Source organism: Ovis canadensis, chromosome 22 (genome assembly GCF_042477335.2).
Source record: "Ovis canadensis isolate MfBH-ARS-UI-01 breed Bighorn chromosome 22, ARS-UI_OviCan_v2, whole genome shotgun sequence".
NCBI classification, from domain to species: domain Eukaryota; kingdom Metazoa; phylum Chordata; class Mammalia; order Artiodactyla; family Bovidae; genus Ovis; species Ovis canadensis.
The window spans coordinates 53528549-53600637 of record NC_091266.1 but is presented as its reverse complement, the minus strand read 5'-3'; the positions used below and the strand labels follow the sequence as shown (position 1 = coordinate 53600637).

The 72089-nt window shown below is 39.1% G+C and overlaps 1 protein-coding gene across 3 annotated transcripts; it reads left to right on the top strand.

Moving 5' to 3' along the window:
* Positions 1–24029: 24029 nt before the first annotated feature.
* On the top strand, positions 24030–67782 carry RAB11FIP2 (RAB11 family interacting protein 2). 3 transcript variants are annotated; one of them, XM_069567722.1, is made up of 6 exons: positions 24030–25278; positions 30822–31264; positions 31971–32436; positions 51836–51897; positions 56988–57033; positions 66255–67782. In XM_069567722.1, the coding sequence occupies exons 1-5, from the start codon at positions 24926–24928 to the stop codon at positions 56996–56998; spliced, it is 1335 nt and encodes a 444-aa protein (XP_069423823.1). In that variant the 5' UTR covers positions 24030–24925; the 3' UTR covers positions 56999–57033; positions 66255–67782. The 3 variants fall into 3 exon arrangements, with proteins under 3 accessions (XP_069423823.1, XP_069423822.1, XP_069423824.1); XM_069567721.1 differs by lacking the exon at positions 51836–51897; XM_069567723.1 differs by lacking the exons at positions 51836–51897; positions 56988–57033.
* The last annotated feature ends 4307 nt before the right edge of the window (positions 67783–72089 follow it).

The following is a 72089-nucleotide window of genomic DNA, read 5'->3' as shown; positions in this document are numbered from 1 at the left end:
TAAAGTAAAATAAAGTAAAAATAAAAATTTAAAAAAAAGATAATATAGAACCGTGTCTTTAATAGGGAAACAGTTAAGGTCAAGAGGAAAACTTTAAAAGGCACTCTTAGCACATTCAGAATATAAAAAATAAATTTCAAGTTTAAAAAATTTTTTAACTAATAACTAATGTGGAACTGGATCTTGAAATGTTTAAGTATTAGCAATAGTTTTACGTGCTCCAAGTGTTCAGAAATAAAGCAAAAAAAAAAAAAGCAACATATTAGCAGAAAATATTTGCAACAAATTTAACAGAGAGAAGATTAAATCCAAAATACATAAAAACATCAACAAATCTCTGCAGAAAAATAAAAAATCCCAAAGAAAGATGGACAAAATACAAATAAGCAATTCACAAAGATATATAATAAATAAATAAATGCTAAATTGCCCTTATAATTAAGTAGATTATCAAAACAATAACAAAATATAAATGTTCATTCACACAATTGGCAAGATAAAAACAAAAACAAAAAAAAAGATTTGCAATCTCAAGGGCTTTTAAGGAGGTGAGAAAACAGACACTCATACATTTTATTGAAAAGATAAGGTTTTTGGAAGTCTGTTTAGAAAACCTATAAAAGTTTAAGAAGGCTTACTATTTGACCCAGCAATTTCATTTCTGGAAAACTATCCTAAAGAAATACTCCCACTTTTTCAAAAGCAATTCACAAGGATATTCATCATAGAATTTTATAACAGTAAAATATTGAAAATAACAATGATATGTTATAATAGAGAACTGATTCATGCTAGATTCATGTTATGAAATCCTATGAGACCAATAAAATTTTAAAATTTGACTTATGTGTGCTTGCCTAAAAAGAGCTCTAAGACATATGGAGTTTAAAAAAAAAAACTAAAGTATTTTGTATATATTTTGTTGCTATTTAGTCACTAAGTCATGTCTGACTCTTTGCCACCCCATGGACTGCAGCACGCCAGGCTCCGCTTTTCTTCACTGTCTTCCAGAGTTTGCTCAAATTCATGTCCATTGAGTCAGTAATGCTATCTAACCATCTAATTCTCTGCCTCCTCTTTCTTTTTGTCTTCAATCTTTCCCAGTGTCAGGGTCTTTTCCAATGAGTTGGCTTTTTGCATCAGGTGGCCAAATTATTGGAACTTTAGCTTCAGCAACAGTCATTCCAAAGAATACTCAGGGTTGATTTCCTTTAGGATTGATTGGTTTGATCTCCTTGCAGTCCTGGGGACTCTCAAGAGTCTTCTCCAGCACCACAATTTGAAAACATCATTTCTTTAGCACTCAGCCTTCTTTATGGACAAACTTTCACATCCATACATGACTACTGGAAAAACCATAGCTTTGACTATATGGACTATACGGCAAAATGATGTATTTGCTTTTTAATATTCTAAGTTTGTCATATGTCATGATCTTTTGTATATAAACAAGATATATATATAGAGAGAGATGTACATATATGTATGAAACACACAGAAGGGAACTGAAGGAACATACATCCAACTCTTGACCACACCCTCCTTTGAGTGGGACTTGAGGACGGGGGTGATCAGAGACTCTCATGGTTTGTTTTGTGTCATTTGATTTATTCCATGTGCACTATGAATGCACAGTAAAAACAGAAATAAATGAAGTGCTACCACATTCTAAATGGAAAAAGCGCTTTAATAACTAAACATTGTAAGCTAAGTACCTAAGTTTATACCCTTCCTTACAAACTTCTTGCTGAGTCAGCTAATTTTCCAGCATATAAATGATAAACAAGAGATCTGAAATTAAGGGTAACCATCTATCTATCTGGACTTCTGCAGTGGCTCAAGTGTAAAAAATCAGCCTACAAGGCAGGAACAACAGGAGACACGAGTTCGATCCATGGGTCAGGGAGATCCCCTGGGGGATGAAATGGCAACCCACTCCAATATTCTTGTCTGGAGAATCCCATGGACAGTGGAGGCTGGTAGGCTACAGTCCATAGGATCACAAAGAGCCAGACATGACTGAGCAACTTAGCATATGCTGGTCCTAAAATTTGTAAGTTTTCTCCCTGAAAAGACTCTTGAGAGTCCCTTGGATGGCAAGGAGATAAAATCAGCCAATCCTAAAGGAAATCAACCCTGAATATTCATTGGAATGACGGTTGCTGAGGCTGAAGCTCCACTACTTTGGCCACCTGATGCGAAGAACTGACTCATTGGAAAAGACCTTGATGCTGGGAACGATTGAAGGCAAAAGGAGAAAAAGGCAGCAGAGGATGAGAAGGTTAAATAATATCACTGACTCAATGGACATGAATCCAAGAAAACTCTAGGAGATAGTGAAGGACAAGGGAACCTGGTGTGCTGCAGTCCCTGGGGTCACAAAGAGTCAGACATGACGTGGTGACTGAACAACAACCCCCTGAGAACATTTAGTTTTCAGAAGCCGTGAAAAGACTGAACTAGTATTGGAAAATAGCAAGAATACACAATAAAAATAACAATATTAAAGAAGACCTGTGTCACTCACAGAGCTCTAGAATTTTGGCATCATCTGTAAAGCTATTCTTGCCAATGTTCAGCTAGCTTCTCCATCTAGAAGGTTCAGTAGCTCTGTTTTCTTAGCAAAATGATAACAAGCTGTAAAGTGTTCTGATCTGTTTCGTCACATGACCTCACGCCACTTTTCACTGATATGCATGTTTGTTACCATAGTCAGTGCATGCTACTATGATACCAGCTTGTAAGCAATAATTTTATAAAGGTTAGTGCAGCTTATTTTACATCAAGAAAGCAACTAAAGAGCTTAAAAATTAAAGCAAAAATTAAAAACATCTGGTTTGGGGTCTTTGCACTTGATCGGGTGAATTTGTATATAAATTATACTTAGACCTGAAGGTAGTCATTTTCCATTTTTGCTTTATGATTACCTCAAGTCAGTGTCGTGTCTTGTAAAACCACACCTGCACTACAGTTCTGTAAACTCTATGAAATAAAACACATCTTTCTGGCTCAATGAAGTTCAGAAAATCTGGGTCTTCGCTCCTATAAATGTATCATATTGCATTTACTGGCTAATAAAGTCTCAAAGAACAAAATTGCCCTCCTTCTCACAACTTGATCCTTTACAAATTTACAAATGTAAGGCTTTAACCTGCTTGAACTCAACTCTGGCTCCCTGAGGGAAGATACTAACCAAGAGAAGGTGTCTGTTCTGGGTTAGCTGGGCCCGGGCTCCCAGCGGCCACATTGGGAGGGGGCAGCCGTGTGCCTGAAGGGTACAGCTGGCCTCCGCTAGAGGTGTGTGTCGCCTGAGCTAATGAGGTTAATTAACCAAGGTCAGAGCAAGGAGACAAAGGAGAGGGTGGGCAATGAGAAGGCAAAACATGGGGATCAGGTACAAGAAGGCCTGGTCACAGGACAAGCACGGGACCTGTTATCAAGTCGGAGGCCAACTCCCTGAAAACCAAACAGAGATAAAAGCTGAAGAACAGGTGACATTCTTCAGGATCGAGGTGTTTGTTCCCTCTGAGCCCACAAATGCTTAGAGAAAAATTTCTCTGCAGAGCCTCTGTATCTAGACAGTGTCAGTCCTCTTATCTGAAAAGCCTTTGTGACATCCATGTGGCCTCATGGAGGGTCTTGCGAGAAAAGGCCCTTACTCAAAGCCCACCCAGAGCAAGTCATTTTCGTTTCTTTTTTTTTTTTTTTGGTTAAAAGGGTATCGTTTGAAATGAGAGGCTCCAAAGAGGGAAATGTGGGAGAAACCATAATGACGCTGTAGGCAGTAACTTGAACGTGGCCTTGTCTAAAAAGGGCAATTTCTTTATCAAACCGTGAAATGTTTTGTCTATATAGCTCCAAGCATTTTGAACTCAGAGCAGTAAAACAATGAGTTTGTACAGGAAGTAGAGGGTAGGTGGAGAGATGTAAACACCAAAGAAGAGACAAGAAGTAAAAAGCAGGGAGAGAGAGGGTGAATGTGTTTTCTGTCCAAAACAGGGGAGTATGTTTCACCTGTCAGATAAAAACAGCCTGTTTCTGCATCAGATGACTCTCATGGAAGAATGGATTTTTTTTTTTTTCTGAATTCCCTGCATGTTTGTTGCTATGTCTGATCACTTAACAAAATAGATAATTAAAGCTGTTTGCTAAATGACTCCAACAATCGCTTCAGTGTCGACACCACCACAAAAATGCAACCCATATATTTTCTAGGTAATCTGAAATCAAAGCTTTTGGACCTGAAAGGATTGCCCGGTTTTCCGTTCTGCTCTGCTGGTTGAGCTTCACTGGAAACAGAACAAATGGTTTCTCAGAGTCTGAAATGCACATGGCCCCTTTGTTTTGAAGTTTTTAACTGGGTGGACGCACTATCCGTTCCTCGCAGTTAAGGACCACTTCTAACTACCTCACTGCCTCCTCAGAGAAGCAGCAGTGCGTGAGCATTATTAAAATGCTGACAGGAAAATCTGTGTCACTAAACTTCAAAATAAACCGTGAAAAGCACTCAGTGACCTCTGGCACCCATGTGCTGGTTTCCTTCATCTTTTAACAATTCAAAATCTTACTTTTAACAATTCAAAATCTTACGGAAAGCAAATACTTTTCATGAAAATGGTTGATCTCCGGCTGCCCGTAGATGACAGTGACCCTCCGGAAACAACGTAACATAAGGTCCCAGACTGCATGTTTTTTAATTCAGGTAAAAAAAATCAACTGATGTGAATTTTTGTGGCAACCCTAAACAGTAGAAGCTCAGCCAGACGGTCTGAAGGTAGTCTGTGGAGGGGAGGAAGGGCAGGTGAGGAGCATTGAAAGGCTACAACTTCTGAAGAATGTTCTTAGGGTAAGAAGTACCTCCATCACCACCACCCACCCCAGCACACACACACACACACACACATACATTTTTCCATCCTCACCCCACTTCCTATCAGTTCAGTTCACTTCAGTCATTCAGTCGTGTCTGACTCTTTGCAACCCCATGGACTGCAGCACGCCAGGCCTCCCTGTCCATCACCAACTCCAGGAGTCCACTCATGTCCATTGAGTTGGTGATGCCATCCAACCATCTCATCCTCTGTCGTCCCCTTCTCCTCCCGCCTTCAGTCTTTCCCAGCATCAGGGTCTTTCCAAATGAGTCAGCTCTTCGCATCAGGTGGCCAAAGTATTGGAGTTTCAGCTTCAATATCAGTACTATAACAGGGTTTATTTTGCTTGGTTTTTTTTTAGCATATTTGGGGGGCAACCTCCACCATCTCAAGAGTTGCCGCGTTGGTCCCACAGGGCAGGGGCTGAAGCAACCATGTTTGATTAACATATGGAAACAAAATCCACTCTGTGTTTTGGAGCTGAAATGCCAGTTGGTCCTTATTTTACAAACACATCTGTAGTTTCATCTTTATTTCTGATGTAGATGAGACACCATGACTTTTTTTTTTTTTTAAGATTTTGAATGTAAGAGAAAAACTTCCCAGTGAAAAATCTGTTTGCAGTGGTAATGTGCTTGCCTGAACATTTTGGGAAATATTTGCTTATTCTTCACAACAAATATTTGGCAGAGCAACTGTGTTTTAAATAGTAGCTACAACCCTGTAGTGGAGATATGATTACCCAAGTAGTGGTAAACATTTCAAGTCCATTCAATGTAGCATTGTGTTCCTAGTCTATGCTTGCGTGCATGGTAAGTCACTTCAGTCATGTTAGACTCTTTGCAACCCTATGAACTTTGCAACTCCTCTGTCCATGGGATTCTCCAGGCAAGAATACTGGAGTGGGTTGCCATGCCCTCCTCCAGAGAATCATCCCAACCCAGGGATTGAACCCACGTCTCTTTTGTCTCCCGCATTGGCATGTGGGTTCTTTACCACCAGTGCCACCTGGAAAGCCCAATCTATGCTCAGCACCCTATAAGTGCTGGAAGATATCAAGGAAGTATCAGAAGCACCTTCAGCTTTTTGCAATGTTATTAAAGAGAAAAGACAGAAATAAGGGACTATGCAAGAGAGCATACAAGGACGTTTCAACATGTGACCTGCCAGGGACATATTCTTCTTTTAAGCACTAAAGGGAGAAAAAAAAGTTATAATGTAGCTCTGCTAAGAAAAATGACTTAGCTCTACCTTCATTAGAGGTAGTATGGTACAGTGGGGGGCAGGGGACAGGGAAGAAAGACTTTTAAGGTCAGAGTACCAATCCAGGTAATCAGTGGGGGTGGGAGGGGAGTGGACAAATATCTCAGCCAGAGGGTTCTTACACAGACCTGGATTTGAATCCTGACTCTTCCACTGTTTCATTTTGTGATCTTGGACAAGTTTAGATTGTAATTGCAAATGAGGATAATGATAAGGTATAACTGATTTATTTCAAAGTCTCAAAGGAGTAGGGCATACACATGAAATGGATTTATGCTAACCCAACCACTGCTTTTAACATTACTTTGGGAAAGGTTCTCTTCCTCATTGGAAAGCTTGTAATTTCTTATCCCTTTAATAAGCTAGGGAAAATGTCCTGTCCCTGTGTTAAATATTACTGAGATCAAGCAAAATCACTCGGCTGTTTGGTCCAGAAAAGACTTGTTTTGGAAGATAACACCATAAACCCATTCTGAAAGACAAGAGTAAACAAAATAGCTTACTGATCAAAACTAGCTACTTGCTCAACAAGGTTTATTCCAAGATGGGAGCCTTTATTTGCCCTTAGCCAAAGCTGATATGTCACAAACAGCCTGCCCTTACCCAGTGACCCCTACTGCTGCTTTGCAGCACCTGCCTCAATGTTACCAGCCCGGACCCTTAGGCTCTTTTCTAACTGCCCCTCTTTGAGGCACCCCTTTGAGACTTTGTCAAGGTGCTGTTCTCTCTTGGGCTTCCCTGGTGGCTCAGACAGTAAAGAATCTGCCTGCAGTGTGGGAGACCCAGGTTCGATCCCTGGCTTGGGAAGATTCCCCTGGAGCAACTCACTCCAGTATTCTTGTCTGTTCTTTTATTGCAGTAGATTTAATAAACCTCTCTTTGCTTGATCAATAGGTTTTCTGGTGGCTTTTAAAGAAATTAATGGCCAGCACATTCCTTCAGAATAACTTCAGCAGCTCTCATAATATTCTGGCCATTCTGGAATTAAAACACAAGCCTATCTGATCTAGTTTATAAAGTCCAATTTATATCTTCTTCAAAGCACTCACCCAACGTTCCCTCACCCAGCTGCGTGGCTTAAGGAACCTGGGAGTGAGAGGTAGGTTGGCCTTCCTTTAGATGATCTTATTTGCAAAGATGAGATAGAGACACAGATACAGGGAACAAACTTACGGACTCCAAGGGGGTAAGGGTCGGGGGTGGGAAGGAATTGGGAGATTAAGACTGACACATATACACTATGGATACTATGCATAAATAGATAACCAATAAGAACATGCCATATAGCACAGGGAACTCTACTTAATGTCCTTCTGTTTAAATGGGAGTGAGGCGAGAAGGGGAGGGGACATGGCTTGAGATGGCCCTTCCACCTTGGAAGGACTAACACCGCTGGGAGGAGGAAGGTAACTAACTGGTCACTAGCTGGTTGCATGGAGTGGTTTTTCTCATATTGCTGCTCTGGCTGGTTCCATGTGTCCCTACGTCCACCAACATGGTGGCCCCCATGCAGATGGTGCTCGTGGCTTTCTCTGGGCACAGTCTGCATCATGCTGGCCCCTCCGCCACTGATGTCCTTCTCCAAGAAGACAATCTTCTCCATCATACCTGCCTCCCAAAATCTTTCTTGGTGCACTGCCCCCTCTCATAAACTTTCTGCTTCTTCATGTGGAGCCGCAGAACTACCAAGAAAATGAGAATGAAACAGAACGTGGTAGTGAAAATTAAACACACTTTTAAAATATGTGGCCCGCAGACAATGACTAGAAGTCTTCTTTATTCCTTATCATATGTGATGCATTGTGAAGGGTGATACTACCTTTGTAATTAAGAATGAAATATGAGAATATTATATAAATTTACCATTTTCAAGTATATAAGGTTCACAAGCATTGAGACTTCAAAACCAAAAACTAACCTACCTTGAATTTCTTAAAGTACAAACTAATGCAAATTTACCATCAAGCATTTAAAAATTCTTGTCCAGACCAATAAGGAAGAAAAATTCTGATGCCAGGTTGACACTCTATTTTGACTTATGCCAGAGTGACTCTATCTTGACTTTTTGTTGCTGTTTCCTTTTAATAAATAATCTTTAATTCCATGTCTTAAAAATCAATACTTTGTTGCTGATGTGGTTAGACTCTGTTCAAGGTGTGAAATCAGTATGTGCCAACACAAAAGGAGGATTGCTCTCTTAATAACACTTTTCCCAACATGTCTTAAAGACTATTGGTATTTGGGGAAGAGCCAAAAGAGCAGAGTGAAAAACATTTATAGCATATGAGTGTAATAAAAAATGTAAACATGAACAAACAATACATTAAACTGGTAGGACATAGTTTACATTAGATCACAGGAATGAATATCAAAAATACAGGCGATATTTTTGAAAAAACAACCAGCAGTGAAAAATTTATTTATAATGCAAACCAGACACTCCAAAATAATTTGTGGTTTACTTAATTCTTACCGTCCATCCTATATTCTTTTGAATAAGCTGAAGGAAGGCACCCGAGTAACTACCTCAGCTGTTTTTGATTTTGATTCTGAATTTTCAGTGAGATGAAAACTCTGGTCTCTACAACAAAAAGAGATGGCATCTCATTTTCAGAAATTAAGATTTTTTTTCCTCATTATAGATACATATTAACAAGAAATGCATTACAATAAATTACTATATTTCCAAATTGGCTCATTATATCCAGGCAAATAATAATTATGTATAAATTCTGAATAAAAGAATATCACATTGCATCTTATGCATTCTGCAGTGTGCACTCATAGAAAATCATTACAGTAACAAAACCAGCTGTATGTAATAGAAAGCAAATGATTTACAATGTTACTATGAGAAAGTACTTTATTTCATATTATCATAAAAAGAGCAGAACTGAATATTTGCATGACAAATAGAAGAATCCAGGAAATTCCAAATGCAACTCAGTTTTTTTTTTTTTAAGGTATTTATGCTGGGAGGTGATTTGAAAGCTTTCTACTCTAGAGAATATTAGCAATTATAATTTGTAGTCATTATTATTTTAACAATTGAAAGAAAAATCTACAAACATTAATAGAATATAGAAATAAATACTTGAAATAATATGTGCTTCGATCATACAACATTGACATGAGAAGAGCATATATTTAGTGATTTTGAACACTTTATTTCATTTAAACTGAGAAGTAAAATGATTTTTGTTCCTAAATGAAGCTTGACCCTGAAATTTGAACCACACCAAAAGTCTTTAAAGTCTGTATTTTAATGTTTTATATGTCATTCACTGTAGCTGCCTACAACAGCCTAGTCCAAGAGGACTGGCTCTGCCTATATCCCTAATAAAGTGGAAATCCTATACAGACTGTGGGGCCCACCAGCTCTCTCCTTCCACCAAGCCACAGCCACAGGGATAGAGTCAGAGCTACTCTGATATGCCCTACCTCAGGAAAAGCTGACTTGGGCCTATGAGACGCTTAACATCACCAAACTAGAGAAAGTGTGAGGATACAGATATTCATGCAGTTCAGATGATAAAGAATCTGCCTGCAATGCAGGAGACCAGGGTTTGATCCCTGGGTCAGGAAGATCCCCTGGAGAAGGAAATGGCCACCCACTCTAGTATTCTTGTCTGGAGAATCCCATGGACAGAAGAGCCTGGCAGGCTAAGAGTCCCAAAGAGTTGGACACGACTGAGTCAAACACACACACACACACACACACACACACACACACACACACACACACATTCATCCCTGAAGTCCAAGCTCCAAGTCCCCTATTCAGTTCAGTTCAGTCGCTTAGTCGTATCCGACTCTGTGACCCCATGAATCGCAGCACGCCAGACCTCCCTGTCCATCACCAACTCCCGGAGTTCATTCAAACTTACATCCATCGAGTTGGTGATGCCATCCAGACATCTCATCCTCTGTCATCCCCTTTTCCTCCTGCCCCCAATCCCTCCCAGCATCAGAGTCTTTTCCAATGGGTCAACTCTTCGCATGAAGTGGCCAAAGTACTGGAGTTTCAGCTTTAGCATCATTCCTTCCAAAGAATACCCAGGACTGATCTCCTTTAGAATGGACTGGTTGGATCTCCTTGTGGTCCATGGGACTCTCAAGAGTCTTCTCCAACAGCACAGTTCAAAAGCATCAATTCTCTGGTGCTCAGCTTTCTTCGCAGTCCAGCTCTCACATCCATACATGACCACAGGAAAAGCCATAGCCTTGATTAGACAGACCTTTGTTGGCAAAGTAATGTCTCTCTGCTTTTTAATATGCTATCTAGGTTGGTCATAACTTTTCTTCCAAGGAGTAAGCGTCTTTTAATTTCATGGCTGCAATCACCATCTGCAGTGATTTTAGAGCCCAGAAAAATAAAGCCTGACACTGTTTCCACTGTTTCCCCATCTATTTGCCGTGAAGTGATGGGACCAGATGCCATGATCTTCGTTTTCTGAATGTTGAGCTTTAAGCCAACTTTTTCACTCTCCTTTTTCACTTTCATCCAGAGGCTTTTTAGTTCCTCTTCACTTTCTGCCATAAGGGTGGTGTCATCTGCATGTCTGAGGTTATTGATATTTCTCCCGGCAATCTTGATTCCAGCTTGTGTTTCTTCCAGCCCAGCGTTTCTCATGATGTACTCTGCATAGAAGTTAAATAAGCAGGGTGACAGTATACAGCCTTGATGTATTCCTTTTCCTATTTGGAACCAGTCCTGTTGTTCCATGTCTAGTTCTAACTGTTGCTTCCTGACCTGCATATATGTTTCTCAAGAGGCAGGCTATTCAGTTCAGTTCAGTTCAGTCGCTCAGTCATGTCTGACTCTTTGTGACCCCATGAATCACAGCACACCAGGCCTCCCTGTCCATCACCAACTCCAGGAGTTCACTCAGACTCACATCCAATATGCTTTTAAATATGCTATCTAGGTTGGTCATAACTTTTCTTCCAAGGAGTAAGTGTCTTTTAATTTCATGGCTGCAGTCACCATCTGCAGTGATTTTGGAGGCAGGGTGTTAGAGCTACCAAATAAGAGTTCTCTTACTAATCATGCTTTTCAGAGACACACCTAGTATAAGGCTATTTGCCAACTTTTGTGGTGGGAGCTGTGGGTGGATGTAAAACATATTTTAAATATAAGTGAAAAATATACTAAATCGGTCCTGGAAATTAGACTTGGTTTATATTTTCATTACTAAGCATCGTATGACACAATGACATTAACCTGTAATACACCCAATATTACAGCAGAGTAAGCCATTGTTCTAACCTTGGTCTTCCTTTAAGATGTCTTTGTTTCCTAAATTTGAACATTGAATTTTATCTAATGAAGGAAAGCTATAGTGATTAACTGTATCATATGTTGCTAATTAGCCTAAGATGAGCACTGAAAATTGACCCTGGCAACATGTACGTGTAGAGCGGGAAAGACAAAAATCTGATTGGAGCACCGTTTCAGAGGAGATAGGAGAAAGAGAGAGCAAGCTGTGACAAGACTTTCAGGAAGTTTTTCTCCAAAAAGAAATAGAAAAGTAGGGTAGTAGCTGGAAGGGACACAAGGGCAAATGAGCCATTGTTGTTGCTTTTTTTTTGTTTGTTTTTTTAAAAGTTTTTTATTGTGGTAAAAGTCACATAATATAAAACATCCTCTTTTAACCATAGTAACTGTATAGTTCAGTGGCACTAAGTACATTCACATTGTTTTGCCACTGTCATCATCCATCTCCTGAATTTTTCACTTTCCTAAACTGAAACTCTGTCCTGTCCCCAATCCCCCTCCTACCCCAGCCCCTGGTGTATACCAATATACTTTCTGAGCCATTGTTGTTTTAATATGAGCAGTATTAGAGAATATGCATATTGCCAAGACGTCGATCCAGTAGAGAAGAAAACAGCTGAGGATGCAGGAGGGAGAAAGAATACTGGAAGATGCAAAACCTTGAGAAGACAAGGGATGAGATGCAACCCCTTCGATCTCTGGGTTGGGACGATCCCTTGGAGGAGGAAATGGCAACCCACTCCAGTATTCTTGCCTGGAGAATCCCATGGACAGACCAACCCAGCAGGCTACAGTCCATAGGGTCCCAAAGAGTCGGACACAACTGAGCAGCTGAGCACACCATCATTGTCAGTTCCTGGTCTTTGGTCCACGTGCTCCAAACCTTTCCAATGGTAACTTGGATGATCATTCAGGCCTACCAGTGGTTTCTTAGTCATGTTCTCACCTCTCTAGAGAAAATGAAATTCTCAAGAGGTTTTCTGGTGCCTCTCTGATAACAAGAGGCTCAGGGGGTTACCTCGGATCTTCTCTGTCTAGAGTCCCCCTGACCTGATGTTCTCTTGCTGCGCTGCTGCTCCAAGACAGCATGGTGCAAGGGATTGGGGAGCTCTAGTACCTGGCTCATTTTCAAGAAACTTCCTGGAAAACAGGGTACAAGTGATAACTACTTTTGGTCTAGAAGTTTTATGAACAATATGCCCAATACTCATGCTCAACAAGGGAGAGAAGAGAAATGTCACAGAGACATTAAAATATATCCAACAAGCTTGACCCTCTGTGAAAGTATTCTTATTTTTTTCCCCTTCTCCCTGACCAGTAAAACCTCTGTTCAGTCTAATTCTTTCACCAATTGCGTTCTTCCAGCATTTTTTATTTACTGCATAAACCACGGCTTTCATTACCTCTTCCCTTACTGGTTACTTTGACATGGCAACTTTGATGCTGGACCTTGGCATTGTAAGCCTGGCTCTTCTAGCTACTGCCTCAAACTAGGAGGAAAGTCTCAAGGAGACTCTGTATCACTAAGAATGAGAAGCATGGAAGATGTTATCAATGTATTATCAACCCTACAGCCACAAGGGTCTGTTAAGGTGTGTTTTTCCAAGAACGTATGGGGGTTTTCATTCCACAGTACAGTTATATTTAGTCTGTCCAAACACAGTATATTCTGTCAATATATTTGACCCATCACATACATTTATCTATGTAGCTAAGTTATTATTTATTCATCACTTTATAAATTAAATTGAGTTGAACTTAATTTGAATGATGGTAAGGTAGAATTTTCTTGCTTTTCCATCTGTCCAACTCATCTAACTATTGATGCTAAAATGCTAGTAGGTACACAGAAAATTTCATATTTATAAAATTCTTTACACTTTCAGTTCAGTTCAGTTGCTCAGTCGTGTCCAACTCTTTGTGACCCCGTGAATTGCAGCACGCCAGGCCTCCCTGTCCATCACCAACTCCCAGAGTTCACTCAAACTCACATCCATCAAGTCAGTGATGCCATCCAGCCATCTCATCCTCTGTCGTCCCCTTCTCCTCCTGCCCCCAATCCCTCCCAGCATCAGAGTCTTTTCCAATGGGTTAATTCTTCGCATGAGGTGGCCAAAGTACTGGAGTTTCAGCTTTAGCATCATTCCTTCCAAAGAACACCAGGACTGATCTCCTTTAGAAGGGACTGGTTGGATCTCCTTGCAGTCCAAGGGATTCTCAAGAGTCTTCTCCAACGCCACAGTTCAAAAGCATCAATTCTTCGGCGCTTAGCTTTCTTCACAGTCCAACTCTTACATCCATACATGACCACTGGAAAAACCATAGTCTTGACTAGATGGACCTTTGTTGGTAAAGTAATGTCTCTGCTTCTTAATATGCTATCTAGGTTGGTCATAACTTTCCTTCCAAGGAGTAAGCATCTTTTAATTTCATAGCTGCAGTCACCATCTGCAGTGATTTACAGCATGCTTTTACAATACACTATTGCAGTTTACTCTCTGGCAAATGTCTAATAAACATAATTAGTAGATTAAAGTGGTATGTGAACTTTGGTCTTCTGAATGAAAACCCAACAATTTCCCATCATTGGGTTATGAAAGCAGAAATGATGTCAAAAGTGACTTTTTTCCCAATGGATGGGTTCACTGCTACATGTCAATCCCTCTGCAGTTTATGCAGAGCATTTTTTTTTTTTTAATTTGGCTATGCCAAAAGGGCTGTGGAGATCTTAGCTCCTGGACCAGAGATCAAACCCACATCCCCTGCAGTGGAAGGGCAGAGTCTTAACCACTGGACTGCCAGGGAAATCTCATCTCCTGCAGTTTATGGATGCCAAACACCACAGTAAAGGCTGCTGCTTCAGAGAGTATGCCAGGTGTTGCAAAATAGATTGATTCTCTTTTGCTTGCCTCTGCGCTTTCACTAAGGCAGCATTAGGCTCTGGGATTGTGTCAAGGATGCTATGATAATGCTTGAAGCCAATTGAAGTACAAGAGTTGTTCTAAGGATGTGAAAAATTTGGTTTCCAAGTGTTCTGTCTCATCCTGATGTGAGCAGTGCCTGAGAGGACAGTCTCCCTTACAACCTTCCTTCTTCTTTGTGATGGGATATGAAAAATCAATGGTGATTGATGTTTATGTTGGTTGTAGCTTTATCTCTTTCAAATTAAATGAGTATGTGATGTTAAAGAATTTAGCATAAGGTAAGCAGGGAGGCCTGGTGTGCTGCAATTCATGGGGTCGCAAAGAGTCGGACATGACTGAGCAACTGAACTGAACTGAACTGAAGCCATCAGCAAATAGTGGCTATTATTATCATTAATATAGAGATGCAAGAGTGCCCAGTCACACAGTCATGTCCAACTCTTTGCAACTCTATGGACTTTAGCCCACCAGGTTTCTCTGTCCATGGGATTCTCTAGGCAAGAATATTAGAAATTGAAAATGTTAGTCACTCAGTCATGGCTGACTCTTTGTGACTCCATGGACTGTAGCCCACCAGGCTCCTCTGTCCATGGAATTCTCCAGGCAAGAATACTGGAGTGGGTTGCCATTTCCTTTTCCAGGGGATCTTCCTGACTCAGGGGTTGAACCTGCATCTCCTACATTACAGGCAGAATCTTTACTGATGAGCCACTGGGGAGGCCCTAATATAGAGATAACATGCTTAAAATTAGAGTGGTATGTGGAAGTTTGAAAACACTGATCAGTCACTGAATGTTTATCTTACTAGGTGTACCAAAGGATGTGATGCTTCTGTTTTTAATATTATCATAATTCTAAGTAAAAATCTAATATATTAAAATACTATCTGGTATATAATCTATTAAGTTTCTAATGCAGCTACTTGTACAGAAAGAAGTTACATAATTTAGGGAGTATTCATTATTTTTCTGCAACTCAAAATCTAATTAAGTTGTTAAAATGATACTTTTAAAAGTTAATGTTAACTATTAAATGAAGGTCTGACTATTAAGGAGTTATTTTATTTTTATTTGGAAAAAGTGTCTGATAACATTGGGTTTGGCTTGAAACTAAAATAACTCAGAGTCTCCACTGGTAGACTGTCACCCACTGAGCTAGTGAGGCACCTGCTGCAGCTGTGTGTGTGTGTGTGTGTGTGTGTGTGTGTGTGTGTGCTAAGTCGCTTCAGTCGTGTCTGACTCTTTGAGACCCTATGGACCGTAGCCCACCAGGCTCCTCTGTCCATGGGATTCTCCAGGCAAGAATACTGGAGTGGGTTGCCATGCCCTCCTCCAGGGGATCTTCCAACCCAGGGATCAAACACACATCTCCTGAGACTCCTGAATTGCAGGAGGATTCTTTACCACTGAGCCAGCTGGTAGGGAGTTCCCACCAGCTGCAGCTCCAGATGCTTAACTCCTTGGTGAAGAACAGTCCAGAACAACTGGCTGCTGACTGCTGCCTTCAGATATGAGGAAAACTGTTTCAAAGAGAAGTGGAATTATACCACCAACCCAACAGCCATGAACAACTTTTGAGCACTTCCTGTGTGCCAGTTCCTCCCTGAACTTTACCTGACCCCTCATTTCATCCTCCCAACAACTCCTTTTGCAGATGAGGAAGCCTAAATTTAGAGAGTTTACATAATTTTCCAAAGGTCACACTGGTAGGTAGTGCCCAGGGGACAAAACCTTTCCTGCGATGGACACTCAATGAAAGCTGAGTGAATGTTTCTATCTGAGTGAGTGTCTGTATGCCAGGAACTTTGGAGTAAATCTTGCTTTAGAAAATGTTGCAGCCCTTGATTCCTGAGATGTTTCATGCTCCAGACTTCACGTTTTCAAAGCTGGTTTGTCCCATTCCTTTCCAGTGTTCAAATGTATAAGAGCAAAGAGAAATAAAAACCCTTGAAATTACAAAGATGATTTAGTAAAAACTTGAGCTTAGAAATTCAAACAATGTATTTTGCAGTTTGGACAGGAGTTGTTTCCTTTTTTTTAAACTTCCTTAATTTATTTTTAAAATTTATTTTTAATTGGATGATAACTGCTTTACAATGTTGTGTTGGTTTCTGCCATACATCAACATGAATCAGCCACAGGTATGTATATGGCCCCTCCCTCTAGAACCTCCCTCCCACCTCTCACCCCATTCCACCCCTCTGGTTGTCACAGAGATCTGGATTGAGCCTATCTATTTTACATATGGTAATGCATATGTTTCAATGCTACTTTCTCAATAAACGTCCTTAATTTTTATTAAGATCTCAGGTTACAAGAGCATAGTTATCGGTACAAGTTCCACAGTCTAAATACCTTATCCTTCTAGATAAGCCTGATCAACAACCACAGTAAAAGGTTGACGTGAGTCTATTGGGAAGCAGTTCTAGATAATCTGAGATCCAAGTTTGGAAGTAGAAGAAATTTACAGGCTGCTGTTTTACTGAAGAAGAATTTAAGTTGCTTAAGGTCATACACACCATTGGTTGGCTGAGCCAGGTGGCCCCTCTTCATTCAGTGCCCCTTCCATTATCACCTCACTTTCCGGAAGCAAGTATTGCTTTCAAGTCTACATTGCCAAACTAACCTTGTCCTGTGCTTGGTCGTGTCTGACTCTTTGCGAACCCATGGACTCTCCTCTGTCTATGGGGATTCCCCAGGCAAGAACACTGGAGTGGGTTGCTAAGCCCTCCTCCAGGGGGTCTTGGGGATCCAACTCAATTCTCCTGGATTGCAGGCAGATTCTCCGTCCTGGAGAAGGAAATGGCAACCCACTCCAGTATTCTTGTCTGGAGAATCCCATGGACGGAGAAACCTGATAGGCTATAATCCATGGGGTCCCAAAGAGTCAGACATGACTGAGCGACTTCACTCACTCACTCACTCACTCTTTACTGTCTGAGCCACCAGGGAAGCCCTGCCAACCTAAGTCTGATGCTTAATTCTGGCTACATAGATCATCAGTGATCACTTCAATGATGAGAAAATGATTATAATACAGGGTCAAAATCGTCTGTCCCTGAATCATAAACTGTAAGTGCTAGGAAGGTGACCTAATCCAGACCGTGTAAAAGATAAGCACCCGGTTCTAAGCCCAAACTACCTTTATTATCAGACATTCAGATGGACTAAAATACTGTTCAGGCTGATTGAAAACTGCTTAGCAGAAATAGTTTGAAATCTGACCTTGGGACAAGAAGCATTGGGTCTGTGCCTCAAAATGCAATACTTTTCACCCGGTTTTATATCAAACACACAAAATATAACACTACTTTTAAAGTCCTCTATTTTGTTTTGTGTGGATTAAATAAGTAGAAAGGGAGAAAGGGCGCTAGGTATTATGCAGGGGGAGAAAATTATCCCACCAAATGCTTTTGCCAGCTGCTCACCAGTTTAATGCTCTCCAAAGGAACATATATGTTAGTTTCAGAAATATTGTAATTCTAATCCTTTATTTGCTTTGTAAAATCCTCCATCTTTGATTTTAACTGGTCATGAAAAAATATCATCAGCTGTTTACAAAGTACAAGGATGATAAGTTTATGTTAGTCTGATAAACATTTCTTTCAGCAATAATCAGTATGATCCAGCCCTTGTTAACCTCCACATAAATCCAGAAAAGTAACCACGTTCTGGAAGAGTTCAGCAAGGCTCATGACAATGAGATAATCACAACTTGAAGACAAATACCTGTGTATTTGCAAAATCTTCCCAACTCATGCATCCAACCTGGATCTCCTATGTTGCAGGCTGATTCTTAACCCTTTGAGCCACCAGGAAAACCTACAGGTGTCAGTCACTCAGTTGACTTTGTTAAGGGAACAAAAATTGCATAACATAATAGTATGATACTATGAAGGGGAAATTTAAAAAAAAATCTATATAAAACATTTTTACATACAAATATGTATCCTGGTCCACAAATTCTTACCCTTCTCAACACATTATGAATAAAAGTTATGTTTATTATTATAAATGAAAAGTTTAAGGCTTTTCAAAATTCCTTACACCTTTATATAATTTCTTTCAAATCTTGAGTTGTTAGTGTCAATTTCGTCATGCAGGATCTATAAACACAAGTTATATTTACTTCCTTTCTGTAATGATCATTTTCATTTGGAAGAGAGAGATCTTTTTCAGCTGAATGAGAAGATCCTTTATTAATAAATTACATTAAAAAGGGAATCTGCTTTAGTATACCAAGCAAATTCAATTAGACAACGATAATGCAATTTGCTTCTTTGTGTTCTGGATGGACTACTTAGAATTATTAAATGACAGAGACTGCTTTAAGTGGTTCCTGTTAAAGACTCTTACTTTACAAATGAATAAACAGAGGTCCAAAGAAGGAAAATGACTTCCCTAAAGATATGAAACTTGTAATAGGCAGCCCAGTTTTCAATCAGGCTGTTGACTAGAGCACTTTCAACTACACACCACACTGCTTCTCCTACATCACAAACTGTCCTACACTGCCCAATCCCAGAGACAAATTAATCAGTGATGAAAACAAGACAATCACCGAAAACTCCAATACTAGTTTATAGCAATTATAATTTCAAATCAGTTTTGCAAATTACTTTTCAACTGATTATGTGGAGATTATCTACATACGAATCTCTAACATAAATCTGAGTTTTACTGTATTGTGTGTGTGTACAAGGGTTTCCCAGGTGGCACTCAGTTCAGTTCAGTTCAGTCGCTCAGTCATGTCCAACTCTTTGCAACCCCATGAATTGCAGCATGCCAGGCACCACCTGTCCATCACCAACTCCCGGAGTTCACCCAAACTCATGTCCATTGAGTCGGTGATGACATCCAGCCATCCCATCCTCTGTCGTCCCCTTCTCCTCCTGCCCCCAATCCCTCCCAGCATCAGAGTCTTCTCCAATGAGTCAGCTCTGCACATGAAGTGGCCAAAGTACTGGAGTTTCAGCTTCAGCATTCAGCATCAGTTCTTCCAATGAACACCCAGGACTGTTCTCCTTTAGAATGGACTGGTTGGATCTCCTTGCAGTCCAAGGGACTCTCAAGGGTCTTCTCCAACACCACAGTTCAAAAGCATCAATTCTTCAGTGCTCAGCTTTCTTCACAGTCCAACTCTCACATCCATACATGACCACTGGAAAAAACATAGCTTTGGCTAGACTTTGTGGGCACAGTAAAGTCTGGCACTAGTGGCAAAGAACCCGCTCTCCAATGCAGGAGACATGAGAGAAGTGGGTTCAAACCCTGGGTCAGGAAGATCCCTTGGAGAAGGGCATGACAACCCACTCTAGTGTTCTTGCCTGGAGAATCCCATGGACAGAGGAACCTGGCAGGCTACAGTCCAAAGGGTCACAAAGAGTGGGATACAACTGAAGCGACCTAGCATGCACCTGTATGGGTATAAATTTTATATATATTTGAGTTGTATATATATTTGCAGCATGTGTGTGTGTGCATATATCTGAAGACTATAATGATACATCAGGAAAGCTTCTTGTGGCCGTGTGTCTCTGAACCTCCACATGAAAAACAGTATCTGTTACATAATGTATATGTTATTTAACGTATATGTGGGCTATTTAAAAACTAAGAGCATTATTATTGTCCTAAAATAGATATTTAAGTCTCAGTTTTAAAGATGTTGATGCCGAAAGAAGGGGTAAGGATTGTTTATGATGAAGTTTAGCATAAGTCTCCTTGTGGGGTTTTATTAAAGCTGCAGCATTAGTAAATATTTTCATCTGTGAAATTCTCTACTACTGGAGAGTATTATTTGTACTTTCTGAACAAATAGTTCTTATTCCTTGCAGCAGTATTGTTAACAGTTAGAAATTTCAGCATTTTCCTTTTTTATGTTATGTTATTTTCCCAAACCCTTAATTTTGGAATTTCACCAAACATTTCAGGACATATCATTTGTCACAGGATAACTTTAAAAAGGGACTCTCGTCCATTCGTAAGGTATGTTGTTCTTACAACACATGCAATCCTTTTTCCTTGTCTAAACTCTGGTTCATGTATATCTTTCAATTAGTAAAAAGAACCTTTAAACTGTAAGACAATAAACATTTTTGTAGAACCACTTTCATCTCAGATCTTGCATAATTACCATTATATTTCACAATGAGCCAACCATATATTTGACCTGACTGACATATTTTTACTCTTAATACAAATAATCAAAAAAGAAAAAAATCTTTCTTATGGGAAACCACTTTTACAAATGCAATTAAAGACTCTTTTTAGGTCATTTTGATTTGCTTGTTTATTTGCTTCCTCTGGGGCAAAAATAAACTATTTTCTTATTATGGCTCAGGACATTAAGTCATAATTTGTGAACTTGCCAGACAGTAAAACTGAACAATTTTGGCTCTGGCCAAGTTTTGGGAAAACTCAAAAGAAACTTAGGTGCAACAGGAAGAGATGTTAGTAATTCCAGTTGTTCAGCTGTTGCCTTTAGATATTCCCTGAATTGTGTTAGAGTGTGTTATTGCTTTGCTGTGAACCACAACTGCCAACTTCCACCCTAGAGATGGCTATATTTCAGATGAATGAAATGATATTTGTAAACAAGTTTGTAATCATTCATAAAGCTTACCAAACAATTTAAGCTCTTCAGAAACACACATTCACTATTATAATCAGTTGCCTATTGCTTACTTAATTAGAGCTTTTAATAGAGAGGAAGACTTTTAAAAATGCAATTTACAACAATTCTAAATTTAAATTTATTTTTATGATGTTTGTTTTGTTTTCGTTAAGTTTCAGGCGTCAATTGATTTCTCCCCGGACAACCTGGTTGAAATTCCACCCTTGATTATTCCAATGCACTCTTTAAAAATTCCTCAGAATATTTTTCTTTAAGGCTAACAACTGCCCACTCTGGAGTCCAGAAGCAATGTTTACAGTATGATGATTTTGTTCTGCTTCCCACACATGGCTTTTTCATAGACTGTCTCTCAGAGATGAAAAATTCTGCCTCTTTTTTAGATTTTAACTTTCATCAGAATGACTTGAAACCAAGTCTTTTCATCCTAGATGACTCGAGATGATTCAAGATTTATCTGTAGTTTGGGTCCCTGAATATCTTGGTGGTAAATTAATCTAGGGCTGCTCTGGTGGCTCAGCGGTAAAGAATTCGCCTGCCAGTGCAGGAGACAAGGGTTTGATCCCTAGGTCAGGAAGATCCCCTTGAGAAGGAAATGGCAAGCCAATCAAGTATTCTTGCCTGGAAAATCCCACAGGCAGAGCCTGGCAGCCCACAGGTCATGAGTTCGCAAAGAGTCAGACAAAACTTAGCGACTAAACGCCAACAAATTAACCTAATATCTTTTTTTAGATTGCCTACTTCATGGAGAACTCACACCAGTCACTGCACGTAAGCAGTACCAAAAAAACCCCATGGTTTCCAATAAATGAAATCTATAGATGTCAGCAAGTGTCAGTGGGTCCCTGAAAGAATGTGCTGGAACAAGAGTAGGTTTTGAGATTTGTGGTGTTCTTTAGGCTCAGGGCTTCCCTGGTGGCTCAGTTGGTAAAGAATCCACCCGCAGTGCGGGAGACCTGGGTTCGATCCCTGGGTTGGGAAGATCCCCTGGAGAAGGGAAAGGCTAACCACTCTAGTATTCTGACCTGGAGAATTCCATGGGCTGAAAAGTCCATGGGGTCACCAAGTCGGACATGACTGAGCGACTTTCACTTCACTTTCACTTTCTTTAAGCTCAAGTGAGTACCTTCTTTCTGCAAGATTTAAATGATATATAATGTTATCCCCTCTACCCGCAAGGTTTTTCAACTGTATGATCGTTCTTCTGACACAAATGTATCAGACTCTCCCAAATCTCCACTCAAAAAATATTTAATGAAAAGACCTTGTTTCTTAAAGAGTTTTAAGTTCTGCAGCTATTATCCATGGGGTCACTGAGGGGGGAAAAAAGAAAAAAACCATGGAGAATACAATGTTCTCAAGTGGGAACGTTTTAAACCTCACCTGAAAACGATAAACATAATACTTTACATTTTTGTAGTCATTTAGAGTTGGAAATATGTATGCACCTCTAGCATACTGTTTTACTCTCCAAATTAGTTTTGTAAATAGAGAAAGGCACTGGATTATTCAACAACTGTCCATTGCCTGCTAAGCGCTCTGAAGGGATGATCCACAATACACAGGGCAATCCAAAGAAGATTCGACTTTCCTTGGGAAGATAAGACATAAATAGAAGTAAATACAATAAATTGTAGCCTGCCAGGCTCCTCTGTCCACAGAATTCTCTAGGCAAGAATATTGGAGTGGGTAGCCATTCCTTTCTCCAGAGGCTCTTCTTGACTCAGGGACCAAACCCAGGTCTCTTGCATTGCAGGCAGATTCTTTACTGTTTGAGCCACCAGGGAAGAATACAATAAATGTAGTATATAAATATCTCCTGTAATAGAGAAATAGAGGGACAAAGGCAAGCTGAGAATTATGTTCCATACTATGCCAGGAAATGTCCATGAATTATCTCTTAATACCCTCCTAACTCTATAGTAGCAATCTTCTGGACAATTTATGGACAAGGAAATCCAGGCTCCCAGAATCTAAGTTCTTTGTCTCAGGAAGCTAAGTGCTCATCATGAGCTCTGGACAAGAAATTTCTGGCAGTCAGGACATCAAACAAGGCTCCTGACTCATCAGTCATTACCTGCCCTTCTCCTGCTAGGTCAGAATGGTTTTGGAAAAAATGCAGTATTAGCACATCTCCTTTTTTTTTTTTCTTCTTAACACTGTACTGGTGTCCATCAGGCCTTGCCCTCAGGGCAGGTAAGGAACTTGTCATCCCCCCTTGGTGAAGGAGGTTGTTTGCTTTTCTTAGCTGACTTCGTTGAATACGAGAATCACCTCTGGGTTTGGCTTCTGAAGTTAGACTACCAGACTGAGTGCCCAGGAGGTTCTTGGACGTTGAGTCCACAGTCTCAGGGATGACGGAGACGTTTTGCTTGTGAAGAAACCAAGGTTCAGGCAGCGGAAATGACCTGACCAGGGTGATACAGTCTGATGTTGGTAGACACGGTACTAGAACCAGGTCTCCGGACTCCAGCCCAGTGCCTCCCAGGATATAATTAATTAACCCCCGTGTTACTTTGGAATCTTTTATCTGCTTGCCTCTACCGTCATTTGAGTTGGGGATGTCATTCCAATCAACAGCCTTCTCTCTTCAAAAACACAAAAGTGGATAAGGGGGGGGGGGAGTGAGAAAAAGTATGTTTTCGGCCTATGAAGGTGACTGATTCATTTCACCATCATTCATCCGATGCCCGCTCGGTGCCAGATACTGGGCATCCAGGGTACAGCAAAGACGGCTTCCAAAGATCGAAAATGGGTCTCTCCCAAGACCGGGCAGGCTCCGGGCCTTGGCTGCCTCTTCTCGGATTGGTCTCCCGGAGGCCCGCCAACCACCCCTCACCCCCCCAGCCTCCCCGCCCCGCAACTGCCAGCTCCTGCAGGTTCCCACGTCCCCAGCACCCAGCGCAATGCCAAGCCCCAAGCTGGCGCGAACCAGCAGGACGAACACTCAATATACCGGTGCCGAGCTCTCCCGGGCTCCCGCGAGGCACGCCCCCAGTCACCAAGGCAACCGGGGCGGTGCTGACCCTTGACCCCGGGGCCCCGCCCGGCCCCGCCCGGCCCCGCCCCGTCGCATTCTCGAGACCGACATGGAGAAGGCGAACCCGGAAGTGCCGGCGCCGCCCGCTCGGTGCTAGGAGCCGCCGGCCCGGCGAGGTCGAGCCGCGCGCCCACCGCCCTGCAGCCCGCCGCCCGCCGCCCCGCGGTCCTCTCGCGCCGAGGCAGCCGGGGCCCCCCTCCCCAGGTCTCACTCCACTCCCGCCCCCCCACCACACCCCGCCCCGGGCGATCGGCCCCCGCCCCCACGCCCGCCCGAGAGGAGGAGCCGAGGCGCGGGGGAGGAGGAGGGAGAGGTTTGCTAGAGGGAGCGAGGCCGCGCGAGCCGGCGGCGGTTCGTATTACCGGGGTCGGGAGGAGGAGCCCGGCTGGGCCCGCGCGGACTCGCGCAGGGCGAGCGGGAGGCGCGGAGGAGGCGGGAGGCCGGCGGCCCGGTTGCGAGGAGGCCGGCGGGAGGCCGGGGGCTGAGAATTAGGGCGTGGGGGCGCACTCCTTTCCTCCGCCGCCCTCCGCCGGGGCCTTGGCGGCCGGGCCTCCGGTGCCCGGCAGGCCCGGGAGCCGCCCGCCGCTGCCGAGGGCCCGTCCCGGGGCGAGGCGGGGGGGCGGCGGAGCGTGGAGGTGCGGACGCGAGGCCTGGACGGCGCGGCCAGGTGATGCTGGGCCCCTGTGCTTCTCCAGAGGAAAGGGGACCCCTTCCCACCACCAGCACCGCAGAACAGCCGTGCCCCCGGGCTGCCCCAGCCGGGCGTTTGGACCTCAGCCCTAGAGGGAGTCGGGCAGCTGTGAGTTTGCCTGCCTCCGTTAAGTGCCCTTAGGATGCAGTGATCAAGGCATCAGGCTCTCCCTGCGGGAGGGGCTCTTCCTGCGCTGGTGAACTCGGTGCAGAGAAAAAGGACAGAATGATGCTCTCCGAGCAAGCCCAAAAGTGGTTTCCGACCCATGTGCAGGTCACCGTGCTCCAAGCCAAAGATCTGAAGCCAAAAGGCAAAAGTGGCACCAATGACACATACACTATAATTCAGCTGGGAAAGGAAAAGTACTCCACCTCTGTAGCTGAGAAAACCCTTGAGCCAGTCTGGAAGGAAGAGGCCTCTTTTGAGCTACCTGGGCTGCTAATGCAGGGGAATCCAGAGAAATACATCCTTTTCCTCATAGTTATGCACAGGTCCCTGGTGGGTCTGGATAAGTTTTTAGGGCAGGTGGCCATCAATCTCAATGACATCTTTGAGGACAAACAAAGAAGGAAAACAGAGTAAGTTATGTAATTTATTTTGAATTGGGGGGGAGCTTAGCTATTACCTGAATGGAATTTCTGTTCTTGGAAATTATTTGTCTACTTGGGGCATTGGTTTTTGGACTGAAATATGACCCAGTTTTAAGCACCATATTTGCATAAATCTGAGGTAAAAATAGCCCCTGTGAAGACACATTTTTTTTTTAGGTGGAGTCTTTAATGATCCATTACTCTCGTTTGAGGTGAACCTCTTCAATAATTGAATATTTTGCTCAGGATTTTAAGTAAATTAACATTGTTTCACTACTTATAAGAGGACTGGGCCGCAGTGTTGTTGATCAATTTAAATTATTACAATTTTTAAACATTACAATTTTCAGAAAATGGAACATCAGAAAAGTAAATCTGCCAATATGCCCTCTTTTATATATATATATATATATATTTAAATTTATTTTGTAGTTGAACTCTGAAGCTGTCAAGTGGTGAATTACCCAATTTAGAACTCAATATTTTATTTCAGCATTGTAAACAGAGTTGGCTTTTATTTTAGCTCAGATTTCAGGGTCAGTACATCGTGGTGGAGTTTAAAGATATTAAAAGAAAAAAGTTTTAAAAGTATGTATAGACATCCTCATTCTTGAACATAGTTACTTCAAAGTTAGTTCTGCAAAGCCAGTGTGTTTAGACTGTATTAAATGCTATCAGATTGGAAACTGGTTAAATTCTTGTGATGAAATGACATATTCAGTAAAAACATGGACTTTTTAATATGACTTCCAAACTTGGGTTAGATATATTCTAACTTAAAAAAACCATAATATAAGTTAAAACTAGGATATTATTGCGTAAATTGAAAAATAGTATGTTTTCTGAGAGAGTGATACCCCTTTCTTAAACTTATAATTACTCTAGTCTGAAAGAATGTTTGAAGTGGATGGAAGTAATGGTAGAAAAATATAGGTTGAATTTATAAGGGGATGTCACATTTCAAAAATAGCTTTGCTGTTATAACTGATACTTATTTATGCTTTTAAAAACTTTCTTGAAGATCATGTTATTTTCTTATATTTTAAAACAACCATGTCATGTTTTTTCTATACCTACCTTCCTTCAGACTTATCTTGATTGAAATTTTTACTTTCATTGGGAAAATGTTTTTTAATCAGGTCTTTACCTAAGGACCTAAAGGTTTAATATATGTAAGGTAAAGGGTAGAGAGATAAGTAATGCTAGGAATGCCAGAGGAAACTGAAGAGATGAAAATATTTTAGAAGGAGAGAAAATGGTTTAAATAAAGTGTAAAGTTGAATATATATCAGTGATTTTAATAATACTGGTTGATACCTATGAAGTAGCATTCAATTACCTCTGAGGAGTTCTTCATCAAATTTAAACTGAAATCACTGACTAATTTATTGCAAATTGCCAATTTTGGATGACCTTACTAAATAATATTTGGAAGTGTTTTGAATGTAAACTTTTTAAGTTTATTGCATCTTCAAATTTGATACTGCATTTAAAGTACTTTTAACGTTAATGAATGATATGCTGCAGGCCTTCTCTGAAATATAAATGTTCCAAATGAAAGTAGGCCCGACTGTGAACCCAGGGATTCTGAAGATGGAATACACTTTTAAAGTTTCTTCTTGTTTTACTCCTTATCTTTGGCAGCATCACAGTTACAATAAATTTGGCTGTAAGCAATACTCTAATATCGTTGTCTCCCTACAGAAATTCTCTATTGGCTACTAAAAAAGAACGGATTAGGACTTTTGGGGAGGAAAATGCGTTTAAATGTTATCAACAGCGCTTGTGATGTTATTGCATTCAAAGTGATTTTCAGGTTATTAAATCCCTAATATTTTCTTTGTGGATAAATGGAGACCACATATTTGATGAGATCTCTTTACTTGTAATATTTCTAGTTTTTAATATAGTTAATAGCTTCCTTTTGCAGCACAACTATACATATGGCCCAGTAAGAGACAGACTTGAGCTACCGGTGTATTGCAAGAAAGATATTTAATATTCTGCACATTGCTGAGCCTTGTCAGCAGATTCCCAAGTGCTTTTTAGAAAATGGGTATGGGTGATGAAGGCGACCAGCTGATTTGGAAGTCCCATGGAACTGCTGGGTGTGACACTTTCTGCTCTTGACACTAAAGACAAGGATTTACAGCTTGTCTTCCATGATAAGCAAAGAAGTGTGGTGGCTAAAAGTATCATTTGATTTATTTTTATACCTTGAAATTAAAAGCTTTTTTCCTTCTTTCAAGGAGAGGGATAAAGGGCCTGAGCCAGAACACTTTGATGAGTGGGACCTGGAAAGAGAACTTTTCTGTATCTCCCGTTTTAATGGGCATCTGGGCTGGTTCGGGCACAAGATTTAAGAAAACAGTACAGTACTTAATAATAGAATGGTAAATTGTTTATGCTATTATGTTGTATCGATTGATTTTTTTTTTTTAACAGCAGAAGTGGGCGATGTTGATTTTTTTGTTTGTTTTTAATGCTCATGAACAGTAATAACCATCCGAGCCCCTAAGTTAGGTATGGCTCAAACATATGCAGGTTTTAGGACTTGTGTGTGCGGCTGTGTGGTGCACCTGCGTCCTGGCCTCTGGCACCCTTCCTGCCAATCTTGTCCCATTTCTGACCACACAGCACCAATTGCTTGGGAATAGTTCCCACATGTGTGGTGGTTTTTGAACATGGATCTGTGCCCACTCAAAAATTGAACAGAGGCCATATACAGTTTAAATCTAGCACTCCAGAGGTGAAAAAATAAAATCAGCATTAATCCACTAAACCTCAAATGCTGTGTCTTCCTTTTATCTTTTTAGAAGCCAGGGAAAACAAGTGCTATCTCTGGAATGATTCTTGAAGGTCTCATTAAGACTTCCCTGTTATATCACTTTCCAAACAAAGCAGCTAGAGTTATTTGTCATGCCTATATTTTAAGTGGGTATGTTTGTTAAAGTTCTTTGCTGTTGGGTCTTGGGGTTTTTTTTTGTCTGTGTTTTACTCTTTTTGGTCAAGAAGGATGGAAAACACTGTAGTTAAGAGTTTATATTCAAACACTGACTTGCTTTTATCCATTAAAGCTTACCTAAATCTTCAGCTTTTCTTAACCAGAGAACAAAATGGTGCAACATACACACAGACATACACAGAGTTGTAGTGTTGTCGTTTTAAGAATATGAAATATGTCACTCTAGAAGTGAAAATTCAGTAAACATTTATTTAGTGCAAGGAAAATTGCCTTCAAGAAGCTTACACTCCGGCAAGACAAAACCTATGTTGCCCTTGTGATTGAGTCTCCTGATTAAATACAGTGTCCTGTGATGTACAACCTGGTATGCCTTTAACCTTATTAACATATATGTGGTTCATTAAATACAAAAGAACTACTATTTTCATGCAGCTGTTAACTGGTCAGCTTTAGTCTGTTTTCCTTGTTGACTCCAGTCTGACATGAAGAAGCTGCTTAGCCTCTGTGCCTGAGTTTCTTCTTTTGTGAAATAAGGATTTTGGACTAAAATTCTGTTATTGATTTTTTTTCCCCTCAGATTTGTTATGCTTTGTTACATACACAGATCTGACATACTTGGTGGTGTTGTTTGGTTCTGTTTTGTTTGGGGAGGGGGCACATTTTCTTGCAAAGTGGACTCTCCTATTTTCTGAATAACCTGCAATATTAGCAGAGCGTCTCTTATGGGTCATCCACCAGAAGGATTCGTGACCCACCCCCCACCGCCCCTCCTCTGAAAATGCTCTGTTTTCCAAAACTGTGAGTTAATAATTGGGTATATAACCTTGCTTTGCTTTCAGGCTTTGTGAGTGTTCAGCTTTGTGTTGTTGAAGGTTCTCTATTCCACAGAGTTTATTGCTGTCACTTTTTATTTCTAGTCTCTGAGTCTTCACATTTCACCATTTGCCTCAGATAAAGGGTTTTCTCTATTTAGGGTCTCAGGTTAAGGCTTTCTGTTATAAGACTTTCTGTTTTTTAAAAGTTGCTTGTTTTGATGCAGCTAGACCTTAACTGATTAAATTGAAAATATTTCACTTGCATGTTACTTTCTAAGATGTAGCTGGTATACACACACACGCACACACATGCACACACACACACACACACACACACACACACATATATATTATGTGCCAGTTTTCTTTTGCCTGGAAAGATCTTTGAAACTATAGTGTCTCACTTGATAGTAAATGTAGCTTCTTCTGGTGTCTTCTGTAAAATTAGATCTGAGTTATTTAAGAAAATTTAACACATGCAGAGCTGTATTTAAATAATGACCTGTCTGCAGAAATGGATATTATTCTTCATTGTTTAAGTAATGTGAAAACATTGTAGGGACTCTTATCTCTGCTGGAGTTTGTAGTTTTTTTGGCTGTTTGCCCTGTAGAATGACCGTTTATGACACCAACAACTGGAGAAGTTTTCATGGATAAAAATACTGTAAATAAACCAAAATAAATTTTGCATTTTACACATCATTTGAAAATGGGCAGTGTAATTCACTCAAGTGACTAAAAGCATAACTTTTGGGTCCAGTTAAAATAAGTTTTATTTGGCATAGTCACAGTAGCAAGTTATTGAAACAGAGATTCTAAGAGGAAGCACTTAAGCTTTCTTTTTTTCTTTAAAAATGCTTTACAAGATTTATTACCATTTGTCACTTCTTGCATTTTACTTATTTTGCATATTTTATTCAGGAAGAGGCTTTGACCCATTTTATATAAATCTAAATTACACTTTGGGCTTCCCCATTGGCTCAGCAGTAAAGAATCCACCTGCCATGTAGAAGCTGCAGGAAACACAGCTTCGATCCCTGAGTGGGGAAGATCCTCTGGAGGAGGGCATGGCAAGCCACTCCAGTATTCTTGCCTGGAGAATTCCGTGGACAGAGGAGCCTGTCGGGCAACAGTCCATGGCGTGGCAGAGTCAGACACGACAGAAGTGACTTAGTGCACACGCACACAATTTACATCGTAAGCAATTTTCATGATGAGCAAACTGTATGGAGTAGTCTCCCATGTTAACAAAATTCTTTTAATAGCTTTTACAGAACTATTTTGGCTCAGAGGCTGAATATTATTTCATTAAAAGTTTGATTGTTATTTATTATTTTATGGTGTTCAAAAATAGTATGTATTGATGAATTATTTCAGGGGCTCTACCTCAGTGTCTTAATGCTAAAAAATATTCTTCAGCCATGAGCCACATTTGGACTAGAAGGAAACATAATAGCTATTATTGGTAAGAAATTTTGATGCGTGATTTTCAAATCATGAAAGAAAAAGTTGTCTAAATAGCTTTGCAAAAAAGACTGGTTCCTTCTGCACGTGATACATGGCAGAGACCTCCCTGTTTTTTTAAATGAAGCCATGAATAAAACCAGAAACACTCTTGCGACAGTTGCTCCTTCAGTGCTTGGACTGCCTTGATGTAGAGTAACTTTACCTAAAAAGCAATTTGTGTACAACAGAGCTCGATAATCCTCTCTTCATTACATATTACAACCCAGTTTTTCCTTCTCTTTAAGGTGGTTTAGATTAGAATCCAAACAAGGAAAAAGAGCCAAAAACAGGGGTGAGATAAAGGTCAATATTCAATTTATGAGGAACAATATGACAGCAAGTATGTTTGACTTATCAATGAAGGACAAAACAAGATCTCCTTTTGCAAAATTAAAAGATAAGATGAAAGGTAGAAAAAATGATGGGACCTTTTCTGATACATCTTCTGCAATCATTCCAAGTTCTCACATGCCTGATGCCCATACTGAATTTTCAAGTAGTGAAATACAGATGAAATCTAAACCAAAAAAGCCTTTCCTTTTGGGTCCTCAGCGACTCTCTTCAGCACATTCAATGTCTGATTTAACTGGGGCCCACATATGCTCGGAGAAGCTGAAGTCTGGCACCGTTGCTCAAACGCATCTTCTTGGCCGCCAGATAGATTCCTTTGGAGCAGTTCCGGAAAGTGGTAAGTGATGTATGCGTTCTTTCTGGTTGGTCCTGTGTGATCTGAACTACCTTCCTAATTTTTAAAGTTTGACTTCTAAAATTAGTAACAAATTGAGGTTTCTTGCTAGCATTTCCTAAATTAGTCATCAGATATTTATTGAGTACCTACTATACTGAAAATTGGTAAGTTTAAAGACAGAGCTGGTCTGAATTCAATACTGTATTTATAGAATTAGATGAGCCTTGGTCTCTTTTCATGGCCTGGTTTTGTTTTTTGTTTTTTTTTTTAACTGTCATTTCTCCTGTCTCAGAAGCCTGAAACATAAATGAATATTCCATTTCATCAGAATTTTCCTAAAAAAGAATCTTATTGTTCAGAAGTAAGAAAGTAAACTTAATACTACTGATGAAAAAACAGTGAGAATTTCTATAGCACTATAATGCTGAGCAGAACCTTTAGTTTTGACATTATAATTTGTTTATGTGATTGTTTCGTTCTGAGCTGAGTAAGTTACTAATAGTCCAGCAATATACTAATTGTTATTAGCGTACATACTGCTGTACCTTAGCATTTTAAGATTGTTTTCCTTGCTTATTTTAAAAGGTTAATATCTTTAAATAGCTAATTGCTCTCATTCTAAAACCAGCAATATGCACACAGGATGTGTCAAATAGTGTGATATAATGTGTCACTGATTATGTACTAACTACAAAATTGTTTGCAGGAAGTCTCAAATCTCCACACAGAAGAACATTAAGCTTTGATACTTCTAAAATGAACCAGCCTGACAGCAGTGTGGATGAAGGTGAATCGTCTTTCGGAAGACAAAATGACCCATTTACAAATGTGACTGCTTCATTACCCCAAAAGTTTGCAACACTGCCAAGGAAGAAAAATCCATTTGAAGAAAGCAGTGAATCATGGGACAGCAGCGTGAATTTATTTTCAAAATCAATTGAAGTAAGAAAAGAAAACAAGAGAGAAAAAAGGGAGAAAGTCAGCCTCTTTGAGAGAGTGACTGGAAAAAAAGACAGACGATCTGATAAACTTAACAGCGGGGGAGCCGAAAGCCCGTGTGACTTGAAATCACCTAATGCGTTTAGTGAGCACCGGCAGGACTATTTTGATTATGAGTCAACTAATCCGTTTACAACAAAATTCAGGGCTTCAAATATTATGCCATCTTCAAGGTAAGCTTAAATGTGGGGAAGTTGTGCTATTCTGGAAAATATTCTACTTGAAAGTATCAAATACCCTTTTTAAATTCCTTTCACTTTATTTGAGAAAAATGCTAATCTTGTTTTCATAATTAATTTTGGAGCCAGGCGGTGTGTACATCTTTGGAACTGAACTTTTTATCTTAGAAGGATAAAAGATTCTTAATCCCCACCGCATTATATTTCTTTCTACTTAACGCTGGCCAGAAACTCTCAGAAACTTATGGAGAAAACTACGTAGCTTTTGATGAGGTGTGGTGAGAGGGAATCACCAGTGGGTGCTAATTCAAGCCAGAAATCTTAAGTGATGAGTTGGGTTTCTAGATGTTATTTTTCATTGATTGGTTGTGAACCAGTAGCAGCCTATGGACTATTCTTTAAGAAATACTGGCTTAAGTTAAGTATTAATGGTTTTTGTGAAAACGTTAGTTGCTCAATCTTGTCTAACTGTTTGTGACCCCATGGACTTGAAGTCTGTTATGTTTCTGTATCCTTGGAAGCCCGTGGTTTCTTTGTGGGTGATGACGGTCCTTATTAAGGGCTTCCCAGGGGCAAGGGTGTGGTAAAGGATGCTCCTGCCAGTGCAGGAGACTGAAGAGATGTGGGTTCAGTCCCTGGGTCTGGAAGATACCCTGGAGGAGGGCGTGGCAGCCCACTCAGCGCTTTTTTGCCTGGAAAATTCTGTGAACAGCAGAGCCTGGCAGGCTACTGCCAGTAGGGTCACGAAGAGTTGAACATGACTGAAGCGACTTAGCATGCACATACATCCTTATTAAATGGCTATTTGGAGTAATGTTTATTGGAATCCAGTGAACCTTGGGGGTACTATAAATACATCACAGAGTATCTGTAATGATGACTTATAGAAATAATCTATCATGATAAGGTTTAGACTGTCAAAATCCTTGAGTTTTCAGTTATGTTAATAGTACTTTTCTAATTCCTTAGTACAGATTGGAACTGTATGGCTTAAGTAAGATGATGCATTTTGCAGAAGTGAATGGTGGGATAGCTGATTAAGGAAACCTCAAGCAAAAAATAAGATGGATCTATTGGAATCTTGTGCAGCTATCATGGAGGAGCATGGTAGACTGTTTGCCGTAAAACATAGACGTTCCTGAGGCAAGAACATGTGGTGGTCAGACTCCAGTGAGAAACCTCCTCAGTGGCTCTGTGACCTCTCTCAACTTCCACATCTCTGTCTTTGAAATAAGGAAAATGAGACGTTCTCAGTAGGATTGGGGGACGATAAATGATAAAGTATGTGGCATAAAGCCAGGCCCCAAATAGGGAACCCATAAACAGTGGTTGCTGTTACGTTTTATACAGTGCCGTGTCATATTTTGTTCAAGAATGTTGCTTTGTTTTGTCCCACTATAAACAGAAAATAGTGCTAATAATCGCCCTTTTAGGCTTGTGATCTCCTGCCTGTCTTCTGATCTCTTAAAACATGCATTTAGAGTTTTCCAGGGAAAGCTAGTATTTCTTTCGTCTTCTTTTATCAAAATAAATGGGTATTCACTGTAGCTTTGGAAAGTATTGTTCAGTTTTCTTTATAGACTATACTTCAAAGAAATATGTTTTTATCATATGGTATTAATATTTTATTGAGAAGTCCGTGGTTTTGATATGCTGTTCTCAAACATTTCAGTTTTTTATTTTGCATGCTGTACTTCACATATTGCGTTAGAAACTACAGAGGTAGATAGAAATGCAGTTGCTTTTTTCTCCCTCAGCTGAACTTTTTTTGGACAAAGTTATTGCCAAGAACTATCTGAGATAACTTAGAGACTGGGTAATTTACATAATTTTAGAGTCAAATAAAAGTGAAAACAATGGGACATGGTAGGAAAATGATTTTTAAATTATGGCAGAATGTGGAAAAATAGGTGTCCTCAAATTTTTAATTGCCTTATACTTGCCTGTTTACATGAACTTAAAAATCAATGTTTTAAAAGTGAGTGTGGCGTTTTGCTTTGTTTTGGGTTACTTCAGTATTAATTTGGTGTCTATCAAAATTAGAATTGTAATCCTAAAGGAAATCAACCCTGAATATTCACTGGAAGGACTGATGCTGAAGCTCCAATACTTTGGCCACCTGATGTGAAGAGCTGTCTCATTGGAAAAGACTCAGATGCTGGGAAAGATGGAGGGCAGGAGGAGAAGGGACAGTAGAGGTTGAGATGGTTGAATGGCATCACCGACTCAATGGACAAACTCTTGAGAGAGAGTTAAGGACAGGGAAGCCTGTTACGCCGCAGTCCATGGGATTGCAAGAGTCAGACACAACTGGTGACTGAACAACAGCAAGATGATACATGTATAAAATGTTTGCAAGTAGTGAAAAAAAATAGGTTTTTTTCATTTAAAAATTTTCTCTTCTTGATACTCATAAGATGCCAACTATGAAGACAAAAACGTGTAGATTCCTTCGAAGTTACTCTTTTTATGTCACAAACCATCTTTGTGGTAAATGGAAAACATTTGCGGTAAAGGGGTTTGTTGTTGTTTCGTCACTAAGTCATGTCCAATTCTTTGTGACCCCATGGACTGTAGCCCACCACGTTCCTCTGTCCTCTGCTAACTCCTGTAGCTTCCTCAAATTCATGTCCTTTGGGTCAGTGATGCTATCTAATTATCTCACCCTCTGCCGCCCCCTTCTTTTGCTTCAGTCTTTCTCAGTATCAGGGTCTTTTCCAATGAGTCAGCTCTTTGCATCAGGTGGCCAAAGTATTGGAGCTTCAGCTTCAGCATCAGTCCTTCCAATGAATATTCAGGACTGATTTCCTTTAGGATGGACTGGTTTGATCTCCTTGCAGTTCAAGGGACTCTAAAGACTCTTCTCCAGCACCATAATTCAAAAGCATCAATTCTTCAGCACTCAGCCATCTTTATGGACCAGCTGTCACATTGTACATGACTACTGGAAAAATCAGTTTTGACTGTACTGACCTTTGTCAGCAAGGTGATGTCTCTTTTTAATACACTGTCTAGGTTTGTCATAGCTTCTCTTCCAAGGAGCAAGCGTCTTTTAGAGGTAAATTAATAGAAGGATTGACTATAAATAGATCTAGGAAGATAGTGCAGTTCTAATTTTTGGAAAGCAACTTTGTCTCAAGTGGAGTCAGAAAGGATATAGTTAAGATAGTTTGGTCTGTTCATATTTTTCCTTCCAGTAGCATTCCTCAGTTATATGGGACATTTTCGATTTCTTACCTTAACATCTAAACCAAATGCACTTTTGAAACTATAGACTCGCATCACTACGACACATGCTGTGAATTATTTTTTTCCCAGTAACGCTAAATAGATCTCTTTACAGAGTCTTCGGGATGCCTGTGACCGATGTCTGTGAGAAAGCCGAACAAAGTGAAGATTGAAATACATAGGTGTGGAACTGAATTTTGTTCTTTGAGTAAACTGGTTCCCTGTGATCTCAGATACGTGGGAACCATATTGTTACCCTCTGGCTGGATAATGTGTGTGATCACAACTGGAGAATTTTCCTTATGCCAAAAAAATTGTACTAAGTACTAAGGAACACTTTCTTGAAAGTTAGAGTTTTTATTTGTTTGTAAGTAAAGTCGAGCTGAAGAAATCAGCTGGTAATCACAAAAGTTACTGCATTTTGCTTCTGTTCTTGGAATAGATTCCATAGTCGTAGGTAAAACTGAGAGAGGAAGTGAGCTAGCTTTGTTGGGTTACTTCAACAAAGAGTAGGGCTCTTTGAAATCCCTTTCCCCGGAATTGCTAATTCTCAGTCTCTTTCCTCTTACCTACGCCCACTTCTCTGAACAGAAGTAACTGTTCTTATGCTGCAGCCCGGTCTTCCCTAGGCCTGCCTTCCTGTGGGCATCCCCCTGTTCACTAATCCGACCGCTCTGCCCCTCTCAACTCCATGAACAACATGATGACAGAGCCTCCTTTTCATTCATCTTTTAACCCTTAATCTCCAGCGTAATAGTAGGTAGCAGGTATTGGAAAGCAGGTTTTGAATAAATGAATATGGTATAGCAGATGGATTTCCTAAAATACTAGTATCATCCCCTCATCCCCTTAGCCCCCTGCTTCCAGCTCAGTGTGGCCTGTGAAGGTCTTTCTGATAGACCAGCAACAGATCTATAAATGGAGATGTGTGTATGTTTATTTACAACTAAACATGATTCCACTCCAGTATTCTTGCTTGGGAAATCCCATGGACGTAGCAGCCTGGTGGGCTACAGTCCACGGGATGCAAAAGAATCAGACAACAACAACAAGAGATGATTAGAAATCCAAATGAGTCTTAAAGGACTATTAAAATGTAATATTCATATTCTGACTGGCACATTTCTGAAGTTTGTTAAGAATTCCGTATTATAATAGTTAGGATAGGTTACCAGCTGCAATAAACAACCTTAGATCTCATTGGCTTGTTCCAGTAAAAGTTTATCCCTCCTTATCGTGACACGTGAGTGCTTTGTTCCATCCTGTTTCTTGGCTCCACACGGTTGCTCAGGAACCAGGCTCCTTCCTTTGTAATACTGCTGTTTAATGTGCGTCCCCCAAGGCTGTGCAGCAGAGAAAAAGAGTGGAGGATCACGTGGATGTCTTCATATGCCTGGCCTGGCAGTGGTGCCCATTACTTGTTCCGCTGGTGTTCCACTGGGCAGTGTTCAGTCATGGCCTAGCCTGAGTGCAGCCAGTTAAGAAACATGGCTTAGCTGCAGACCCAGAGAAGAGTACTGGGCTTGGCTGCACAGTGGTGTGTGTGTCCTGGATGCCAGCTCTAGGGAGTCTGGATAACAGTCTAACGCTTGATGTGCTGTAGAAGTCCTGCTAGACGTGTATGTGAAAGTGTAGCTGGAATTCTTACCGTTTCCAGAAGAATGTTTTATCAGTTAACTATTGGTGGTGTTTGTGTTCTAAAATTGCTGCTGCTCCTGTTTTTAATTACAAGTCACAGGTGGTTTAGCAGCATCAGTATCAGCTAATGTTAGGTGATTAACCCTACAGTTAAATAATTTTTTTTTTTTTCAAAAAAGTGGTATTTTTACATCAGCAGTATTTAACTTTACAAAAACCAATATTCCTGAGTGTGTGTTATACCATTTTCAATAATTTGTTCATGACTAATTCTTCAACACTGGGCTGTTTTCCCTCTGGAAAGTGGAAATAGATATGTTCACCAAAGCAGATTTGCTTTTTTTGTTTGTTTGTTTAAAGGAGAGAGTCACAGCTAGACTGTTCCCTTAGGTGGGGACAGGTAACCAAGTTCTGGAAAAGAAGAATGGTCTGTCCTCCATATCCCTGGGTTTGCATCCATGGAATCGAGCAATCTCGGGTCAAAAATATTTGGGGGAAAAAATTCTAGAAAGTTCCAGAAAGTAAAACTTGAACTTGCTGCTTGCTGGCAGCCATTTATACAGTATTTACAGCTATTCACATAGCACTGAACATTGTGTTGAGTGTTATAAGTAATCTAGAGATCATTTAAACTATACAGGAAGGATGTGTGTAGGTTACATGCAAATACTAGGCATTTTTATATAAGAGGCTTGAACATCTAGAGAGTGGAATAGTCTGGAGTCTTAGAACCAATACCCTACAGATACCAGGGGGTGATTGTACACCAGTTTTAGGGCTAGTGCATGAAAACCTCCTATACAGCCCTCCATATTCCTCGCTTCCACCATACCCTGGACAGAAGGTTGGCAAACTAGGCTTGTGAGCTAAATCTGGCTTGCTGCCTGTTTTTTGGAAATAAGGTCTTATTGGACTGCAACTTGCCCATTTGTTTATGGATGCTTTTGTGCTGTAATAGTAGAGTTGAGTAGTTATGACAGAAACTGTATGACCCACAAAGTCAAAAATATTTATTACTTGACCCTTTACACAGATAATCTGCTGAACCTGTACTAACTAGATGGAGGTCTGTGGAGAGCCATAGATAGGGTTCCTGAATGCATGTGGAAGGCCACTTCATAAACAACAACAACTACTGAACCTTGTTGTGAATAATAAATTTTCAGAATATTAAATTACTGTGATGTTTGCATTTATGTATTATAGCACGTAGCATCATTATTTAGAATTTAGGTCATAATGCTGCTTCTGTTTACTACTACTACTACTAAGTCGCTTCAGTCGTGTCCGGCTCTGTGCGACCCCATAGACGGCAGCCCACCAGGCTCCCCCGTCCCTGGGATTCTCCAGGCAAGAACACTGGAGTGGGTTGCCATTTCCATCTCCACTCGTTCTGTTTAAGGAAGCCTAATTCAAAACACTTTCAACGTCACTGGTTTGCAACACCAGATCCAAACTTCTGTTTCTGATAGTCAAGGATTACTGTGTTTTAGGCTTTTCTTAACTATTGAGCTTTTCTTTTACTGTACTTCACCTTTCTGTTCCAGGTGGGTTCATTTCCTTATTGCACCTCTCTACCCTGAGGTCTCTAAGCCTGCCAGTTCCGTTCCTTGGCTCAGCTGTGGAATGCACTCTTCACTCGTCTCTGAGCGTCCTCAGACTATCCTTGATGTTGAAAACTGTTTAATCCTATCTTGATTGATAACATAGTGTTCCCTTCTGTGGAATTCTGATATAGAATGTAATTGCCGAACACTGTTTATTCTGTCTCGGTTTTAGTTTTCCCGACTAACCTGTGTAAACTACTGAACAGTTGTGCTGTATCTTCTTTTGGGGGTGCCTGCAGCACCCAGGGGCTTTCCAGATGGCTCAGAGGTCAAGAATCCGCCTGCCAGTGCAGGAGAGGCAGGTTAGATCCCTGGATCGGGAGGATGCCCTGGAGAAGGAAATGGTAACCCACTCCAGTATTCTTGCCTGGAAAACCCCAGGGACGGAGAAGCCCGTGGGCAACAGTCCGTGGGGTCACAGAGAGTCAGACACGACTGAGCACATGCGCGCAGCACCGAGATCACTGCTCATCCTCAGTGCTGACTGTCAGGAGCACCTGGGGTTTTTTTGTTTTGTTCTGCTTAAATCTTAGTTGAGTCCTACTGCAAGGCTAAATTAGAATCTTCAGTGGGTAAGCCCAGAAATAAAAGTCAGTGTTAGAAAAAAAGACTTCCTGCTGATTCTCAGGCTTAAAAATTGTTGATCTGAATTACATCGCCTATTTCATAAAAGTTCAGTAAATACTTACATATGAACAGGAATCAGGAGTTGTGCTGGTAAACTCATAGTTGAAGAGACAGTTTAGTCATGTTAGCTTTGTCTGCAGGGCCCTAAGTAAGTAGAGGGATCAGTGAGGAGATCAGCTTGACTGAAACAGGGATGTGGAGAGGAGTATATATTTGGTTGAATGGCTAAGAAACAACTAATTGTAGTAGGCATTGAAGAGCAAGCAGAAAGGTCTGACTGTTGAGTATTTATGGCATCTGTGGATGGATTGATTTTTAGGATTCAGGTGACACCTAGGCATCAGTCGTGATGAACAACATTTAAAAAACATGCTTGTGTTTGTACACTACCTGTAAGAAATTGAAGAGAACCTCGATTTGTGATGTGTATTCTTCTGAGGTTCCAGTTAAGGACTGAAGAATTCCTCCTGGTTAAGGGAAGTCATTCATACAAGGAAAAAATTTGTAGTGTATGTCTTATTCTGAAATTAAAAAAATATAGTCAAGAACATAAGCCTACTCTGTAGGATGAGCTAGTGCTGTTTGAGGTTAGAGGCAGCTCATTGACGAGCAAGACCTTATGGGAGATATTTTTACCAGAGAATTTTGTTTTGGGAACATCCTCTTTAAGACCTGCACAAAGAACCTGCTTTCCCTTCATTATTTTCTGCCTTACTGTAGTTGTGAAAACCATGTAAACAGACTCTTAGTTGTGCTATGACAACTTAATGGTGTATTGTATAATACCATTCCTAGTATCCTTGTGTGTATGCCTGTGTTTGCCTTTGCAATATTTGCTGTGGAAGAATCTGTCCACTTCTTAGCTCTGAGCTTAAGCCAGTTATTTTTTAGGGCAGTGCATAATGTCTGAGATCAAGATCTCATATTTATCATACAAACTTTACAATTTTGCATAGTAGTATCAGTTCAGTTCAGTCTCTCAGTTGTGTCCAACTCTTTACGACCCCATGGACTGCAGCACGCCAGGCCTCCTTGTCCATCACCGACTCCTGGAGTTTACTCAAATTTATGTCCATTGAGTCGATGATGCCATCCACCCATCTCATCCTCTGTCGTCCCCTTCCCCTTCAGTCTTTCCCAGCATCAGGGTCTTTTCCAGTATCTTTGATGATTATAACGTGCCTTTCTTAGAAGCCGCAAAAAAAAAAAAAAAGTTACCTAGAGTACATATTTAAATATGTTTCTAATTTTCACAGCAAAAATCACCACAGGCTTTTGAGCATGTAATGATTATTATGAAGTTGTATAATATGCCCATTAAAAAATAGACTTATGTATTTATTTTTCAAAGTTATAGTAAACAAATCATTGTAAAGAAAAGACCTTATTCATAGTTTTAAAGCCATCATTTTTATAATTTTCCTTACATTTTTTTTCCTATTTAAATTTAAAGCACAGTCTTTGGTTTAATAAACCTCACCCCACATAAGGTTTATTTTAATAGCAGTGTTTACTCTTTGTCCATATTTGTCTAATGTTAAAGATAATCTGCCTGTTATTCATGGCAGCCTATAAATCTTTTTTACACAGCTGACAGTTTGTAGCTTCATTTATGAGACAGAAAACAAAAACTTTTGAGATGATTTTTAGAGCCATTAATCCATTAGTGCCCAGGGATTTACAGAATGTAACTAATGAAGGGATGACTGGGAGCCTGAAATATGTGATGTGATTAGTTCCCTTAACACTAACTAGAACTTTTATGCTTAACTCCCCAGATACGACTTGAAACTTTTTTACCTTTTGTCATCCTAATACTCATTATAATAGCTCTCATTAATTGGTACATCTCCCAATGGGTTAATTTGAAGATACCAACCATGCTGTCCTTTTGCTAACTTACTAATGCAAATTGATATTTATAGACTTCAAAATTGAAAACAAAAAAAGCCCTGACAGAAAAGGACAAACTTTGCTAAGTTATTATTATTTTGAGCTGAGAGATTGAGATACACAGAGAATCTGTTGAGAAAAGAAAACAAGCCAAAAAAAAAAAAAATCCATAAAAACTACTGTAGGCTAATAAACTGATGTGAAAATTTCTCAATTTACAGCACTTGACAGGTGCTAAAAGAAAAGCATCTTTAATTTTAATGTGTTGTTAGGACCTCTTTAGAGAGACTGTACAAGTTATTAACAAGGTCCTCTGAGACAGGAGACGGGTAATTAACAAGACCTATGGAGATATAGTTTAGGTAATTAACGAGCTCTTAGGCACTGGACACAGGATAACACATAGCGAGTCCAGTAGTTAAAGAGAACAGGTTGTTATGATATGATCAAATACAAGATGTAGAATGTAAGTCTTAAAGTTTCTGATAGGAAAATATTAAGATTATATTCTAGTGACCTTAATGCACTAATTTTTATAAATCAATATGTACATTTTTTGCTTTAAGATAGAATTTGAGATAATTATTTCTTTGTAAAATCAACAAGCAAGGAAGCTTGTTGCATATAGATTAATAATTTAATTAATTGCTGTTAATGAGCTTTGAGAACAATACGTTGGAAGGACATAACTTCTATGATTCGTACTTTGTGCTGTGTGTAGTCGCTTATTCGTGTCCAGCTTTTTGTGATCCCATGGACTGTAGCCCCCCAGGCTCTAAATTTAGACTATATTCTGTTTATTTTTCACCTAAGGGCTGTTGACTAAAACTGCCTGTTCCAAATGGGCAGTCCACTTTCTTTGACCACTTTGAAGCAGTCAGGATCTAGGGCAGAGAGGACTGTCCTTCATCAGGTTAGTTTTTACGTAATACGCAAGGGTCCATCCCATCATGCTCTTAGGGTACCTTTAAGTCTGAGATTAGATGGTCTCAATTTCAGATACTTGGTCTAATTATTTCCTATGTAAATTTGAAATTGTTGGGGTATGAGTTGAGATCTGGTTCAGAAAACCCCCAGTCTGTAAGCCTGAAACATTATTGAAACATGCTATACTCTAAAGATGAAGAATATGAAGAAAGCCCTTGCAGGTCTTCTGATTCATTCCATTGCTTCCTCTGTGTTGTCTGCTCAAGTCCATCAGGATGACTTTTTCCGAATTTCAGATCTCATAATCAAACGATGTTTTCAATTTTCATTATATTTGGATGAATAAGCTAGAACTATGTCTTGTCCTGGGATATAGGAGGAGCCTGGTGGGCTACAGTCCATGGGGTTGGCAAAGAGTCGGATATGACTGAGCAACTACAATTTCACTTTCATATTTGCTGTATATAAGGATAGCAGAGGTTATTAAGATACAAATCCTGCTCTAAGAGCTCATCAAAACAGGCACATAAAAATTAGGTCTAAATTCCATGCTAAGGACTGGACATTGTATCAGCATTGGGGTGCTATGAAAGATTTTTAAATTGGGTTGTGATACCATCAGAGTAATATGTTCGATATTCTGTAGCATGGGGACTTCCTGGGGCCAGGAGTGGCAGCAGGGAGGAGGCCTTGGAGCAAGAGAACAAGTTAGGAAGTTACCATGATTGTTGAGGTGAGAGTTTGATAAAGGTCACTTGGCAGTGAAGATGGAAAGAAGGGGACATCTCTGAGATACATTTCTGGACTAACATAGATGGGATTTGACCATTCTGCCTGTGTGTGTGTGTGTGTGTGTGTGTGTGTGTGTGTGTGTGGGTGTAGGGGAGGAATGTTGGGGAACTGGAACTGGTAAAGGAGAAAGGACCAGGAGGATCATTTCAGTGATGTGTCTTTAACCAATGTCTTAAATTTGATGAGTCACAGTACTGTAAAACCTGTATGGTAGCAATGTCAGATCTTTAGTCTTTGAATCAAACTTGGCGTTCCAGTCTTGATGAAGAGGTTTGAGTTTTTTGTGTTTTTAATGTGATGCTGTTTATTTTAGAATTTTGTTTTTAGAGAATAGGAATTACATATTTTGAGTTATTGGAGACAAGGAAGTTAGCATCAACCTAATAACAGTTCATGAGAGTTTGTTTTTGAAACCTGGAAAATACTTTGGCTTCTTTGAACTCAGGAATGCACATTTCTATAACTGCTTATGGACTCGATGCATTTGAAGTCTGTTCACCTTAACACTGTTATTACTACATGCATTTCTCTCCAGTGGCTTTGGCTTTACCAGTCTTGCCCCCTTGGGATCCCTTTGCCAGTTTCTCACTAAGAGAACAACTTTTCTTTCTTTTATGCTTTTCCCTTCTTTGGGCACCGCTTTTGTAGGCCTCCTGCTTCAATGTTTAGAGCATTTCTTTCTGGACTACTGTGTCCACGTCACCTGTGGTTACCCTTCATAATAATAAAGCTTTAATTTTTTAAATACAGGTGCTGTTTCTATATATTTAACATGTGGTGGTAGTGTTACCTGTGGCCAGAGTGTTTTAAATAGCTGCTGGTGATAGAAATTAATTAATTTGATTTGGAATTGATAGAAAGCAATTAATTTGATTTGGAAATCATCTTCTTTATATGCATTTAGCTAATTTCTAAGAATATTAGGATTCAGACATTTGACATTTGTCTCCTTGAACTTACATTTTAAAGGTAAATTATTTATCTTTGATTGGATATGCTAAATACAGTTCAGTATTATGTAACAGAGGCTTCCCAGGTGGCTGAGTGGAAAAGAATCTGCCTGACAGTGCAGGAGATGCAGGCGATGCGGGTTCGATTATGGGTGAGGAAGATCCCCTGGAGGAGGAAATGGCAGCCAACTGCAGTATTCTTGCCTGGACAATTGCAAGTCCATGGGATCGCAGAGAGTCCAGCATGACTTAGTGGACTGAGTGTGCACACACACATCATATAACAGATAATAATTATAATGTAAAGGTATACAAATCAATATTAATATTAAAGTACAGTGTTATGTAACTACTTTAAATATACAGCAAATAAAAATGTTTTATGTATTTTATATATTTATTTTAAGCTTAGATATCTTTCTGACAAAAATGCTAATACTACTTAATAGCAATTACATGGGTCAGTTTACCCAGAATAAAACTTAATTCAAATTGCCAATTTTTAAAGGTCATTTCAAACTCATTTGTAAAACTCTACGGGGGCTGGAGGTGGATAAGTGAAGAAGAGATTCGTAGGTTACAAGTAGCCTCCTAAACTAGGGAGAGGGACGTGTAAGCCCTGACCAGTAATCCAGGCCGAGTGAACTGTGTTGAATATGGTTTGTTGTGAGAAGGGAGAGGAAGAGCTTGCTAGAGATTCGCAAATGCTTCTTCAAGGAAGAGGCCTTTGAACTTTTGTTCTTGACCATTGAACAAGATTTTTCACCTCGGGGAATGAGTAGACAGAGTGGTTTTTAGTACATAGCAAGGAAGCTTATTTTAAAAATTACGAGATGCGTTTTGAAAGAATGTTTGATAACAGTGACCATATACTGTTTTATCTTTAATTGTCTGCTAACTACTCAGTAATTTTACCATTGCTTTTCCAGTTGGAGTCGTAGTCTCAGTCTGTCATTCCCTGCCTGGTAGGTTCCTGAGGAAGTGTGTTTGCTCCTTTAGGCTTCCAGGAGCCAATTAGTGAGTGCCCTGCAGCAGCTCTGAGTTAAGGATAATAGCCTCTTTGTTACGGAGACTGGTGTGGGAATGGGGATATTCAGGTTAATCACATGTTTTGTTTACTTGAAGTGTACAATATATTGTTTCATGTAGATTTTTGCACTTTCAAAGAAATTAAATTCCCCAAATAAATTAAAAGTGGAGGTCATACCAGATATAACTTCATGTTTGATTCAGAAGATATATTTGATTAACTACTTCTACCAGAGGACTTTTCAGTGTTATGTAAAAGTATAAATATAGTCATAGTAGAATATCCTAAATCGAGTATAGGATAGGTATCAAGAAGTCAGGTTTAGGACTTGGGTCTGGATTTGAGTCTGTTGAATAGTGTCTGACCGTACTTAGCCTTTCTAAGCCTCATTGTAAAATGGGATAACAGCCTTGGTGGTGTGGAAGAAACTACATGATGTAAGGCACCATAAAGTGCTAAAGGTAGGTTTGCCACATGGTGAAGCTGGAAATGGTGGCTCTTGCTATGGTCTTACTACAAAGCATCTATAGAATCAGTAATAATTGCTCTAAATAAGTTAAATTATTTACAAGTAACTATATTCTCAGCTTTAAAAATCATAAATCATAAATAAAAAAAACTTAGGAGCTCATGTTTTTCACTGACTGATAAAGAACATACATTTGGTAAAAAGAAATAGATGTAAAAATTCTTTGGAATGTGTATGTTCAGTAATAATCTTTGATGAAATAAACTGTATACCACATTGAAATTAAGTAAAAGTATTCCCTACTTAAGTAGAAAACTTATGACTTTGAAGGCAGTGTATAATCCTGTATTCAGAAATTATTACATAACACTAATAACAGTGCAGGGTAAATATCTAAGCTGTGGCTTTACCTTAAAGCTTGACGAGTTTTTCTAAACTCACATGACTGAGTTCAAATTAAATTGTTCAAAGCTATCACAGTAAGAAGGATAACTGCTGCTTATGTAAAACTCCTCAAAGTTTGAGTCTGCTTTGGGAAAAGGGTCTCTGCCTTAGGAAATTCACACAGGTAGTAGGGTATCCCTTCTAACCAAATAAGTGGGTACTTGTCTTACAAATGTTATTTCCTTTTAAAAGTTCTTGTTTGGAAGAAGAGGCTAGAAAGTGTGTTTTTACATGGAACAATAATTTTTTTTTCTGGCAAAATTGCACAATGTTAGAATCCTAGAAAGCCACCTCTTAACTTGCCAAGACTCCTTAAGGCTGGGCTTTTCAGCCTAAGGTGTAGCATAGCCAGAAATCTCCCAGTTACCCTAGCAGCTCTGCTTCCAAGGAGGATGCATACACCGAGCCTGGGGTTTGTGTCACCCTGTGGAGGGGCCTCAGGAAGTCTGGTGGCCTCGCGTACCTCATCATGAAAGCTCTGCAGAGATGATGGTTTAAGGAAGCAGGTGCTTTCTGGCCACAACCTCTTGCAGGATGTTCTTGAACTTTGGAGGCCGTCTTTTCAGAACTTGGGCTTCCTGGTGGCTTAGACGGTCAAGAATCTGCCTGTAATGCAGGAGACCCCAGGTTTGATCCCTGGAGAAGGAAATGGCAACCCACTCTTGCCTAAGTGATCCCATAGACAGAGGATCCTGGTGGGCTACAGTCCATAGAGTTGAAGAGTCAGATGCAACTGAGCAGCACTTTCACTTTGTTTTTGGCTTTGTCCTAGGTGCACAGCCAGCTTGTGATACTTTTGGCCAGGGGCACTGTGGGCCAACTTGCTTTTGTCCCCTCCTTCATGGAAAAGTTACCTTTGCCTAGATTGTCCTCAGCCTGTCAGAGGGTAAGGCTGATCAAGGCTGGGTTGGTCTTGATCACAGAGAGAGCCTGTGCTGGGTCTGGCCCTGTGAAGGGCCCTGGTGCCTTGTTCCATCACTCCTGCCCAGTTTCACTATTGGGCTTCCAGAGTAAACAGAACTTGCTTCCTACCCGTTCCCCATACCCTCAAAGAGACTCCAGTGAATATATGACCGGACAGTGGGCCACAGTCTATTCAGAGCAACAGGATAATCACAACACAACTTCCCAGAATGACAAGGTTCCTAAAAACTTAAGGAGAAAAGATTTTTTTGTATTAAGACAAACATGATTATGGTATGGAATAAAATGTAAAAATCTACCTGAATTTTTAAGTTAAATTTGAGATGTCAAGGCAATTCTATGCTTGTTGTCAGATTTATTCTCATGCATCAGGCAGAGTACTAACGAGAAGAAAGTTTGAGAAGCTTAGTTTTAAAGAAATGGCAAACTCTCGGAATTCATAGGGCTTGTGTTTGGAAATTTGTAAGTTGATTGACTATTTTTTTATTTTGTTTTCTGCTATTCAGTTTAACTACATTTTATTTATAACTAATTCTTTTTTCACCAGGAAAAAACAGTAAGTTAAACTTGATCAAACATAATATTCTTGATGAAACATACCTTACTTTCATGGATATCCTTCAGTCCTCAATGTTTTAGAACTTCGTCAGTAACATAGTGATTACCATATCACGATAGAGAAGCAGCTAGGTCTGAGGTTGCTGTCCATGATCTGTGGTGTCACTGACCACAATTTCTTAATTATCTTGCCTGTGAGATCTCATGAAAGATACCCTGTGAGAATAATAATAAGTAAATTACTGTTAATCCCCACGGACATTTATGTGCTAGGTTCTGTTTTGCCATCCAGGTATCCGTGTACATGCCCAGTCCCGGGAGAGAGAATGGAGTATGTTCCTCTCTAGTAACATTAATTTGATTTGGTACTCACTTCCCCCAACTCCCCCTTCAAAAGAAAGGAAAAAAGCAGTATTGAGTTGCACCTTGACTCTTAAGCCCTGTTTGCATGTGTAATAGACATAATTGAAATGTGCCAAAGGTTTTGTTTTTTAGTGGAACCTCTCTACCAGCACTTCATTTGTAAAGGCTTTTATAAAAGGAATTGTTAACATTTCTTTGAACTCCTTTAACATTGAACCTCTATAAATTGTTTTCAGGATTTACCAGAGAATTTTCAACTTAATCTGTATTGGGATCAAATACCCAAAGCGGTAGACCTGGTTGGTAAACTGGCTAGTGGAATGGATTTTATTAGAAGTCACCAGTTTGAAACTTATTTCAATTCATATTGGCAGTTTTAAGTATCAGAGTAATTCTATCTTAAAAAGGATGACCCCCTGCGCCCCGGTCCCCCCCCCCCAGTAATAGGCTGTCAGGTCTAGATCAAAGTGATCTTCATTATTGAGAAAATTGATTTCCTCTGCCCTTTGGGGACTTGATTATTTCCTGTCGAAGCCTTTATTGATCAACTATTTATTCAGTCAATTATTAGCTCAATTTTTATTAAGCACTGGCTGTTAATTAATTCAACATACGTTTGTTAAGCATCTGCCATACCCTAGGTACTGTGTCAGATGTTTGGACTGAAAAGATTGAGATATTGTTCCCTTCTTCAAGCAGCCTGTAGTAGAAAGGAGTAGAGAGTTCAGGGATTAAGATAGATACCCAAAATGCAGACTTAAAAAACAATTATTTATAGAGCAGCTTGAGATCACAGCAGAATTGAGCAGGAGGTACAGAGATTTCCTATATACATCCTACAGATGTATACACAGATGCAGCTTCTTCCTTTTATCAGCATTCCCCACTAGAGTGGTAAATGTTTGTTAAAATTGAGGGACCTACATTGACACATCAGAACTATACATAGTCCATGATTTACATTAGGGTTCATTCTTGGTGTGGTATATTCTGTGGCTTTTGACAAACGTGTAATGATATGCCTCCATCCTTATAGTATCATATAGAGTGTTATGCGTCCATCTTTATAGTATCATCTGGAGTGTTTCCACTGCTGTAAAAGTCTTTTGTGCTCTACCTATTGACTGGTCCCTCCTCCCAGACCCCTGGAAACTACTGATCTTTTTGCTGTTTCTGTAGTTTTTGCCTTTTGCATAAGGTCACATAGTCAGAATCGTACAGTCTGTAGACTTTGCAAATTGGCTGCTTTGACTTAGTGACATGCATTTAAGGTTTCTCCACCTTCTTTTCCTGACTTGAGAGTTCATTTACTTATTTATTTATTTTAGCACCAAATAATATTCCATTGTCTGGATGCACCAGTTTATCCACTTAGCTACTGGAGGATATCTTGAGTGCTTCCAAGTTTTGGCAATTAGGAATAAAGTTTCTGTAAGCATTTGTGTGCAGGTTTTTGTGTGGGCATGATTTTCAGCTTCTCTGGGTAGACACCATGGAGCGCAGTGGCTGGACTGTATGGTAAATGTTCCTGTTGCTCCACACCTTTGTCCGCCTTAGGTGGTGTCAGCGTTGCAGATTTTGGCCGTTCCAGTAGGTGTGTGATGGCATCTCATTGTTTTCATTTGTTTTTCCTCAGTAGCATATGTCAAACATCTTTTTATGCCTAATGCCATCTGTATGTCTTCTTTGATGAGATCTGTTGGAATCTTTGGCCTATTTTTAAATTGGATTATTGTTGTTGACTTTTAAGAGTTCTTTGTATATTTTGATAACAGTCCTTTATCAAGTATCTTTTTCATATATCTTCTCTCAGTCTGGGACTTGACTTTTCATTCTATTAACAGTGTGTTTTGTTTTGTTTTTTTGTACAGCAGAAGTTTTTAATTTTAATTAAGTTCAACTTGTAAAATTTTTCTTTCTTCATGGGTCATGCCTTTGGTGTAGTATCTGAAAAATGATTACCATACCCAAAATCATCTACATTTTCTCTGTGTTATCTTTTAGGAGTTTTGTGATTTTGTGCTTTATATTTGGGTCTGTGATTGATTTTGAGTTAATTTTTATGAAGGATGTAAGGTCTGTGTCTAGGTTCATACACTTTACATTGGATTTAGCACTTTGTCATTAAAAAAATGTTCCATTTTAAATCTCTTAATCCTAATTTTTTGAAATAGGTAATGAAATTTTTGTTTCCTAATTAAAAATAAAATACAAAATGTAGAGCAATGTAATAGGTTGTACCTGGGTGCTGAGTGGTGGGCAGTAAGTTTGAAAAGATATAATTAAGCACAATAGGCTTTGAAAGCCAGGCTAAGAAATTTTGTTATTGTCCTGGAGGAGGTGGGAGGCCAGTGTTCTGAAAGAAGGATGATGAGGTTAGACTTGAGCTTTAGAATATCCTACCCACGCCTGTTGCATAGCTAGATGGGATGGAGGGAGGGTGGTAGAACCTGAGAGGAGGCTGTTACTGTGGTCCAGGCTGTTTTAGTGTAGGTCGTCATGTGGTCCCATGAGTAACCAGCATTGGAAATGAGTAGCAAGGAAACAATGAGATATCCACGTCCAGAAGCTGAGTGGGGAGAAGCTGGCTACTTACTGATGAGGCATGCAAGCTGAAGGCTGGAGTCAAGGGTGCCTCTGAGGCTTCACCTTTTTGTACTAGAAGAGCAAAGTCAGAGAGAACTGATAGAAGAGTCAAGGTGATGGTTGGCTAGGGACAACTTTGAGGTGCAAGTAATATATACCCAGTCTGAGACTGAACAGACTTTTGTAAAGGAGGAGGTATTGTTACAAAGGATAAAGCAGTTGTGGTTGAAGATTAAAGATGTAACCATCATCAGTCCATATAGTGGTGGCAGCTGAAGTAGTGGGAAGATAAGAAATCACCAGGGTAGAGTGGAAAAAGAAGTTTGAAAGCAGAACCTTTAGAAGTAGCTAGTGTCTTCCACTAGGGCAGAATGAGGAAGATGACAGGTAATCAAAAACATAGAAGAAAATTTAGGCAATCACAGATCTTAGAAAGAGAGAATACTCTTCATAGAGAACTGAGAGGTTAAAGAGAATGAGGCTCTTGCCATAAATAAAAATGTTTTGTTGTTAACCTTCATAAAAGCAGCGGTGAGGATGGGTGGTGACGATGTGTTTCAGGTTAGTTATAAAGGTGAGTCAGTAAAGTAACAAAGACAGCAGGAGGGGCTTGGGAGGAGTTAGAAATTGGCAAAATAAAAGTGGGGGAACAGCTGCAGGATGACGGGCTGTGAGTATGCTCTGGTGAGGGGGGCGAGTAAATACAGACGGATTAGGAAACAATTGGGATGTTAGTGGGGGTCCACAAAGCAGGTCCAATAGGAGCAAGGGAGTGGGAGAATCCGAAGGTGCGGTGGATCAGACGGGATTTCGACTATGAGATCTTACTGTGGGAGACTGTATTCCAGTGTGTTGATTTGTGTTCCTTGGGAAACATGATTAAAGGAATTCTGTTTGTGAAAATGTGCTATAAATTGGAAGGCCCCATAATAAAGTATAGTAGTATTCAAATCCCAGTCACTTCAGTTATACCATTTAAGAACTGCAGTTTGGTTTTCTTTCTTTCTCTCCTATTTTAAATTATTGAGTGAACAGTGTATGGCATTTATTGTGTATTCTTACATCAGTTAAATTCCTAGCAGGAAACAGATGACACACTCAAAGTGAATAATTGACACAAGTTGAATGAGGAGACCACATATGGAGGGCTGGCCGGGGTGAGGACACCAAGGAAGGGGTATTATAGCGGCAGGGACCTGCCGTGTCTGGAAGTGACTGCCACACAGGGGTGAAGGAACAGCTGTGGCTGTTTGTACAGAAGCTACTGGCAAAGCTGTAGTGCCATGGGCTGAGAAGGTGGTAGGCTGGGACTGGAGCGCTGAAGTAAATACTGTCTCCCCTTCTTTCTGTCCTCCAGTCTCTTGCAGGTATCTCCCAGTGATCAAGCACAACTGGAAACCAGTGGGCAAGGAGGCCCAGGTGATCAGCCATCTTGGGTGCAGAGATGGGCAGGATGGAGCGGGGAGTTCAGAGGGGACAAAGAAGTTCAGTACCTGTTAATGTTCAGCCTTTGTTCTGTCTGTAAGAATGTCTGGGTCGTGCACTTTTCTCAGTCATTCTGATTGGAAGAATGCTCAGGAATTGTGTTGGCTGCCTTGAGACCCGCCTCTCTGAGCTCCCAGTGGAACCCTGAGTGGGAGGTGCAGTTTGTGACTAAGAGCTTGGATGGTGACCTTTGGCTGTTTTTCTCTGAATCCTGACTCTGCTCCTTAGTAACCATGTTACCTTGAGCATTGTTGTTACCTTGACTTTGCCGTGCCTGTTTCCTCTTCTGTAATGTTCAGGATTAAGTGCGGTAGCATGTAAAGTGCTCACCAAGATGCCTGGTGTCATGGTTAAAGTCCAATAATATCAGTTGTGGCTTGACCAGTGTCATTACTTCCTGCCCTTGCTTCTCTGTAAAGGGCATATTTTACTTTTCTTCTTTTCACACTCATTAAAGGTTTTGTATTATAATTCTCAGTTTACACCTCTCCCCCAGAACTATATCTCTCCTGCAAAGGAAGCTTCAGGTCTGCAGAGCCCCCTCTCTCAACTAGACAAGAAGATCAATATTACGGTTCCCTCCCTTGAAGAGAATTCATGTCAGGGGTTCTGCAGTAGTTAAAGTGGTACTTCCTGTACACCGTAAGGAATTAAATGGTGTTTTTAAGAAAGTTACTCTACTCCCGTTCCTCTCTTTGACCCTGCCTCCCAGACAAGCAGGATACCTCCTGAATTTTGCAGATAACTTGAATTCACTTCTTAAATACAAAATGGGTCAAGTTGTAGGCTAAAATGGACTTAGCTTTATAATTCCAGGGTAACAGATCTTGGAAAGATGTATCGTGTATGTTTTTTTAAATGCCTTCAAAAGAGCGTGAAGTGTTGTTATATGACTTCTCCTTGAAAGATATAAAATCCTAGAGCCAGGAATTTCCACAGTTTGTATTGTTTTATACTGACAAGGCAGCTAGTTAATCAGTTTTAATAGATCTTTGTTCTTCTGTGGGTTTTTTTGTCTTGATAAACTTTTTCACTGTTAACTGTATCTGCCCTTTCTTAGGTATTCTCACTCCAAAAGAGAACAAAAGGAGTTTTAAAAAGAGAAAAGGAATGACAAAGAAAAAAACTAGGTCACTGCCAAATGCCTTAGTGATTTCTGTAGTTTCATCACTTTATAAATGTTGATTTGCTTTTCTGGCTTATCTGTGGGAAGCTAGTCCATAGCAGAAATTGAAGGACAGTTTTAAGTTTCACTAATTTACTTACTCCGTGTTTATCCTAACTTCAAAGTAAATTTTTGTGACGTTCTTGAAGACACACTCATGATCCCTTGAGATATATTTGAGTACTGTTAATTAAAAATTCTTTAAAATTTGGGAATACCGCAAGATAAAAAAATAAGCTTTTATTAAACTTAAAAACCCCAGAATGTTAACTTAAAGCATTTTATTAGTTTAAAATATTTTTAAAAATATGAATTTAAAAGACGTTTTCGTCAGCCTAAAGGGGCTTTAGAGTCTCCTGCTGCCACCTTGCTCTTTTAGTCCTGATCTTGAAAAATAATTTTTTTTGAATTGTGAAGTTCAAAGTTGTATAAGACCTTTTCTCTATGGGCATGTCTGTTTATTTTTACACCTGATTTAAAAAACATTTTCCTTAACCTGTCAACAACTCAGTGGAGCAGTCAGCCTGTATTCCTCAGTGTCTTGTCTGGCACGAGGACAGCAGTGCAGGGGAAAGGCATCACGAATCAGCGCCCCACGTCGATAAATGGAGACATTTTATTTCTCCCCAAGCTAATTCAGTCCAGTTCAGTTAACTCTTTTTCCCCCCTTAAGGACAGATCAGAAAAGTCAGCTGTGAATGACTGGGTTGGTCGTGTGTTTGACACGTATGTTTGTGAATATAAAGCCGACCACAGGGGACGGGTTCTGCCTTTGGATTTCAGATAATGGCCAGTCCCAGAGCTTTGGCCTCAAGTCCCAGAGCTCTGGCCTCGGATGGCTGCCTGGGCTGCAAGTGTGGGCACCCTCAGGTTACACGCAGGTACAGTGGCGAAGACCAGGGCTCTCTGTGCTCCACACCTCCTTCCTTTCCAGTTGTGACCATTCTTGACGATTCACAGACCATTTGCTGATTGTCTATGAGTTTCACTTTCAAATGCCAGTGGATTGTACCTACTGTTAGCTTTGTGATTTTGGTAAAATTTTTGTCCTAAATGTCTTGTTCCTTTAAAACTCTTCTTAAAATAAGTATAATATGAGCATTTCTATTTCTTAGTATAATAATGCATTCCTGAGACATGTAATGAGATCTATACAGCTGTAATACTGTTTATTCTTTAAGGATGTGATGGAATCGATGTATTCTGCCAGGCTCCTCTCTCCGTGGAATGCCCCAGGCAAGAATACTGGAGTGGGTTGCCGTTCTCTTCTCCAGGGGATCTTCCTGACCCAGGGATCGAATCCTGGTCTCCTGCATTGTAGGCAGACTGTTTACCATCTTAGCTGCCAGGGAAGCCCCTGTGAAACATCTAGTAGCATTTATGAAAGCTGAAATTTGTCGGAAGTGACCTACTGCTCTGTGGATCAACTCCAGGGGCCTCATGACTACCCTTCAAGGGCTCCCTCCCACCCTGCAGCCTGTGCGCCGGTCTCCTTGATGTCTTGCAGTAGCAGATGATATAGGGCCTCCCTGTGCTCTTTCTCTGGCCTGCCAAGCCTATCTTTCATGCAGTGTTAAGTCCTACTTTTTCCTGGACTTGGACTCTCCTTGGCTAATTTGCTGCGCTAGAATGCCTCCTTCCTGTAGGTGGTCTAAGAATTTAACTCGGGAGTGCCCTCTTCCGCCTGCAAGGGCACATCTCCTGAGTGCTTACTTGTGCATCTCATGCCTCATGCCCTGTGTGTTCAGGCCTCAGCAGTGTAGCTGGTGCTCACTAAGTGGATCCATGAGCAGAAAACAGGGCTAGGCCTGTGTCACTTCCACCACTCACCTCCTGTACCACCTCCCAGAAGCTGCCTAACCTCTCTGTGACTCATTTCCTTCTTTAGAAAATGAAGATCATGCCTACCTTAAGGGTTATGAAGATGAGATGAGTTAATTTTGGTTAAAGTGCTTATTAGCACAGTGTCTGGCGCAGTATAAGCGATATGCAAATGTTCATTCAATAAATTAATTTACTGAACATGTGCTGTCTGCTAGCCATGGTGCTGTTTTACCTGGGATCATCTCATTTGATCTTCCCAGGAGTCCTACATGGGACTGTTAGCATTCCTCCTGTTAGCATTCCCGTTTCACCGATGAGGGAACCCAGACACACTCAAAGGCAAGGGTGTAGAGCGAAGAAGCAGGATTTGAGTTCACACCACCACCTCTCTGCCTGCAACCACTGCGGTGTGCTGTCAGCCCATCAGTTATGTCCTCGAGAGTATCACAGTCGAATGGAGAAAGCCACCGTAGAATGTGTTTCTTGACCTGTTAGAGAACAGCACACTGAGATAATGGGCAAGGAGGAAGAGTCCTATAGTCCCTGGTGTTGACCTCCTTGGACCAAAAGCCAGGGAGGATGGGAACCGCGCATGGTATCAGCTGCTCCCGAGGCACTGTAGGCCTAGGGGTACCCCATGATGATGTATTTTGGATTTGTTTTTGTTTTCTTCTAAGCCACTTTTTTGTCAGACTTTTGCGGCTTTGCCGGTGCAGTGACTAGTCTGGGACCACACAGAACACCATAAAGACAGTGAGGTACTGGGAGTGAGAAAATGTGTCAGCCAAACTGGCCTGTAAATGGTGCATCGTTGGTATTTAAAATATGTCTCAATCTTCCCTACCATGTCACCAGGCCCTACTGAGATGCCAGATTTATCCACAGGAGTTCTAGGCGGAATAGTTCAACAACCAGTTCTGGTAGCTACTACCACAAACCTTTAGTCATAACAAATGAAACCTTGGATGTATGGGAAACTCTCTCAAGGTGGTCATACGTGCACACATGCCCTGTGGATTTACAGCTTGGGACATACACTTGTGAAAATAGGTATTTTTCAGTGTCCAGACTTTTCATGCATGCAGTCAAAAGTTTCAAAGTGAATTTCTTCAAAGGATTCCAGTTACTTGCACAGATAACAACAAAAAATATATATATATGTATATCTTTTACAGTGAAGTCTTTTTGAGGGGGCTGTGGGGATTAAAAAGGTTCCTAGGACATTAATGCTTTGTAGAGGTTCTGATGGCTAATAGTCGTTAAGTGCTGGGTAAAAATTAAACTTGAATAGCAACGATGAAATATTTACTCAGCAGATGGCTTTGAAGTTTAGCTTCTTTTTGGTTGCAGTCCACTTCCTAATGGACATGTGTTAAAGAGGAAAATGATTATAACATTCAGCTGTGATGTTTTTGTCCTCTGCATGGAAGAAATCCATTTTGTTTTGGTCCATTTGGGTATTTAAATTTTGAAGACCAGCTACTTAGAAATCCATTAATGACAGAAATGGTTCACACAGCTCTGAATTCATTCTCCTCGATAGGAAAATGTTTAAAGGTTAATTTTTCTAACACCTATAGGAATAATTGTTTTACAAGATGGCTTCAACTCTTTCATTCTACACGCTTCCCACCCTAAATTTATTTAATCCTCCTTAGTTTTATCTCAGAAGGCCTAAGGGGTGTGTGTGTGTGTGTGTGTGTTAAAAGAACAATAATATTACAAACTTTAATTTTATAAAGTAGCTGACTAGGTAAATTTGTTTATATTTAAACATATTTAGAAACGACGTATTTAAAGATACAATTCTTTAATTCTAGTATTAACTGAAGGGTTTTCCCTCAGAGTTTAAAAGTATAGAATGTTGCATAAATCTTGTTTTTCTTTTACATCCTGGATTAAATGTCAGTCACCCAGGTGGTGTAGGAGTTTAGAAATTGTTGTTCAACATTGGTTGAAATGTTCTGCTTTTATGTTTCCTCCCGCGTGGACTGTGATAAGCTTTTAACATTTATGCTTGTCTTTTATTGCTCAGTTTTCATGTGAATCCGACAAGTCATGAGGACCTCAGGAAGATTCCGGTAAGTTGTATCGACAGTTCGAGAATTACCAAAAACCAAGCCGCACGCTGTGTGTCTGCGGCACATTCTTAAAAAGGCCTCTATCTCCGTGAATCCCTCCGTTACCTACAAGTTATGGTCTAGTGTAGTAATCTGCAGAGAAAGAAGAAATACAAAATATACCATAGGGTATGACTTAAGTATGATCTATGGAAGTATAAGCAAACAGTTTTAGTTAGAATTGAAGTTCATTTAGAATATACAGATTTTGTTTGCAGGTTCTTTAAATATGAATAAGAAAGCTGTATGTCAAAGTCAGCATTATAATAGTTGAAATAAGAGCATGTGGAGAAAACTAGCATTTTCTTGTTGTTGTTGTTGTTGTGACGAAGATTGAAGGAAAAATAAAACTGCTTGTTAATATTTAACAATAGGAAACACTTCCTGGCAAGAGATCCATTTAACCAGGAAAGTGTGTTTGAAAGAACCTGTAGGACATTTACCTTCTAAGTCAGAATGAAACCAAATATGTTAACAGACTTGGTAGCAACCTGCTAAATTAACTTGCATATTTTGCAAGGACTATTCAGATATTTTAACTTCATTTCATTGTTATTTCAAGTTCAGTTTTCTGTCTCTGTTCAGAGGTTCAGTAACATCTTCAATCAATTCTAAATACCATATTAAACCTAGAGAATAAGTTACTTTATAAAATATGGGCACATGTCTTGGTAGGAAACTACATTCTCACTGAGTAACAGAAATAGAGCCTTTATTCCTAGAGGCTGGTGGTTGCTGTTTGAACCATCTGTCCTTAATGTGTGTGATCCAGATGTATAATAAGAATTTTTCAAAGCAGTAACATATCACAATTTTCTGTGATGTGATAGGCCTAGAAGAAACCATGGTGTTGTGTAAACCACTCTAAACAGAGTTGTCTTTAAAATGGTAGGAAACATTATAGAAGCAGAGGACTTTGTACTGTGTTTTCACTGTTTTATGTAAATGATTTGTACGTTTTGATGTTTCATAAATACTCAAGTCTTTATATTATGGCACTCTGGCAAGAAACGTCAGAATATATGAAGTCAGCCTTTGATCAGATAGTAAAATGAATTCTATCAGGCAGTTACTTAATCTCAAACAAAATGCAACATCAAAAAATCGATTTAATGTGCAGCTATTGTTTATTAAGTAACCTTAATTACAACTTCTGTGTGCTTGTAAATGTACTTTTCCAAATCTTGTAATTTACTGCTGCAAAAGCATCCTTAGAATTCTTTAAAGAAATAAAATGTGAAAATTGTTTTAGTTAAGGGATTTAAAGGTGATAAAAGAATCCTTGATGTGTGATTATTTTTCTCTGGAATACTAACTATTCTAAATGACAGTTAAAGGATTACTAGGTGTTGTTAATTTACTGCAAGATACAATTAAGAGGAGAAAGCTCATCCTCCTACTGATCGTTATTGAAAAAAAGTATTTGAACAAGTTTTATGTTGAAGATTATAAGATGTTTGAAGTAATTTACATTAAGTTCTCCAATAATAGCCATGCACTAAGTTATATTTTCTCCTCCTTCTGGACGTAGTATTTTGTAATTAAGTTTGTATGTCTTATATGCTAGTGCCAACACCTGTCTGTGAAAGCACAGTGTTTAAACAGGAGCAGTAGCCAGTTGAAAGGGCAGTGTGAGCTCTTTAAGGCCTAATTAAGAACTGAAAGGGAGATGAAGAGAGTAGGACAAAAGATGTGAAAGTAGCTGAGATGATATTCCCAGAGCAAAGTTGCTCATTAGAACAATAATGAGATGATCAGAGAATGCCAAGCCTTCATCTTATCTCTCTCTCTCTCCTCTGGTTGCTTTGGATGTCAGTTAGTACCCCACCAATATTTGGTTACCAGGACAACCTTTCTTTAAATCTTCAGTTATTTTGAGTCTTGATAATTTGCTTTTGTTGAAATTTAAATATTGTAAAAAATATACATTTCCTAGTTTAAAAGGCTAGACTATGAGTAAAGTAAAAATAAATCACTAGTAATTCTCAAAGTCGTTTGCACAAGTTATTTAAAATTCTAGTTAGAAAGCTTCGTGTAGTAATTCTTTTCTCTCACCCAATACTTATTTTCGTATCTCTGTGTATGGAAATTTTTAACAGAGGTCGGGTAGTAATAAAAAAGATTGGTTATGAAAGAGGAATAGAGGAGAAAAATTTACATTAAATTTCAATATAAGAAGACATCTTAAAAACATATGTGCCATCTATATGGAGTGCTAGAGGAAAAATATTGAGTACTTAGGAGGCCTGTGTTTAGTTATTTGACTCTTTACCAGTTTGGAGATTTCTCAATTTTAGCTTTTCCAAAAATAGTATTGAAAATGTCTTTTGAAAAAATAATTCATTTTTATATTTGCCTGAGAGTTATTAAGCAAAATAATTTTTGAAACGAGAAAATATTTTTTATTTCCTGTCGTATGTATTAATCTTTGTTTAATTTGGAATTGTATAAAAAACATAGTTGTATTTATTAAGTTTAGTCAGTTAAGAATCTTATGCTTAAAATTAGGTTTACATGATTTTCAAATACGAGATAAATCAGGAGCTAGGCATAAAACTGTTTTTAATTATTTTTTATTGTTTTCCAGAACATAGTTTATAGTATGTGTGTTTCTAAGATTTTTCTTTTTTTGGCATAGAAACTTGATAAAGAAATTTGGGGTAACATTTTCACATAAAAGGACAAATGGAAAATTTATTGAAAAGCTCAGAAGTGTATTTCCAAGAAATCTATTTCCCCATAATTATTAGATGATTGTGAAGAGAAAAATATGCCAGTTAGTGGATTTGTATATTCTAGATTATGGCTATAAAGTATTGAACAATATTGTGGGATAATAATTGATTATTTTGAGAGATTAAATTTTATTTTTTTTATTTTTATTTTTTTTTTTAGTTTTTTATTTTTTACATTTTAAAATCTTTAATTCTTACATGCATTCCCAAACATGAACCCCCCTCCCACCTCCCTCCCCATAACATCTTTCTGGGTCATCCCCATGCACCAGCCCCAAGCATGCTGCATCCTGCGTCAGACATAGACTGGCGATTCAATTCACATGATAGTATACATGTTAGAATGTCATTCTCCCAAATCATCCCACCCTCTCCCTCTCCCTCTGAGTCCAAAAGTCCGTTATACACATCTGTGTCTCTTTCCCTGTCTTGCATACAGGGTCGTCATTGCCATCTTCCTAAATTCCATATATATGTGTTAGTATACTGTATTGGTGTTTTTCTTTCTGGCTTACTTCACTCTGTATAATCGGCTCCAGTTTCATCCATCTCATCAGAACTGATTCAAATGAATTCTTTTTAACCGCTGAGTAATACTCCATTGTGTATATGTACCACAGCTTTCTTATCCATTCATCTGCTGATGGACATCTAGGTTGTTTCCATGTCCTGGCTATTATAAACAGTGCTGCGATGAACATTGGGGTACATGTGTCTCTTTCAATTCTGGTTTCCTCGGTGTGTATGCCCAGAAGTGGGATTGCTGGGTCATAAGGTAGTTCTATTTGCAATTTTTTAAGGAATCTCCACACTGTTCTCCATAGTGGCTGTACTAGTTTGCATTCCCACCAACAGTGTAGGAGGGTTCCCTTTTCTCCACACCCTCTCCAGCATTTATTGCTTGCAGATTTTTGGATCGCAGCCATTCTGACTGGTGTGAAGTGGTACCTCATTGTGGTTTTGATTTGCATTTCTCTAATAATGAGTGATGTTGAGCATCTTTTCATGTGTTTGTTAGCCATCCGTGTGTCTTCTTTGGAGAAATGTCTATTTAGTTCTTTGGCCCATTTTTTGATAGGGTCGTTTATTTTTCTGGAGTTGAGCTGCAGAAGTTGCTTGTATATTTTTGAGATTAGTTGTTTGTCAGTTGCTTCATTAGCTATTATTTTCTCCCATTCAGAAGGCTGTCTTTTCACCTTGCTTATATTTTCCTTTGTTGTGCAGAAGCTTTTAATTTTAATTAGATCCCATTTGTTTATTTTTGCTTTTATTTCCAGCATTCTGGGGGGTGGATCATAGAGGATCCTGCTGTGATTTATGTCTGAGAGTGTTTTGCCTATGTTCTCCTCTAGGAGTTTTATAGTTTCTGATCTTACATTTAGATCTTTAATCCATTTTGAGTTTATTTTTGTGTGCGGTGTTAGAAAGTGATCTAGTTTCATTCTTTTACAAGTGGTTGACCAGTTTTCCCAGCACCACTTGTTAAAGAGATTGTCTTTACTCCATTGTATATTCTTGCCTCCTTTGTCAAAGATAAGGTGTCCATATGTGTGTGGATTTATCTCTGGGCTTTCTATTTTGTTCCATTGATCTATATGTCTGTCTTTGTGCCAGTACCATACTGTCTTGATGACTGTGGCTTTGTAGTAGAGCCTGAAGTCAGGCAAGTTGATTCCTCCAGTTCCATTCTTCTTTCTCAAGATTGCTTTGGCTATTCGAGGTTTTTTGTATTTCCATACAAATCTTGAAATTATTTGTTCTAGTTCTGTGAAAAATGTGGCTGGTAGCTTGATAGGGATTGCATTGAATTTGTAAATTGCTTTGGGTAGTATACTCATTTTCACTATATTGATTCTTCCAATCCATGAACATGGTATATTTCTCCATCTATTAGTGTCCTCTTTGATTTCTTTCATCAGTGTTTTATAGTTTTCTATATATAGGTCTTTAGTTTCTTTAGGTAGATATATTCCTAAGTATTTTATTCTTTTTGTTGCAATGGTGAATGGAATTGTTTCCTTAATTTCTTTTTCTACTTTCTCATTATTCGTGTATAGGAATGCAAGGGATTTCTGTGTGTTGATTTTATATCCTGCAACTTTACTATATTCATTGATGAGCTCTAGTAATTTTCTGGTGGAGTCTTTAGGGTTTTCCATGTAGAGGATCATGTCATCTGCAAACAGTGAGAGTTTTACTTCTTCTTTTCCAATTTGGATTCCTTTTATTTCTTTTTCTGCTCTGATTGCTGTGGCCAAAACTTCCAGAACTATGTTGAATAGTAGCGGTGAAAGTGGACACCCTTGTCTTGTTCCTGACTTTAGGGGAAATGCTTTCAATTTTTCACCATTGAGGATAATGTTTGCTGTGGGTTTGTCATAGATAGCTTTTATTATGTTGAGGTATGTTCCTTCTATTCCTGCTTTCTGGAGAGTTTTTATCATAAATGGATGTTGAATTTTGTCAAAGGCCTTCTCTGCATCTATTGAGATAATCATATGGTTTTTATTTTTCAATTTGTTAATGTGGTGAATTACATTGATTGATTTGCGGATATTGAAGAATCCTTGCATCCCTGGGATAAAGCCCACTTGGTCATGGTGTATGATCTTTTTAATGTGTTGTTGGATTCTGATTGCTAGAATTTTGTTGAGGATTTTTGCATCTATGTTCATCAGAGATATTGGCCTGTAGTTTTCTTTTTTTGTGACATCTTTGTCAGGTTTTGGTATTAGGGTGATGGTGGCCTCATAGAATGAGTTTGGAAGTTTACCTTCCTCTGCAATTTTCTGGAAGAGTTTGAGTAGGATAGGTGTTAGCTCTTCTCGAAATTTTTGGTAGAATTCAGCTGTGAAGCCATCTGGACCTGGGCTTTTGTTTGCTGGAAGATTTCTGATTACAGTATCAATTTCCGTGCTTGTGATGGGTCTGTTAAGATTTTCTATTTCTTCCTGGTTCAGTTTTGGAAAATTGTACTTTTCTAAGAATTTGTCCATTTCTTCCATGTTGTCCATTTTATTGGCATACAACTGCTGATAGTAGTCTCTTATGATCCTTTGTATTTCTGGAGAGATTAAATTTTAGATTGACTTGTATCGTGGCATGATTTAAGCTACTTATGTCAAAATAAAAGAATTTTCTGATATTTTTAATCCCCATTTTAGAGAAATGTTAAAAATTAAGCTACATTCTCTGGTAGTGCTGGTATAGTGTTAAATGTAACAATATAAATGATTTTCTAAGTGTATATTATCACTTAATTAATTTGGAGAAATCAGTTCATAAATGTATAATTTCATTAAGAGAGTCTCAATCTCACACTATTATTATGTTAAATTAAGAAGAAAAGTAAAACAATCAATTGATAATGAATCTCATTTAGTTTAATTTCATTAATCCCTGCGGTTCTCAGAAGAACTGCTATTTTTCAGTAAATGTTGTATTACAAAAATGAAATCACATTAGTTGAACATTATTATTTTTTTTTAATGCAGTTTAGAAAAATCACTTTGTAGACCAGGAGATATTAGAGTTGAAAGGGAAGTTGGAGAACATCTCATTTATGAGAGAAGGAAAAGTGAGACCTATGTGGGTTTCTGTCTCAAATTTGTACAGAATTATTTTGGTTAAAGTAAGAGAGTAGCTTATTTTCAATTAATGTTTTAAATATACTTACCTATACGGTATTTCTTACCTTTTTTTTTTTTTCCGGAAACATGCTTAGTGTAATAAATGTCAATAAGAATGTGTTTAGAAAATTATAACTTTTATATCTCTAGACTACTTACGAGCAATTAGATAAACTTATAAGTATGTGTGTGTACTTACTCTAACAAAAGGTTAATTGCTCTGAAAGAGAGGAAACCGCAAAGTAGACCAGCGTATCTCCAGAATTGTCCTTTAGTTTTAGTAAAACAGTATTTTGAAATGTTTGTGGGACAAAGATAGCACAGCTCATAAAGTTGTATCTGTGCCAGATTCTAATGGCAAAATACATTATTTTTAATATGTCTAACAATTTAAATTTACTTCCTCTTAGCATCCTTTCTATTCTGTTAACCTAGTAGAGGCTCTTATTAACTTTTGTCTGTACTATTAAGTGGGGGCTTCTTAGGTGGCACAGTGTTATCCACCTGCCAATGCAGGAGACTCGAGTTCAATCCCTGGCTTGGGAAGATCCCCTAGGTTAGGAAAATGGCAACCCACTCCAGTATTCTTGCCTGGAATATTCCATGGACAGAGGAGCCTGGCGGGCTACAATCCATGGGGTCACAAAGAATCAGACACAACTGAGGATGTGGGTACCACATACTATTAAATAACTTTGTAACTAATATTGGTTCCTCCAAATGGTCTTTCCCACTGCTATACCATTTTGCTAGAACTTAGCTTTACTTACCTTTCCTTTCTTCTAAAACCTTCAGTAGGCTCTGTTTCCCATAGCACTAAGTCTGATAGCGTTAGACATCCTTGATGGCCTGTTTGGAACCCAGCGCTTCAGCCTCTCTCTCTCTGTGCCCTGTCCTGAACCTTCTTTCCCAGCCATACTCTGTTGATCACTTTTATTGACCACTGGGCCTTGAACTTTGTTTCTTCCTTTGAATAAGCAGAGCCCACTGCTTGAGATTCCTGTACACATTTGTACCTTCCAGAATCTTTGAAGGTCTAGTGCAAGCTATGTCTTCTCTGAAACACCTTAGGGATTTTGTGGCTTGGAGAAGTTTTCAGCCCAGAAAATGTTTTTGCCTTTATCCTAGCTAGAGAAGGGAGTGTGCTTGGCTAACACAAACATACTGGTATCTGTGTTCTTGCTTATCCCTTTGATACTGCACAGTCACAGGGTCTGGGGGAGAAGGGGATGAAAAGTTACACTTTGACTTTATTGATGAAAACTCCTGGATGCATAGCAAATTAAAATAGATCCTAAAAAATGAATACAAATTTAATTTCTATGACAAGAAATAAAAAAAGACCTATCTATATTTATCAGTCCTGGTTCTCAGTCCTCTACTGAATACATTAGGTAGTTAGTCCTTAAGAGCAAGGTCCGTTTCCTCAGGATTTTAGTGTATTTTCTTTAAAGCCCAAAGGAAATGTTTGGAAAGAAAGTGATGAACACCAATTCCAGTTGTTGAATGTAGTGATGGAAGTATATATAAAATGCCATTAAGATTGCTACTTTACATTTTGCATAATGAAAAATCTCAGTATTACACACTTTAAATAGATGATGATACAGTGCTTTTTTGATGAAATTCCTGAGAAATATTTTCTATTAGGATGCTTTATAATAAACATTAATCATTGCCTTTTTGGCTTATGTTTTGCCTTTGTGTTAAAATAATTTTTAGCAACAGAATAAGATTAAACAAAATAAATGAAGTGGGAGACAATGCAGATATACTAATCTTGTTAGCATGATAGTAGTGGAACTCTTGAGTTTCCTGACAACCAGGGCAAAAAGGGAAATAAATTATACAGGTATTAGCACTAGGAGGAGAAAAATAGACTCATTTCCCAGAGGAGGAAAAGGTCTGTTTGCCTATAAGTTAAAATAGTAGTTATTCCCATGGAGCTTCTTGAAAGGATTGCCCATGGATTTATTATATACTATTATTACATAATATTATTATATAATAGTATATAGTAGTTCTGAATGCCAGCAACATTTCATAACAAATATCTGAAGCAGACTTGATAATGCTGTGTCTTATAACCATCTTCAATAAAGAGGCAGACGTACAACATTAAACTCTAGTTTGATGGAAGCAGTTCCATGAGAACTAAATTAATGTCCAAAGGTCTAGTTTTCAATAGCTTATATTTCCTACAGTTGATTCCTACAGATCTTTTGGTTTCGTCTTCTTAAATTATATTTATTATAGAAGATTTTATCTGTTAATCTAATCTTAAATTATATGGTCAATTTCTTAACACTAGGATATTTGCACACAGTGTAAAAAGTGGTTTTAGAAGAATTTAGAGTTGTAATCAAGGCGTGGGTACATCTGCTCTAGTCCTTTCCTGAGAACTGGCTGCTGCTAAGTCACTTCAGTCGTGTCTAACTCTGTGCGACCCCATAGACGGCAGCCCACCAGGCTCCCCCGTCGCTGGGATTCTCCAGGCAAGAACACTGGAGTGGGTTGCCATTTACTTCTCCAATGCATGAAAGTGAAAAGTCAAAGTGAAGTCGCCCAGTCGTGTCCGACTCTTCAAGACCCCATAGACTGCAGCCTACCAGGCTCCTCCGTCCATGGGATTTCCCAGTCAAGAGTACTGGAGTGGGGGTGTCATTGCCTTCTCCGGAGAACTGGCTAGCCACGCTGTGAACTGTCGAATGGGTTCTCGCCAAGGATAGGGATGAGTGTTGAAAAAAGTTGAAGTTCAAAATAGTTCATCATCTGCCCCCAATACTCTATTGAAGTGACCGTCTTCATCCTATTCTAGGAGAGCAACCCCTTTGACGCCACTGCAGGCTATCGCAGTCTGACCTACGAGGAGGTACTGCAGGAGCTGGTGAAGCACAAGGAGCTCCTGAGGAGGAAGGACTCGCACATCCGGGAGCTGGAGGACTACATCGACAACCTCCTGGTCAGGGTGATGGAGGAGACGCCCAGTATTCTCAGAGTGCCCTACGAGCCGTCCAGGAAAGCTGGGAAATTCTCCAATACTTAACAAGCCGGTGGTACTGCATTTATAATCAGGGGCGGGGCGGGGGTGGGGAGGGAAGGAGAAAGAAAGGACGAAAGGATGAGAAATAGAAGAAAAGCTTGGTACTGAAAAAGAGACCACGCTATCAGGTTTCATTACGTACTCTCCTTCATTGTGAAAAATCGTTTCACCTGTAAATATTAGCAGGGACTATCAAGAGTGACCTTTGAAGTGAGCTCAATAATTTAAACCTTAAAAAAAATAAATAAATAATTTAAACCTTTAAAGTGAAAATGGGCCAGATTCTCGTGAATAAGCCGTTCCTTAGGATTCACTTAGGTGCTGGTGCTGGCCCACTAATCTCCCTTAGGCCTAGAAGTATCTTCAGAAGTACATGACGTATTCCTCAGGAACAGGTTTCTCGTAAAGCAAAATTGAAACTGTGGTTGGTTTCTCAGAAGTCAATTTATAGACATTTAGGTGCAGGAGTACTGATCATTATAAACACTACTAAAAAAAAAAGGTTCATATTTTATATATATATATACATGTGTACATGAATATCTAGATGTTCATGTATCTTTGTATGTAAAATATGTGCATATACCTCATATATACGTGTGTTTTTAGAACATTTAAAAACAACTGGTTGCCTCTAAAATGATAGGATACCAATTAGGGTTTCTTAATCTGGAAATATATGTGTGCTCTATCGATGCAAAACAAATCAGCGTTGCTATTAATACTCTAAATGGTTTGTTATAGAGAAGCTGCTTCAAATCACTCTTGACTAGATGAACCTTGGTTTCAAAATAAGCTGCTACTATATATTATTCTACCATCAGATCCTTTCTCTTTTTCCAAAGTAATGACCCAAAGTCCCTTTTTAAAGAATGATGTGTTTTAGGAAACTTCATTAACTTCACAACAGCATGAGTTTTTTTAATTAGTTTTTTGTCTTAATATCTGAGCTTTGTTTAAGCTTTAAGCAGAAGATAAGCAAATATGATTTGTTTTGTTGAGATTTTGAATGTCTTTAAAATACTAGCAAAGAAAATACTAGGAAGTTATTTCCGAAGATAATTTAGGGGGGAGTAGGTGATCATTCTGATGCCTGGTAACCCAGAGCAATGAGCAAATTCTAGGAATGATGAATTAGGCTTGGTTTCAAGTTTCATAAATAATGGAACAGATGGTTGCATTTGGGTTCTGAACCACAATAAGATTTACTAAAGGAGGGTGAGTTCTTAGATCTTGACTAGGATGACAATTTATATTGTTCTGCATACTCAAAACCCTTTAAAAATAAATCAGTATCACAAAACTGTATGTCAACTTTTTTTAAAGTCTGCTCCCCCAAAATGTTGACTGCTTTCATGAATTTTCTTTATATATTTGTACAAAATTAGTCTTTAAAGTGGAAAAATAGTGATATTTTATATTACTAATCGTCTGCTGCTCATTTTTTAACTTTAAAAGTCATACATAAAAATACATACTGTGTAATACTGAAATCTGTTTCTTCTAAAGGAAATTTGCAATGAAAAGTTCACCTGTATACAGAGACATATATTCCCCAATCTTTTACCAAATACATTTTTGTCTTAATATTTGTCTCTACTAAGACTTCATTGAGAGTTAAATAACAAAGCACATGTAATTGCTCAGTTTAATATTTTAAATCAGATAATATTTGGCCAAGTTTATATTCATAAGCTAAAATTCCTTATTATTTGCATTTTTCTGAGTTGCGTTGTTTTCCTATGAGAGCACAAATTTTGAAATTCTGAAAAAAAATCCCAAATGTTAATACAAAAAATTTTTAATATGAGGAAATAGAGAAGGAAAAATAGCTCTTGCCAACTTTTTCCTTCACTTCTAAATTTCTGTAGTAAATGTCACTCACAGTCTGGTGTAAAATTTTATTTTCTCATTTGAGGTCTTAGTAGTTCTTATTTTTTAACATCGTGCCATTTTTAGTTAACATTCGTTAAATGTTGCACAATTCTTAGTTTTTCTATTAGTATAATTGAGGCTCTTCTCACACTTTTAAAAGTATTAGAATCCATGTGTTTTCAGTATTATAACATTATCTGCAGATATTTTAATATGCTTTGGCCAAATTTACTTTCTATAGAATGACCTACGATACCAGTGTTGTACTTGGGGATATGTTTTATATAAACAAAGCTCATGAAAAAGTATGATTCAGGGACTACTATTTTTTTAATGAGGAAATTCATTTTTAAGGAGAGAATCTTGGCCTGCGTGAAAACTGTTAAGGATTAGACTTATCCTTGGTGAATGATTTGGCTATAACTGCATCAATATTTTTATCTTTTATTCTGAGACAAGAACTGTATTGAAAACTGAATCTGCGTTTATCACTGCCTGAAATGTTCTTTTCTGATGTTTATGAACTTTCTTTCTTTCATGACCTAGATTCAGACTTACTCTGTATTTTCATAATCAATTCGTCAATATAATGAACTAAAAATGAAAAGTAAAAATGAGTTCCTAAGTAAACATACCAGTGTTTCCTGTGTTTGTGAGTGGAAGTGCAAGTGGAGTAGTATTAATTTCTAGCATTGTAGAAAAAAGGCCAAAGGATCACATTGGTTTATTTTTCCAAACTGTAACTTTTAAGTATTATAATGGTATGTTTTTTTAGTAAGTTAGACATGGAAATAAAACATATATACTCATTAATGCACAGCACAATAGACTTACAGAGATTACTTCTGCTTTTATGCTTAAAAAAGGCATGCTCAAAAATATTTCCACAAAAAAGAGGATTTTTAAAAATTGGTTTGTGATAGTCTCAAACCTGTCTTAAGCTAACACAGTTCTGTTATGTAATTAAAAATGCCTCTGCTAATATTTTTTAAATAGTGTAGTTATACAACCAGCTCCCCTCCAAATTCTAAAATTCAGCTTCAAAGTATTGAACGTACACTCCTACCACTTAGGCTTCAGGTTCAGTTACTGAATACCAGGGAGTAAATGTTAGAATTGTATATAAAATAACATGTCACCCATTGACAACTCTTTTAAGTATTGCTTTTTGCTGCTGTATTCTGCATTGAGCCTAGTTCTGCCATCCTCCCATGAATGTAGTATTATCCATAGATTGTACATAACTATGTCTGTTGCTTTTAACAGCAAATGAAGATTTTGTTGTAATTTTCCAGCTGTGAAAATGTTGCCCTGTATTTAAAGGGGTTTCATGAATGGAAACCTAAAGTAAAACTCAGCTCGTTAGTGGCAGACTTGCTTTCTTCTCATCCTTCACCAACTCCTCCACCCTCGTAAGAGTGCTTATTCTTCAGCAAAGAGCGCTCAAAAAAAAAAAAAAATTGCTGCCTTTAATATATCTATTGTTAACACTAGAGCTTTTATTTTCCTCTGTTGCTTTTTAGAAAAAGCAGCCTACCCTGGATTTGCAAAACAAGGTGAAACTTTCTGATGTCTGTGTGCTCATATGTCTTATAGATACGGTTGGTGTCATTCGTGTGTGTAAGTGAAATACGAAGCATGCTCATTTCCTCAATCTCTTTGAAGTAAAAGGAAAAGGATCGCAGTGCTGCTGGCTCATGATTGTAGTTGGAAGGGTCTGTCAGCCCACACTGAAAGCCCCCATTTTCACAGATTTATAACTTTAATAACCTAGATGCACTTATTGGAAGTATTTAATATGCAATAGGTAGCACCTTAACTAATTAATCTGCATATGAAGGGTTTTCTGATGTATTTAATAAGAAGTGTAGAAGCTCTTTAAGCATTAAACTAGAGTTGACATTTTATTTCATTTATTTTCCATGTCAAAAAATCCACTCTTATAATGGAACTGAAGTCTGTAACAAATGATACATTGGGCTTATAATCTTAAGTCTTCTAGGGGGTTTGTATTTTGAGGTACAAAAAAATGCTGCAGATCTAGAAATGTATATATTTAGCAGGTATTTGAAAGATACAAGCATTATTTATAACTGAGGAGTATTAAAATTACTAAGGAAAATGCTCTAGTAACTTGTATACATTTTTGCAGGTACAAACTCAAAAGTATGTAAGCATTACATAATGTGACCGTTGTGTAATTTATGTAATCTGATGCATGAATCAGAATTTTTATATATGATTATTGGTTTATTGTAGTTGATTAAAGTGTTTAATCTTGATTTGGTTGTCATAATGTCTTATTGTAGATAGCGCAGCATGAATATGCATTTGTCCATGAGCCCTCCTTGTCTTCTGAAAATGCAGTACTTAGATGCCTTATCATTTGATGTGTTGCAGCAAGGATTCTATAATACCTGCAGACTCATTTCACTATGAAAATAGTTTTGAAAAGTCATTGAGAGAGTGGCTTATACCTCAGCATAGACACTGTTTAGCAGCCCTTCATATATAAATACATCATCCCCTCACAGGGACAGAAGCTAACAATTTGGTGGAAAATTACATCTTAAGTGTTTGTATAGAATCTGAGACCTGTACTGAGTGCCTTCTCTTTATGCATTATCTCATTATTCTTCACAACAGCCTTCTAAGGTAAGGACTGTACAAGCTTTCAGAGGAAATCGGAGACAATTTACAGAATATCTACTTCTGGAACTCAACAGTAGACCCCATCCCATAGCACTTCTCACCACTGTTTCTGGTCTAGGTCTTGGCAAGACCACTAACTCCTGCCCACTTCCAGCCCTCTCAGCCTGCAGTGCAGGTATACAACTCCTGTCCATCCCAGATGCCATCCGGGGGCAACAGGAATCGAAGAGCGGGGGGGTGTGGCAGTATGTTCAGTGGTTGTATTCTAGATAAGACGTGATCCACACGTCGTCGTCGTGAAGGTAAGGAGTACACACTTGGAACAAGGGAGTTCTCTGCAGACAGAATACCTTCCTCACCCCTAGTTGTCCTCAGTTTTAGAGGTCCACTTAATGTATCTCAGTCACCTCCTCTAGTATTTCTCTAGGTTGTTCCCCTTTCTGCCTGTCCCTAGCACTCACATTTGTTTTCCTTAGTCTACTGAGACAAAGATATTTGGGGTAATTTGGGAGTAGAGAGTTGTTATTCTGTTAAAGTGGCTATTTTCCATGTAGGTTTGCTCTATGGCAGTGCCTCTCAGAAATGTTTTTGTTCAGCTTTTCAAGTAATAAGCTTGTAGGATGCCCAGCATTCTACATTTCCCCCTAAATGATTTTACATGATAACACAAAGGTCATATTTTCACATGTTTATGATTGTACAAATGTTTACAAGCCACATTCTTATATACCTATAATTACATGAACTAGAAGTGCTTGATTCTGTTCTTACACCCCTAAAACTTGATTCTTGAAATTTCAAGGGTTTCATCATCTGTTAGACATACTCAAAAGTTGGAATGTATGCTAGGAAGCATGAAATCTAATTTCTCTTTCAGAGGTATTGAAGGGTGTGTTTTCAAGTGCGAGATATGGTCCACTTTTTTAATAATATTAGAACTAAAGTTTGAAAGTGATTCAAAAACTGGAGGAGAGTAAAGATGGTCACTGTTGCAATGTCACCTTCTCGTGTGCTCTGGTGAATGACAGGAAAGTGCATGAAACAGAGATTATGGTTATTTACAGTTCCCAGCAAACTTTTTCG

Coding starts and splice junctions, on each gene's coding strand:
- RAB11FIP2 (XM_069567721.1), top strand. CDS start 24,926: ATGATGCTCTCCGAGCAAGCCCAAAAGTGGTTTCCGACCCATGTGCAG. Junction 31,265..31,970: donor TGGAGCAGTTCCGGAAAGTG/GTAAGTGATGTA, acceptor AATTGTTTGCAG/GAAGTCTCAAATCTCCACAC. Junction 32,437..56,987: donor AATATTATGCCATCTTCAAG/GTAAGCTTAAAT, acceptor TTTATTGCTCAG/TTTTCATGTGAATCCGACAA.